Below are 59,265 nucleotides of genomic sequence, written 5' to 3' on the forward strand. Positions count from 1 at the left end.
GACAGTGATGAAGAACATTTTCCATGAGAAGGGACCTTCTTCCACTTTTGTTTGCCTCAGCACTTTCCCACTCAAAGTCTTCCTTCCCCTATTGTGGCAAATTGAAAATCCTCAACCAGTTGTTCACAATTTCCAGAGGCTGGTTAGGCAGACAGTGGGGCTATGAGATGGTGGTCCAGTTCCCCGCTCTACAACCTATTTCTGCTGTGATTACTGAATGGGGATATGAATTGCAGCACAGAGAGGGATTATGAGGTGATATCAGAGAAAAAGGTCAATGGCGCAGTACATGAATAACAATGCTTCCAAGAACCTCAGCCATCTTTCTCTTGCCAATGCTTTTTCATTGGCATTATTGAAGATAATTCTCAGTCCAGCGCAATATCCTGCAGGCAGATAACTAGAGAGGATCTATAAACACTGCTCTTAGGAGAGCAGGTATTGACACTTTGATAGCTGTATTTTTCAAAATGGCTTTTTTCATCTGCAGGAAAATCATAAAATGAGACATGCAAGTACAATTACAGATCTTATGATTTTAGACTGAATTAAATTTATGAGTTACAGTCTGACTTGCATGTGAGAGATAATGCTGTCTCCTTCATGGAAGGGTTACAGCTCTCTTCCTACGGATGGGCTTTTGACAGGCACCAGGAGATTCAGGAAAAAAAGAACATTTTCTTTTTGTATTTTCTTTCCATATGAAGGAAATGCCCTCAGAATTTACAATATTTATCTGTTTCTCTTATTTTAGAGAATCTAATATAACAAACAAAAGGACCTATGAAGCTATCACATGCAGCTAGAGGGTTATGTGGTGTATACACTGGTTTGATATTCAAACGTGTTGTCCTGGCTGACTTGTAGAGAAAATAAAGAAAAACCTTTTATTACTGTAAAGTTTTTAAATTTGTCATTAAAACTATAGGCTTAGTGGCCTATTTTCAGGTTTGGAGTGAAGGGGGAGAGGTAAACGACAGCTATAGGTGTTCATCTAATTGGTTCTGAGCTTCAATTTTAACTCCCTACAGAAACCGTAGCCACTAGTTACTTTTTGCCATTTGAGGAAAAAAGGAGAGCTCCTACTACCTGCTTTAGGTTTATCTGAAGTCAAGAAAGACATGCTTTGCTATAGAGGCACGCAGAATGGTGTGCTATAAAGATTTTATGAGTCTGAGCTTTGGAATACTGTCTTACTCATGAGCGGTGAAGTCACGAGTAAATTGTGGGTGAGATTCCATTCATTCAGGAAATACGGAGAGCTGGTGTTCAGCAGTATCTGTTGGAAACAGAACCCAGAGCCTTCAGGAACAGGACTTTGCCAATCGCATGTTCGATATTGGCAACACACACCCACATACACATGTAAATACATTATTAGTTATATATTTATATATGCACACATGAGAATGTGTGTATGAACATATATATGTTTATACAGTGTGTTATTTTAACTCTCCGAATTAACAGAATGTAAATATCGTAATTAACAGGAACAAGATTTTGCCTATCACGTGTTTGATAGGGGGCAACATATGGGTAACATATACTCATATACTATATATTATGTAATATTATATTACATAATAGATCAGATATAATTATATATCATTTATGATACAGTATATAAGATACTGTATAGCATGTATATACATATATATGAACCTACATACATGTATGTATACAGTTTGGTTTTTCACTCTAAATTAACAAAATTTAACTCACTTAGCTCCAACTATTAACTCTATATACTTACATATTAAACATATGTATTTATATTCAACTCTAATGAGTGGGAACAGAATATTGTCTTTCATATATTTGGTAGCAGCACTTTTCCTGTATTTGGTAATTGCAACATCTACATCTGTATCTGCATCTACATTTACATACATATGTCTATACGTATGCAAAAATATGTAAAAAATTCTTTATTAAAATCTTTATTAAAATACATCTACAGATCCATATGTGTATATACACACATTCAGACATAGGTGTATATATATACACATACATGACTATATAGTATCTCTATATGGACATATGTATATAGAGACTCTATATCTAATAGTTATCTAATATACGTCTCTGTATGTATATAGAGACTATATCTAAGCTACTTTTAGATAAACATATATAGAGACTATATAGGCATGTAGGTATATGCATATACAGGCGTGTACATATCCACCTAAAGTGTGTTAACTCTCTGCGTTGGTTTATATGAATACATATCTATATACAAGTATGTGCGTTTATATGACCGCACACAAATCTCTTTTCAGGCACTCTGCAGAGGCAGGAGTACATTCGGGCAGTGCCTGCACTTCGCAGGCCCGTTCCTCTCCGCATGTACGGGGGGGTAGGAGCCGGTGCCTGGGTGCCCGAGCACCCCTCGGCCCCGGCCTGCACCCAGCCCCAGCACCTGCCTGCGGCTGGGACCCGGCCCCCTCCCGGCGCTCCCGCGGCCTCCGACAGCGGCCGCGGCCCGGCGGGGCGGCGGCGGGGCCGGTCCGCGGCTTTGCCCCGTGGGGGCGGCCCTGGGGGCGGCCATTGGGGGGAGCGGGGCGCCGCGTGAGGTCGGCGGCGCCGGGCCGGGACTCGCCCAGTCACCGGGGAGGAGGCGGAGCCGGCGGGGCCGCAGCGGCGGCAGGTGCCCGCGGCGGCGGGATGGTGGTGGCGGCCGGCGCGGGGCCGTAGGGCAGCGGCGCGCCGGTCCCGGGAGCGGGGAGGCCATGGGCAGCCGCGGCGGCCCCCCGCGCCCTGCCGCGCCTCGGCCGCCGGCGCTGGCGCTGGTGCCGGTGCTGGCGGTGCTGGCGGCCGGGGCGGCGGAGGCGGGGGCCACCTCGGAGAGCCATCTGCTCGGCGCCTCGACGATGGGCACCAGCCCCCCGCCGAGCCCCAGCGGCACCACTTTCGAGGAGACGCGGCTCCACGTCTTCACCCTGGACTACCCTCACGTGCAAATCCCCTTCGAAATCACGCTCTGGATCCTGCTGGCCTCCCTCGCCAAGATCGGTGAGCGGGGCCGTCGGGCGACCCTCCTTCCTCCCCTCCCTCCCTGCCTCCTCCTGTCCTCTCCGGCCGGCCGCGGCAGCCGGTCCGGTGCGGTCCGTGTCCGGGTGCGGGGCTGGAGGGTGATGCTCCACGCGGGGCGGGATGCCCGGGCGTGATTTGGCTGGTAGAAAACCGGGTTTCTTGGTTAGGGAACGCGCGGGGGAGAAAAGAGATTCCCTCCAGCCCTCTATGGCAAGGCGTAAACCCCGGGCTATAGAGGACTCTACACCCCAGCGCTCACCCCGTGCGCCTCTGCCTTTTCTTTTAGCTGTCATTTGAGCACTGTCTTCTTTTTCTTAAAATAACGCCGGATATAATAACTTTAAGATCAGAGGAAGCAGATCGATGCAAAGCAAATATTTATGAGGGTAGAGTAAGTCTCCCTGTCCTACTTTCCAACCACTTATGTCCCGAGAAAGACAAAAAAGACGACACTGAATGAGTGAGGAAGGCCACCTCTTCCCTCATGTGGAAAATATTTGTATTGCATAGTTTCACTGTGTTTTGTGCAGCTTATATATAATGTTTTTCATTAGCTTTCTACGTTCCAAACAGAAACACGAGTACAGTGTAATCATCTAAAGAATGGCAGGTAATGGCGTACTAGAGAGCTATTTAAAAATTGGCACGTCTCTATAAATGATGAACTTTGTATCTTCTTACGTAGAAGATAATCTTAAGGTAAGGAATAAAGCCGTGGGAACAACAGCAGCAATAAAGGTTTACTCATACTACAGTTGTTTGATTCGGGACTCTGATTTTGGAGTGGAGAGTAGAGCTCCATAAAAAACTATGATCATACTCATCCTGATAAAACAACTTGATAAAACATATAACCTTGACTTCTGATAGTGATATCTGAATAGACTGTGTCACATTCTGGTCAGTGATCAGGTAATTAGGATTCTGCAAAAACAAAGATTTGTGCTCACCTACTCTCATGGCTGGTGCTGTAGCTGGGGGCCTGATCCTCTACCCAAACAACTTGCTATGACTTCACTACTTTCTGCAGAAATGTTGCATGTTGCTGCCATTGAGGATACATTTATCTTGATACATATAACGCATTAAAGATGCGTACTTAGTCCTGAGTATGTATTTAGGTGTTTGCAAATCAGAACATGATATACTCAAGTATGTCATGGACTCTAATAGCCAGAAAATGCGGAGTTTGTTAAAGAACTTAACCAGCTGAGTATTGTAAAATTGCTCTGGCTTCTGAGTATGAATACAGCAAGAACTCTTGAATAAGCTAAGACCAGTGAAAAAAATTCTGTTTTATTAAAGATTACAGGGAAGCCATTTGAAGCGTGTAGACACACATACGTACACAATAGTATATCATTTGTGTAGGACTGTATTTTCTGACTATTATGATATTTCATTAGTGCATAGGCATCTAAAAAAAAAAAGTTACTTGATGACTTTAATTTTCTGATCTGGCTGCAATGCAGTAAACAAGCAAACAGCTCAGATGAGGAAAAAGTGCATATAATGTTTAAATCCCTTTAGTTATACCAAACTAAAGGTAATGTGGCTAATCTAGGGCATGCTGCTGGAAGTGTGCATGCTCTAAGCAATGAGGGCCAGATCCAGGAGAGGCCTTAGGTGTGGCAGTGCTCAGCTTTGCCACACCTATCTGCAGGCACCCTAAGTCTGGGACTGGAATTAGGAACATCCAGTTCTTGCTCCTGGAGCTCTGTCTGTGATTCCTTATCCAGTGAGTGCATCAGGTAAACCTTCCCAGGACAGACGACTGTCACTCCTAAGCCACATTCCTATAGCATCAATTTTTCACTTGCTTATGCTTTGTTTTATACTGAAGGTAGCCCAGATGGGCAGTTCTCTAACCACCAAGATACAGAAATGGCAGCTCTACCACCTCCTACTGTATTACAAGGAGTGGGCCATATGTCGCAGTTCAGAGGGATGGAGAGGGGTTTTCCAGCCCATCTCGCTGCCTATAGCCCCAAGAGTGGCCCTGTGAGAGAGGAGGCTCTCCAGTGCGTTCCTCTACCCAGCTTTTCCTGCTGGGCAATACTGGCATCTCGCCCCTCATGCCAAGCGGCATGAAATCTACCTTGAGGCTCATTCACTGCCCAGGAAACTTTGGTGCTTAATCTGGCATCGCAAATTCCTTTCTGGGGCTAGGCACTGAACGCTAATGCTTGGCACTGCCAAGTTGCAAACCTTTATGAGTGGAGCCCTAAGATCTTTTCAGCTGCAAGGAGCCCAGAAGATAGGGTTACATTTAGTAACAGCTCTCACAGTGTGTGAAGGATCCCAAAAAAACCTTTATTGCAGAACCTGCTTATTGCCTGACAAGTCTTTCTGAACAAATATGTTTTTGCAGAAGGGCAGTTTTACTGGAGCTGAAATGTTCCAGCATTTCCTAATTTTTATAAGGGGTTTACCTGAGAGTTTTCTCAGATCCTGGCTGTGATTCAGTCAGTGTAGGCTAGATTTAGAGGGAGCAAGAAAGACAGCATGAGAAAGGAAAACCTGAAACTGTCAAGCTGAACTTAAACGTTTTGACAAGGTACATTTTCACGAAGACATTAGAAACATGGTGCTTTTTATTCCAACATAGAACAAAACAAGGGCACATTTTGAAATCAATTTTCAATAAATTGCCTTGAACAGAATTGAACATAATTGTTATTTCCTGGCTACCTCTACTTATTATCTTGTGTGTTGATACCATATAGATGGTATGTTACCCCATGAGTGTGAGGGACCCAGTGCACTCAAAGTATCCTGCAGTCTCTAGGCAGTGAGACTAGTCTACTTACCTCCCAGTTTTGCTTAATTCTTGTGCTAACTGATGTAACAGATCCAGATTCCCATTACTTCTACATTTAATCACAAATGCACAATTAGAAGTGTTTCTTCTGGGAACTGGTCTGATATCCTTCCAACACTTCTCTCCTGAAAAATGGCTTAAGCTGTTCAGAGGGCCCTTAGAAAACTCACTTGTAATCAGAAGTACACATCTCAGTGGTATTTCCAGCATCAGAGAGCACTGGATTTCACCCAAGAAGTAGAATACCAGGACTCTGCAGACTTTTAGCTTGAAGAATATCGAACTTGCATTTTAGGCAGGTGTCCTTCTGCCCAAAGACCTGAGGGTAAGCATCTTCCACATTGTTGAAGCTGGGTCACTGCATGGTCAGGAGCCCCAGAACAGGGTCAGAAGAGGAGAAAGTAGCTGTAGTCCTGGGTTCAGCATAAAAGTCTGAGTATTCATGTACTGCCGGGCATCTGCTCCTAGGGCGCTTGTGACCACGTGGCTGTAGATCTGTCAGAGCAGGGAAGATGTCCCTCATCTTGCAGGGCACCTGAGTCTGATGGATGTGCACTGGATTCTAAATCCAGTTCTCTGCCCTTAAATAGGAAACCACAGCCTCTCCCTGATCACCTTTGAATGCTTTGCATGGAGGCAGGCAGCCTTTCAGGAGTTTTCGTGCAGCTTACATGGATAAAAAGCACATTTAATTAATTTAATTTAATTTAGTTTAATTTAATTTAGAGCCTTTCTATTACCTTTAAGGATGAGGTGGATTCTCAAAAGCTCTGAAAGGGTATGAACTTTTCAAAGAGTGACTTGTAAAGAAGAAAAGAAAAAGATTTTTATTTTTATATTCACAATAGACATTTCATTGCCATTGTGTTACAACTGGATGAGATGGTGTTTGCTTACATTAAAGGCTGCGTTTGTAAAAATCCCCTCCTCTTCAGTTTTTATGGGGAAAGTGATTTAAGGTATTCTGAAGGCCTTAAAAAAACTTTTGGCAAAATCTGTTTACTCAGGGGAAACTTCAATCACTGTATTGGAAATTTTGGCATCCTGCCACTGCAGAAACTAAGACAAACCATAAAATTTTTATGTGGAAGTGGCTGAAAGGTGAAGAGTCAAGTCTCCAACTGCAAATTCTTGTATTTCCAGGGTCATTGCCTGTTCTGCCAATACAGGATATCAGTGATTCCGGTTTCGAAGAATGACAGAAAATTTGGCAGTCCTTCTAATGAGTCACATAGGCCATCTTTCTAAATATTGAAAAGCAGTCTGTGTTCATCCAGAAAGGAAGAAAAAGCACTTGAAGTGCTTACTTTTTAAAATAGCTTTGATAGTTATAGAATACAGAAGTAGAAAAACTGTAGATTAAAACAGCTTTCCCCTTGGTCCTTCCTAACCATTTGTTTTGCCTGGTAATAAGTTCAGGCTTTCTTTTACCTGGAAAAAATCTGTGATGAAAGGAGAATTAACAAAATAGGAGCTACAAGACACAGAAGCCTGAAACTGGGAAACTGGATGTGAACTGTACCAAGCTTGTACTGGTTTAACTGTTTCCACTACAGGTGTGATTTTTACTGAAATAGTTTTACTGAAATAGATGCCCGTTATTACCACACCCAGTGTTTCCATGCAGCTCTCATTTAAAATAATTTAAATGCTTTTTAGTTAGGCAGGAATTGTAGGATCTTGTGGGTGTGGATAGTTTTCTATATAATTATGTGGGCCAAATATAGATAAGGAGGAGCCTGGAAAAGATTGGCATCGCCAAGACCTGGAATGTGACCTTGTACATAAGGTTGATCATTCCATTAGATTGGCCAGAGTAAGTTCCTTCAAAACTTACCCCATTCATTACCAAAATTATCATTACAACAGCCAACTTTTACAAGTAATGGGAATCTTTAAATCAAAACTGCGTAGCTTTGAGAGTTCTAGTAAGCTAAGGAATATTTAACCATTAAGTCCTCATTCATAACCTTTTTTTAATTCATTTTTTTTTTCAGTACTTTGCACAGATTTTTATGAGACTCCTGACACTTGTAGAATTCATATAATACAGAAGAATGAGCATAATAATATAGGCTACAGCTTATTGTCACTTTATAGAAAACATGTTGCTTCTTGTGAAATTAGTTTGGAGATGCCTCTAAAGTTAGAAGAATAATTGTGTCTGTAAATGCTTCCTCATGGTGGCTGGGGAAGTGACCATGGGTGACTTGGTGCAGGTCACATGTGCTAGTTCCCTTCCCTATCTTTGAGACTCTAAAAGACTTCTAAAAATGAAATGAATGTACTTTTTAGACTCATTTGTGAAGCCATGCATGGAGGAAGGGGTGGTTATCATGATTTCTTTTTCCTCTATCTATATGTAGTTTGCCCTAGAAAAGTGTTTGGATTGTGTTTCTGGAGGATTTTACATTACAAAACCCCACGCTTCCACAAACAGAACCCTTGCACACAGTTGCTCCAGCCAGCTTAGCTAATAAATGGAATGTCTATCTACTAAATTGTCTCTCCACCAAATTAACTGATTTAACTACCCTAGCTGACAGATTTGCCTTGACCTCTTGTGGCTCTCCAGTTCAGTCTTTGCAATGAAAATGAAATTGCCCCATGATTGGTGCTTGTTTACTGTAGAAACTAAGGTAACAGAATCTAGAATAATCTTTTGGATTCTGTACAAATAACCATTACACTTTCTTGTGTTTGAATTTCCTTTGAAGGCTTTCATCTTTATCACAAGTTGCCCTCAATTGTACCTGAAAGCTGTCTCCTTATTCTGGTTGGATTGCTTCTTGGTGGGATTATTTTTGGAGCAGAGGAGAAGTCCCCACCTGTAATGAACAGTGATGTTTTTTTCTTGTATCTTTTACCACCTATTGTACTTGATGCTGGATATTTTATGCCAACTCGTCTTTTCTTTGAGAACTTTGGTACCATATTCTGGTATGCTGTGGTGGGCACGCTCTGGAATGCCATCGGCATTGGGATTTCGCTTTATGGAATTTGCCAGATCAGTGCATTTGGTTTGACTGATATCACATTGCTGCAGAATTTGCTCTTTGGCAGCCTCATTTCAGCTGTGGATCCCGTGGCGGTGTTAGCCGTTTTTGAGAATATTCATGTCAATGAGCAGCTTTACATCCTGGTGTTTGGAGAGTCTTTGCTGAATGATGCTATAACTGTGGTAAGTTACTTGATAAATGATTAGTTGATAAAAATGATAAATGATTGTTTGCATGCCACTCCATTATATCTCTTTGTATCTGGTTATTACAGTTTGCTAATAGACGGAAGTCAAGGAGTGCTAATGTGTTTATGTAATTCTCTAAATTTCAGTTTTAGAAAGTATGGCAGTCTTACTACACCAGAGTAATGTGTAATGGTAGCATATTTACTCTACAGATTTTACTACCTGATCTCTTTAGTTTCTGTATCTTTGAATTCTGTTACTTCTGTAAAGTGAAACTGGAGGTTTTCCTCACCTGCAGAAATGTCTTTGGACAAGAGAGAGAAAAGGCACAATGTGGGGTGTCCCAGCATGTTAACAGGGAGAATGGGCAAATCATTGAAATGACATGTCACAGATCTGCCCGTCCAGTTGGAAGTACCCTGAGACCACCAATACATTTCTCCCAGGCTATAGATGAGATAGGATGGCCATCTGGAGGCAGTAATTTCTAATCATTAACTAGCTGAACTGGGTTTGTGGTGCTGACCTGAGGGCATCAATCTTCACATTCCATTAACACCCCCAATGCCCCTCATTTGTACCTTATGACAACATGTCTCAGACATTACTCTCATTTATCCATGCCTTACTTGAAATCCTGCCCATGCCAGCTATGTCCTGGCATGCTTTCTGTTTTGTGAGACATGGAGGTCCAATTTTTCGTGTGTCAGAAGGATCAGAAAGTTTCATTAATTGGGTCCGCACCTTCTCTGTCTTTGGCACTGGCTTCTTATTCCTGTCCCATTCTATGCACTGTTATCCTTAAGTTTTCCCCTTTTCTAGGACTTTGCCTCACCTGCTTAACATGTGTGTATCTCATCCTTTAATTTGAGCCTTTGTACTGACCATTTCGTGTTTGTCCATGGGAGTACTGTTTGTTGGGAGTACTGGGGTTTTTTCACTTAGGCTTCATGCTGTACCTGATTCTGTTGCTATCCAGCCATCTAAATCACTTCCTCTCTTACGGGCTTGCCTTAAAGCCTAGCTTTTCTCAATACCTTACAGCTGAAACTATGTGCCATTACTAAACTGGTACTTAAGCCGGTCCTGAAAATCACTGAGTCTAAATACCAAGTTTCAAAAGGCTTAGCAGTTCAGCCATGGCTGTGTCTACTCTCTCTTGATGGCCACTCCTGGGATGGAACTCTTCATACAAATTTTTCTAGGGGAAAAAGGCCTGGGTTTATGTTAATGTAAAACACTGTGGGGTTTTTTTGGTTTTTTGAGGTTTTTTTTACTTGTGCGTATTTTTCCAATCAAAATAACTTTTTTCCAATCACAAAAATCAGTCACCTTTCCACTGGAGCAGCAGTTAATCCAGCAAGATTTGCCAGGAAAACACTGCATCTTGATGGAATTATTAATACATGCCATAACTCAATGGCATATTACTCCGAAACACCATTTTTATAGGTGCTGGCATAGCAATTTAATAACCATGATGCATGGCTTTCCTGTAGGCATCATTATTGCCTTCTTTGGAGGTAGTCCTTTCTGATGGCACGTCTGCCCAGATGCCCTAACTCAGGGGAGATACTCTGAGGAGTCTGTAGAGCCAGCCCAGTAACGCACTGGCCATACATATATTCATGAAGGAGTAAAAGGAATTTAGAGTACCTTTGGTCTTACTTCCTAGCTGTCGCTTAAAGGTGACACTTGGCAGAAGGTCAAGTGGTTTCCACATGCTAAGCAGTGGTCTGCTGATGGTTCCTTGTTATGATTTTGCACACCTGCAATCATGTGATTATACTTAAAACGTGACCCAAGCCATCACACATATTGCCCGTCCTTAGGGTGTCCTTAAAGGACCTCGCACCCCCTGCCCATATAGCAGTGCTGCCAAACCAGTCCTTGCTGCTAGAGTTACTCAGCTATCTTCTCAAAGGAGATGATGTTTTGTAAATACTGTCTCTTCATTTGCCCTTGTTGTTTTACTGCGACAGCTGATAAAACCAGCTAGAAGGAAGAGCTCAGAACCTTCGAGCTTTCATCTGCTGGAGCCCTTGAGTTCCACGTACCTTAGCAAGTGGCTCCGGCGGGATGCAGGGGCAAAGCAGGAGTGGGGTTGAATGCAGGTGGGCCATCCACAGAAGCTGCCTAATGCCTACAGCCACTGCAGTATCAAAAACCCCAGGGGCTGCAGAAATGGGCAGTGCAGAACAGTGTGGCTTTAGTAAACATGCCTTCGAAATACTTTAAGCCCTTCTTCCTCCTATCCCGCTTGCACTGCCTGGCTGCTCCTAATAAAAGCTTTTATTAGGATAGCAGTGTCATCTATGCTTTCTCTTTTCAGAAAACGTGCTACCACACCTGCATTTTAGATACAAAGCGAGCTGTGCTTTCTCAGGAATCTCAGCTCTTCTGTGTTTCTCAGATGGTCTTTCATGCCTGGTAGTTTTTGTGATATGCCTGTGCATTTGGATGATCCTTATTCCCCACCAATGGAATTTTGGAGCTTAAATTTGGCTGAGGACAGTGCTCGCTATTTGGCTTCTTGTTCAGAGTTGGTGCTTTAGCAAAAGACTGGGTCAGTGATAACTAGCACAGTGATATTAAGTGGTAAGATCATGGTTGGAGTGTTAGCAGTTCAAATTCCAATTCTAGGCTTAAAATCACAAAGAAGGAGCCAGTGTAATTACAATAATATTATTCCCATGTTAGAAAACATTACAGCAGTGCACTGTATTCTGCCTCTGCTGAAAACATTAGTTTAGAGTGCTTTAAAGTAATTTCAAAATGAAAAACTGATAACTGAGAGCTGATGAAAATAAGCAATTAGTGTCTAGGTAGAGCAGAGATACTGCGAGACAATATTAAAAAGTTGTTGGTGACTAATACTTCTTGGTGTAACCTTCAGTGAGTTCAGCTGAAGGATGTTGAGGAAGTGCAAATCTTGAACCCAAAAAACCCCAACGTTCTCATAGCAAATGCACTACAAATTGTGACCAGCGTTGATGTTGTTTAACTCGCCTGAAAGTTTAGAGAGGGCTGTAAAACTGAACTGCTGTAGAATAAAAGGGAAGCGAACCTGATTTTAATCTCATTTACAGCAGTATAAATAAAGAACAATAGGAACGAGATCAAAATCATGTTCATGACATTCCATAGTCCTAGCTGCTGCTTCTATCATGGCGGTCTGGTTTTGATCCGAGGTACAAAAGAGAACATTGATTTTCTTCTTTCAAATAACTTACGGCAGCAGATTTGAGATTTATGGGGATGTCTGTATGTGGAAACAACAGGCTCCATTCTGTTTAGAGGGTGAATACTTTGCTGTGAGGTTAAGGTGATGTTATGGAAAGGCTATTGCTTGAGAAGATCAAAATTATATGCTTCTTTACAAGCAGCTCTCAGTGACCTTATTTTGGAGACTTGCCTTTATATGTATTTATATAGTTATGTTTTAAAATATATAAAAGGCTATTTAAAACTCCACTTAAAGAAAATAATAATCTTCCATGATGCATACCAAGGGAGTATTCTGCCTGGTCAAATTCTGTAGATGTGTTGAAGAACAACATAACTCTGGGGTGGTCCCAAGTTGCAGCAAGTAACTCAGGGGAACTCCTGTCATTGCAAACAATGCAACTCAACAGTATTTTTTTTCAGTCTGTGATTCATGGCATCCTGGGAGTCTGTGGACTTATAAAGGGACCAACAAAGGCACACCTGTTGCCAGTAGGTTTAATTCTGAGATACTTAATACAAATCCATAAGGTCTGCAAATCAAAACAAGTTGGAAAAACAGTATAGCCTATGATGTTACTTTCCTGTCCTGCACAGGATATAATAAGAGGGAACAGGGCAAAAAGGCTGGGAGTCTGCCTCAGAGCAGCAAGATGAAGGGGTTTGTCCAGGTGAAAAAGGACACTGTCCTGAGGGCATCGTTGTTATCAATTAAATAGTTCATGCTCCTGCTCTTGTCCTGTTTGTTGCTTTGTAATGAAAATGACTGGTGACTATGCTAGGTTTGATTTAACCTTTTTCCATGCTTGCTCTGGAGTATATTTTTTCTTTTCTTTTTCAGTTCTTTCCTTTTACCTAGCCCAAAGGACCCATAATAGGCCATGTCTTTGCAGTAGTCCATAGTGAAAACTTTTACCTCTGTAAGACCAATTTTGGCCAAGAAGAGCCGAACAATTTGTTTTCTGTCACGTGAGAGAGAACAAGACTGCAAACACGACAAATCCTTCCCAGTGACTATTCAAACACCTACATTGTTGGCACAATGCAAGTGCTGATAAAACATTGTTCTCTCAAATACCATTTCTGATAGAGAAACTTATTAGGTTTACTAAGAAGTCCAGAAAAAACAGGAAATTTAACTCCTGCAAGCTATCCAAGATGTTTAAAGTGTTTATTATGTCCACAGTGGCTTAGCCCACTGTGACATGAACAAGTGCCTACAACCAAGCTTAAATCTGTACAAGTGAACTATGGAGCTATCACAGTATCTCATGGCTGGGAGCATACATGCAGCACTAGGCAATGCCTAAATTTCCCGAATAAGTCTGCAGATGGGGAGACCCTTTAAGGTTTCTTTAAGAGTAACTGATGCCATTGTTGTCTGTTTTGTAGTAACTGAAATACTTGGTATTAGAGAAATGTGGACTTCACATCGTTCTGTTTCCTGTGTAAACCATAAAGGCTGTCTGACTGAGAAAATGTGGTAATCCCATTGACTCTCTTTTGGAGGATGGTTACAAACACTTTGAAAATTAAACTGGGCAAATATATGGTAACAGGTCTTTAATAGGAACTAAATCCCCATCTCTAGAAATAATCTAAAGTTTGAAAAGTCTTTAAACCATTGGATTCCTAATGCTTAGTTAGGATTTAGTTAATTAGTAAGAAATTAATTAGTCATAGAGTACTTCATGGTTGCAATATTTCTTGTTTCATGTTTCTTATAGTCCTTAGGGTGGTCAGTGTCCATCCCCTCTCCACCCCACCCCATGCCAGATGAATCTGTATGATCCAATTAAGTTCTGCAGCTCTCGGTGTCTTAAGTAGATCAAAAGAATTTGAAAAGAACCTGATTTTTCACGGATTATGAAACTGCATTTTTCCCTCTCTCTCCTTTTTTTTATTTTTTTTGTGTGTTTGTTTGGTTGATTTTGTTATTTTAATCTGGGGAAAATCTGAAAGGGCCATTTATGGACAAATTGGAAGCTCTGCAAATAAATGGATTTAAAGAAAGATTAGATAGATCTATGCTCCTGGACTGAAGAATGGCATGGGTTAAGAAACCTGTCCCATTTGCAAAAATGGGAATAATATATTTACCCTTCTTTGCATATATCCCTGATATTTATGGTGGACAAGTAATACGCCAGAGGTAAACAACAGCCTATCTTAAAAGTGAGTTCAAGGTAGATAGAAAAATTCAAAATTCAACATTGAAGCAGAGGAACGTAAAAGCATGAAGGGAATATAAGAGTTCGGAAACATAATGTGCTTTCTTTTTCCTCATAGGTCCTGTACAATTTGTTCAAGTCTTTCTGCCAGATGCACACAATTAAGGTTATTGACATATTCGCTGGGATTGCTAACTTCTTTGTAGTGGGGATCGGTGGAGTGTTGATTGGAATCCTTTTGGGATTTGTAGCAGCCTTTACCACCCGTTTCACCCATAAAATCCGAGTGATTGAGCCACTCTTTGTCTTCCTGTACAGTTACTTGTCATACATAACAGCTGAAATGTTTCATCTCTCAGGCATCATGGCGTAAGTACCCCAAACTTTAGTACTGATAGCACCCAAGTAAGAATGCCAAAGGAAATTGCAGAGTGGTCCAGGTTTTGCAAACTTTGCCATATGGCATCATTCCACCATGCAAAGCAGTGATGCTGGCTTGAGGATTTCCGGCCTCTCCCCTCCCGCTTCCGTCCCGTTCTCCCGGCTTGCCACCACACCAGCTGTGTCACTAAAACTGGTCGTAGCATCACACCATAAACCATATCTTTGAAATTCTCCAAGTTAAAAATAATCCCTTGTATTTTCGGTGGGATTATTCTTAAATCAGTTTGGTGACCTTTGTCCTCATGTGACCCTATATCTAGTCATAAGGGCATGGCTGAGGGGTAGCCCACAGTGATGTAGGGGCAGCGGTGACTGGGAGGGAGTGGGAGTGGTAGCTGGGAACTTTGTGAACTGGCTTCACTTCTGATGCCAATATATTGTGAAACTATGTCTTAAACACTTAGTCATGTGAGCATCCAGTAAGTACCATTCAATGAAGACAATGTATATATCATTAAGGCAAACTCCTGCTGGATTACAAGCACAGTAAGGATTGAGTGAATGTAAAATTTCCAGAGTCTAGTCCTATGGTGATATAACCCTTTAGTTTAGTATCTTGGTATGTGTGCCTGTGTGTTACCATGCTCTCTGTACACATCATTATGTATAAAATAATATTATTCTTCCCACTTTCAACAGATAAAAATATTTCAACTCCTGTTTTTTCACTCCTGGGCTTCAGTCAGGAGAGAGCACAGCCTCTCGCTTGATGCTGTTTATACTGTAACAACCTCAACTTTAGAAAGAGCCTTTATGAGATTTGATATACTTAAATGGTTTGCTCCGGTTCCAAGTAATATTTTTAAGGCTAACCTTCTTTAAAGACTTTGTATTGTTCTAGTGGCAAATATGAGTCATTCAGGCATTAGGAGCATAGCTTTTTATGAAAACTCAGATGTTACTTCTGAGTATCACTAATACTGATAATATCTTATCTGATTATTATCTTTTAGGAAAGTGAAGACAGGTTTGGTATCACAGACATGCAAGTATTAAGGTTTTCTGGGGCTGGAAAGCAATTTACATGGACATTTACAACTGATGATTTTAGTGGTATAAAAATAGAGCTATGCCATGAAACGAGAGGGCTTAGTACTTTAATATAAGTAAAGAGCTAAAGATTGCATTAGTGTGGGTTTCTTCCTCTGATATAAGCCTAAATAAAGCAACATATGCATCCACTTTGACCGAGTTCATAAGTGTGCCATCTCTTTCCCTAGCTTCTATTCATAGCATTTGTGTGGTTTCTAGTTTCCTTCACTTCTTATGTCAAATGTCCTTGACATCCTATGATCAAATACTTAAAGGGCTTCTAAACCAAAAATGTGTGGCTAAACTGTACATGGAAAAAGATCGTGGCAGTGTGCATGAAAATACTGCTGCACCCAGGATACAATGGAAAAGGCATAGTGAGTCAGCTGGTGGGTCGGTAGACCCACTGCATGCCAGTGCCTGCAACCAGCATGCCAGTGCTTCCCATGGCACTAACAACCTATTTATTTTCATTTGTAACCCTGAGTGGCTGCAAAACCGAAGAGGAAACACAAAGTATTTTTTTCCCTCCAACAGCACAATAGAAAATAAGTTATCTTTAAAATGTCCTGTATGTTTTTTAACTCTAAATGTATTTTGTAACAGCTAACAGAGCTGGATACATCAGTAACACCTAGGGGGATCAGGAAGGGCTCTCTGCAGCCATGTAGTGTCTCAGCTGTCATGAGACGCAAAGTGTGCCCCCTCCCAGCAGTGTTGCCAAGGGCCTGTAATCTCTGCATCCCCTTGGCGTAAATCTACCCCGTGCTTTTCACGTCATTGGGCTTTGAACTGCAGAGACACTTGCTCTGTGTCACAGTGCAACATGCATCAGTATTGAGTTCCCTGTCGTTCTCTACGGTGAGTGACTCATGGCAGCATTGCTTGGGTCTGACTTCAAAGTCAGTCCTCCTTTGAGCATGTAGTTGGACCAAATTACCTTGGAGTGTCCCTTACAACCCAGATTGTTTATTCATTATATGCTTCTGTGGCCATTTATAGTTCAGCATATAGGGAATAATTGCCTGATCTCCCTTTTCTCACCCATATCCACATGAGTCTGGTAAACTACTGATTCCCACTTCCTGCATTAGCAGATTTGTAAAGATACTCAGCAAGATCTTGTGGTTACGTGTTGTACCATACTTTAGGGGAGAATATGAGCAGGAATGTACAGTGTTACCAAATAAGAAAGATAGATACGCCAAGTGCCTCATTTCTGTGCAAGTAGGAATTCACTGGCAGAGGAGTAGAGGGGAATGAAAGGTGCTTGTCCCTCTTCTGATAAGTCTGTGTACTTGTTCTGAGGACAAACAATTCCTGAAGCATCCGTGTATAACCCCTGCACTAGGTTACCTGGCTGAAATAGTGAAGGGACTGAACCATGTCCCTGTGAGCTGCAGTGAGAAAATCCTTTTCCGAAGGAGAGGGAAGAGCTTCTACTGTAATTAGACCAGGCTTGAATCAGGATCAGGGGTGTAAAACATACAGATGTGACTCTGAACTTTATTTGCTTGCTTCCATTTCTAATTATAATGCTGCATTTTCTGCTTACTAATTTCTCATAAAGGCTGTGATGCAGCAAAACTAGTAATATATGTTCCTTTTTTTTTTTTTTTGTTTGCAACAGTAAATTAGCAGGCTGAAAGGAACGAACATTGAAACTACTGTAAGTTTAGTAGGTCAAGGAAACTTGAGGATTGAACCTGGTGGCCTAGTTTATTGCAGTCATGACAGAAACTGTACTGTTTGCATAGGAGGACTTTTATTCTTCAGAAGCACAGAAGATTGCAGTTTAATTGCAATTAACTGTTTCCCCCCCCCATTCTTGACGAAGGCAACTACCTCAGGTCACAGAAGTAGAAGCCACAATTAATGTATGTGGTTAAGAAATGTAAAATAAAACACACCTAAGCTTTTGTTTTGATTACGGTGACAGTAAAAATTTAGTTTTGGAGGAACATATTATAATAATGTACATAAAATCTTGCATATTCAAAGAAATTGATTTTATATTAAATTCTAACTCTACATGCCATGTTATTTTCAAATTGAAGAGACTTCAACAGGATTTTTTATTTTCTGATGTAAATAAGTACTCTAAAGAAATACCAGATTCATAAAGTGAGCAGCGATTAGCTGTGGAATTTTACTTACCTGAAGAGTAACAAATAATGTACAGCACTGTTTGTTATACTGGTGAACCAATTAATCAATTAGTTAACAATAATTGAATGAATGCAAAATGTAACTGAAAATAATATTGTAAGTGTTGTCCCTTTAAATTCTAGTGGTTAAGCATAGTAGATGTTTTAAGTTACGGCTTGCAAAGATCCTGATTAATCTGGTGGCAGATTCTTATCAGACATCTATTTACAGTGTCTCCATTACCTCAGGATCCAAAAACAAACTGTGTCCAGAGCATGCTTCCCCATTCCCCAAGCTTCAGGGCCTTCCTAAATGACTGTAATCATGAAAACTATTTATTTTAGAAGCTAATAAATAGTTCTGAGTTTGTCGTACCTTTGATGCACACCCGAAAGCCCTCATATGGTGGGCAGTGAGCTGCAGCTTTGACACCCTGACACAACTGTGGGTCTGGAAATGGCTGTTTTGCAGCCTGCCCATTGCATTCTTGCTATATTGCATTTGCTGCCCCTACACTTGCCAGCTCCACTGTGTGCACGGTTGACTGGAGGTAGCTGGGATGCACTGGACTTGTTATACTTGTGCAGATAAGCAGTGCACGCACAGGAGAGCTGTCATGACATAACCGGAAATATTTGTAGGTCTATCGGTGCAACCTGTGGCTTATGAAAAGCTGGTTTGCTACTGAGTATGTGAGTTCTGGACACTGAAGTGTTAAGTAGATTTGAGACCCTTCTTCATGCATTCTTGTTGAAGCTGGTCACCAGAGCTATCTGTAAACTGAAGAACCTGGGAATGTTTGACAGCTTCCGGACTTGGGTGTATGTCTTGCCAAATCGTCACTCCTTGTCAGGACTAAATCCATGCATGGCCCAGGTCCATTCCCATTTTCTTCCTGGCATATGCAGGCACGTGTGTTTGTGGAATCTATGACAAATACCTAGTCTGGGCAACTGTAAGATGAGAACAAGGAGGAGAGCTGTGAAGAGCATTGGCAGTCTGTCAGTATTGTCAAAAATGTAGGACCTCCGTTGTCCCGACCACATGCTCAAACTAGAAGTGTTACCTAAAGCCACTGGGTGTTGCAGGGCGGAAGCTCACATGCTTATGCAATCTGCATCACTTCTTCTCTGGTGGAACCCATGTGACCATGTCTTCCCAGAGAGCACGTGGGGCCACATGCTTGGGCCACAGAGGATATGTGGTCTTAAAGGTCTTTTCCAACCTAAATGATTCTGTGATTCTGTGAAATGCAGATGAGGCTCTGAGATAGTTTGTCAAGCTTTCCTTCTTCTTAGTCTTGAAGTTTGCCTAGGGTTGGAGCTAGTTTTTGCATGGCAGTGGCCATTTTATTTTGTGATGACTAGATCTGCAGCCCTATGCAGAGGCAAAGCAAACAGTGGCCTAAAGTGGCGGAGGATGACAAATTGCAGCCTTGCTTCTTAGTTGCCTGGGAAGAGGAGCTGACTACTGTCACTGTCATTGAGGAGGGGAATGGTTTGGTGAGACAGCTGCTGGTGGGAAGTGAGGGAAGCTCTGCCCCATGACATGCAATTTTGCCGTCCTGTCTGGTGTTCCTCAGCCGCAAGAGAAGCAGCACCCTGTTTTCCAGGGCTGCCCGCAGCTCTCCTCAGCTCTGCCTTGTTCAAAACACAGAGTTTGTGTGACCCCTGCACGGATTATGTGGATTTAGTATGTGACAAAACTCCGTATCCTGATGTCTTCTCAGAAAACTCCTCACTGTAGAAAAAACTCTTGTGCTCAAAACTGTAGGTTCACCAAGCCTATAAATTTGAGATTGGTTATGGAATAAGTTATGCTTTTGTATTTTAAAGACAACTATAGAAAAGTGAGTAACATTCTGTAGTTATAAGAGAGGCTAAAAACCCCATCAAAACAGTGAAATACAGGATAATGTTTGCCTTTCAGGATTACAGCTTGTGCCATGACCATGAATAAATACGTGGAAGAAAATGTTTCTCAAAAATCCTATACAACAATAAAGTATTTCATGAAGATGCTGAGCAGTGTCAGCGAAACCTTAATCTTCATCTTCATGGGAGTGTCCACAGTTGGGAAGAACCATGAATGGAACTGGGCCTTCGTTAGCTTCACCCTCCTTTTCTGTTTAATCTGGAGGGCACTGGGTAAGCAAGTCTATGCATCAGTATTCTTTTCAAGTGAAACTTTTTATATCTTCTCAAGTAGAAAATACCAAAAATCAGACAGAGTCGCATCATCTTGGAGAATGGTATTCTTATTTGTAATGTGTCCTAGATTGCAGGGTCAACTTCCACCTTCCCCAAAAATGGAACCCAGAAATCAGTTTGGTCCTGACCCTGCCCATCTAAAGTCAGAGGCAGTCTGCTGTATTTGTACATGGATTAAGTACATGTACTTAAATACAGTATATGTATTTAAGTAAATATTTATTTTAAAATAAGCAAATTTGGCTTAAAATAATTAGCAGTTGTACAACCATTAAGGCTCATAGGTCTTAAACCTGCCCCTCACCCCACTTTCATCCGCAATAGCCTTGATTCAGTCCCTCCATGTGTCAAGGCAGCACATGCTCTGATCTGCCTCTGCACCCCTACTTCTAGCTTCCAAGTCTCTCTTCAGTGCAGAAGTCTGGATTATTTTCCCTCCTGCACGTGCAACTCCACAATACCTTATGCTGAAAAGCAGCCAAGCAGCCTGACTGCTCCCCTAGCTTCTGGCCCCCAGGCTTGCTCCCTTCACCGTCTTTATACCTTTACTCCATTCTACCACAACCCTGGAGTCTTTGCCTTCAGTACACCAGCATGCTCTGGCATATTTTCCCTCCATCCCCAGTCCTGCATTCTTTTTGTCTGTGCAAGTAAAATCAAGTAAGTGAATAGAAGTTAGCAGGGTTCAAAGCACAGATTGATGGAGGTGACAAGCCAAAGTGTTCAAAAACACCTCAAATGCTATTAACAAAAAAAAAAAAAAAAAAAATGGAGTCTTGGTCTGTACTGGCACAGAGAATTATTGCCATTCTAGAGGTGCAGAGTCTAGCAGATAGGTGTCTTGTGGAGATTAATTAGCTCCTTCAGGTCCTAAATCCAGCTGGCCAAAGGTGGTTAGCTCACTAAATATGTTTAAGATGCTGCTCTTTAGGCATTTTAAATTTTTCTTCTGTGGTGTTTTCAAGCTGCTAAGTAATATTTCATTTCTTCAATAATATATAGGTAAGAACCAAATAAAGTGTTTTAAAGCAAATATTAGCATTGTGGAGGATTTCTGTGTAATTTAATTTACTTTTCTGGTTTGTTGTTTGTTTTTTTTTCCTCAGGTGTTTTTGTTCTGACTCAGATCATTAATGTGTTCCGGACAATTCCTCTCACTTTTAAGGACCAATTTATTATTGCCTATGGCGGCCTCCGAGGAGCTATTTGTTTTTCACTTGTATTTCTGCTTCCTTCTGCTGTGTTTCCCAGGAAGAAATTGTTCATCACTGCTGTTATTGTGGTGATATTCTTTACCGTTTTCATTCAGGTAACACCTTTCCTCTTATGGACTTCTTTCTTGGACAGGTTGTAAATAAGCAGTGGGTAAAAAAGCAAATGTCCTAACATACTGGAAGGAACACACTTGAAGGTAATCTCTGTGGTCATAGTTTAAAAGAAAATGCTATGCAGACCGCTGACAGGTAACAAAAGAATGCCAGATACTAAGTACTTGTGCTAACATATAAGTAGCATTAAGCACTTAAGACCTAGTGAGGTTGGAGTAGAGATAAAAGATAATCTGGGTACAGCCCAGCACTAATTCCTTGTTAGAATATTTAAAGTTGTGTGTTTCGCCAGAGTTTGCATTGGATACGGTGCACAGCGAGCAGGGGATTGGAGACACTGAGGGCACTGAGACGTGAACTGGAGTGTTTGAGTCTAAGTGTTAGGCAGTGATGCTGCAAAACAGCTGGACATCCATCCAAAAGTACCAGGTGTGCAGAAGAACGTGAAGAACTTGTGTCTGCTGTCAACCTGGCCATGAAGGCTTGGTCAGGAGTGACCAAGAGAGAGGGAAATGATTGAAATCAGCAAAATTTAGAGGAGGCAAAGCCCCTCAAATAAACATGTCAGGGTAGTCATTATCCAGAGAGGTGGGAGCAATGTGAGGGGCTAGTACATGGAATTATAGGTCTGTGGGAAAAAAATTTTTAGCCTTTTACATGGATAAAGGTGCCATGGGAAGTATCTGTGCTCTTGCTTGGTAAAGGGGAAAAGGTGGCTGGAGCAGCTAGAAATCAGTTAGTTGACCTTAGCATGTAAGCTGTGAAAATTGATTTTGGAGGATAGTATAATTTAAAATATAGACATAAATGGAATGTGTTATGAAATGCAACATGGTTTACCAAAGAGAAGCCTGATACCATTCTTTAATAAGGCAGTTTATATTCTAGAGTAATCTCATCCAACTTGACATCTTGTAAAATCTTTGGAGCAGGGGGCTGCATAGGAGATTTTTAGCTTAACTACTCATTAAACTGAAGTTTAGATTGACATTAGGATAATTGTAAAGTGAATGAGGAAAGGGTTGACAGTTTCTCCTATAAGGAGAAAGAGAAGCACATGGTTCTTTGCATCAGAAAGACCTCTTGGGGTCTCTAGTCCAACCCTGTGCCCAAAACAAGGCCACCTTCAAAGCTAAATCATGTGCTCAGGGCTGTGTCAAGTTGAGTTCCAAGTATCTCTATGGTTGGAGATTCCCCAGCCTCTCTGGACATCTGCTCTAGCATTCAACCTGGGTTCCTGGGAAAGGTTTTGTTTAATATTCTCATTACTGACGATAGCACATGAACACAGGAATTTTTTGTTGCTCGTGTTTCTTGATTACAGGCTTTGGAAAGTGTTCTTAGGGTGCCACTGAGATGGGGTATTATGTAGAAAGGAGAATAACTGCGAGATAATATGATAGAAACAGAATAAAATTTAACAGTAGTGAGTGCAAACATCTTGCTAGGCTTTCTTACTAGGGATTTCTCTTATGAAATGAGAACCTTTCATTTGGAAAAAAATAGAAAGGGGAAAAAACCACAAGCGTACTAGTTGATAATGGGGTAGAGTTTAAGCCACTGATACCATGGAGACAGAAGAAAGGCATATCTGATCTTAAGACCTATTGAGACAGGTATTTCCATCAGAGAATAGTGTCATATTCTAGAGTGATCACGGAACTGGTAGGCCTGTCATGTGAAAGGAGACCAGGATGCCTTAGCCTTAGCAAAATGAAGAAGAGGGAGTATAATTAATGTTTATATGAGGGAGTGAACACCTGAGGAGGAACACTGTTTAAACTAAAAAGACAAATGTTGGCACAAGAACAAAGTGGTACAAAGTGACCATGATGCAATTAAGAAGCAGCTTTCTAATTACCAGAACAATGAAGCTCAGGATGAGTGTTCCAGTATGAGCAATGGAGCAAAGAAACCTAACTACTTTTAAGATAAAGCTGGATTCATTTACAAGAAGAAATATGTGACCTGGTTGCCTGGGACAGTAGGGTCTGATTTCAACACCGTAAAGGATTCATTCCCCTCCCCTGTGCCAGTGCACCTATACAAATAAACAAATTATGTCAATTCTTCCACAAATAATTATTCAAAACCATTATATCATTCTGGGATAGCCAAAACATTCTGTTCTTTTTCTGAGAATAGTCAGGCACAGGCATAGATTTACAAAAAGCCTTAGCATCATGATCTTGAATAGAAATTTTAGTGCTACTGTTGACACATCTTTGAGTACCTGTTTTGGAAGTAGTCAGTAAAACAGGACTTTTTTTGCTTGTTTTGGAATGATGTGGGATCCATTTATTAATTCAGAAAAAAGTGAGGGTTTTTCTAATACGTAACAGAACTGAAAAAGAAATCCAACAAACCAAGTTTAAAAATACTGTGGATGCGGTAAGCGATGTATTCTTCATGGGATTTGCCAGGTTGCCCCTCTTGGACCTCTTAGCTCTAGAGAGCCCCTTCCTTCCTTCTGTTGCATTAGTGGAGTCTGTGGTATGACAAGGACTTCCTAGCTAAGTGCAATACCTGCTGATGACAAGAGTAAATTCACTGTTACAATTACTGTGTTAGGCTGGATTTTGGGGTTAGGAAGGTGAAGGAGTATCCAGAGCTAAAAAGCTATCTACAGTCATTTTCAGTGCTCTGGCAGAGATGGAAAAGACTGCAAGGCTTTTTCTTTTTTTTTTTCTTTATGTTTATGGAAAGAACATTTTTTTTTTTTCTCTTTACAGGGAATAACAATTCGCCCACTGGTGGAGTTTCTTGATGTCAAAAGGTCAAACAAAAAGCAGCCTGCTGTCAGTGAAGAAATTTATAACAGGGTATGTTGCAGCTTCAGTGTCATAGATGAAACCCTCATACAGATGAAATTCCAGGTGTCTTTCAGTAAGACAAGGATTCAGTATACAGTATTACAGAGAAGCACATGCTCTTTTAGGTTTGCTAGCTGTTATAAACGCAATAACTGTAAAGCTTATATTTAACTTTTGACAATTACCAAAATCAGCACTATTACGTATCACTGTTTTTGAATCTTCACTTTCTTAATTGTTCACTTCTTGAAGTAAATTAAATTTCTGTAGTTTGCTTCACATTATGAGATACATGTTGTTTTAGAAATTTGTTACATTAGGAAACATTTGCCAAGGCAATTATATTACATTGCATTTGGGTTAGTTTAATTAAACAAATGCAAACTCCTAAACACTCTTAAATTTACTTAACTCTCCCATCATCAGCCTCTTTATAGATTTGTATTTGGTATGCGTACATCTCCAATTACTGAAGTTTATTAGCCATATATATTCTTGAATATATGTCTTCTTGCAGCATACCTATGGCAGGTGGCTTGGACTTCCAAAAATGAGGAATAATAAGGGCCACAATCAGCAAAGAAGTCAATCTAGGCATCTAAAAGTCTGTCCTTTTAGAGCTTATACTTTGAACGTATGTACCAGGATTTCCCCCGAGTTTAAGAGACCCTACTATAGTACTTGGATTAAGAGTAAACGAGCTACCTCTGGGGATCAAGTGAGATCTTAGCTGAACTGATTCACTCTTTTGTAATTCATAATAGGCTGAGGAAAAATGTGTTTCTAATATTAGGTGATGAGGATTTGAGGTGAGGCTAGACCATGGTTCCCTGAAATAGGAGCTCAGGACCTGATGCTGGGCATCTCAGCTCTGTCCTGTGCGTCCCAAGGGGCCAGTGCTGATGTGGGGAGCTGCTGCCCACTCAAGCTGTCTCCTCCACAAAGTCATACCTGGTTCACTGTCAGGCCTGGGGAAGTCCCTGGAGAGGTCCCAGACATAGCCTTGAGGGGTTGGGGAACTTAAAAGAAGTAAAAATACGGGAAAAACCTTCAGATTCAGGCAGAAGCTCAGCAAGATTGACATTGAGGATATTTGCAGCTCACTTCTGTCCTTTTGGGGCTGTGAGCTAAAGGAAGCTCCAGGGGCAAAATCAGAGTCCATCTCTGAGTTTGCTTAGACTGCATTTAGTTGAACTGAAGCATTGTCCTGAATTCTGTCCAGGTGCTTGTTTTGAAGTGAGTTAGAAACTAATAATGTCTAAGGGCAAGCCAGGTGACGTTTATAAGCTTATGTAATGAACCAATGTTTCCCTTTAGTTCTTTGACCATGTGAAGACTGGAATTGAAGATGTATGTGGACACTGGGGTCACAACTTTTGGAGAGATAAGTAAGAATGGCATTTAAACCTCTTTGTTACACAAGAGAGGCTGAACTGCCTCAGCAGCAGCAAATGAAGGCTGTTGGGCATCATATTTCATTTTCAGCATTTTATTCTTGAAAGTGGATGGTTGTTTTTAGAACATGTGGGTTACAAAGGGAAAGCAGCAAAACAATGTCTTTTACTAAACCACAAGCAAGTAGAACAAAATCTCCAGTTGGGAAGAAAGGCAGCCCTCTGATCCCAGGGTGAAATATGGCACCTCCTGAGGGTGTGTGTCCTTTCCCTGTTTCTGTTTCAGAGCATTTCCTGTATTTCTGCAGAGCCTTTCATCCCATCCGGCTTTCCTCCTACAAATTGTATGTCTTTGCAGTGTTAAGTGAGGGGTTAGTTTCCTGTTTGATGGGAAACATACAAAAGCTTTGGGACTTTCTCTAGAAAGATAAAGGCAGTAGCTGGCACGAGGTACGAGACATGCTAGTGGCAGGCAGTTCCACAGTTCTTGATGGTATTATTTAAGACTTAGTGTCAGTTAAGAAGATTACTACTGGCAATACCTGAATAATTCATGTTTCATTTTTGTTGCTGAATCATCATCATCATTTGTTTGGATCTAACTCCCTTTTCTCAGGAGCACGCTCTTTTACACCCAAATCTTTTAGACCCAAAGCGTGGGCATTACTCACCCACCTTCTAGTCACTGCTCCAACAAGAATTAAGTGTTTTATACAAAGAGAAATAGCACCATCAGGAAGGGTGGAGAAGAGCCCTCTCCAAATAGCTTGAGGGCAGCACAGTGAGGACACTCCTGGCAGATGCGTGACATGGGTACAACTTTTCTTTACTCAGCCTGGTTCTCCTTCAGTCTGTGTGAAATCTTTAATGAACAGATTACGAAACAAAGGAGGGTCCCACCTCTTCATGACCTTCAGACCTCAATTCAAGAATAATTTCAGAATGGCCAGAGGGCTAAATGCTTTCTGACAAACAAAATCACCCCAGCTGTAATGAATGCTTTTTCTCTAAGCATCCAAGAGGGTTGTAGTTGCTTTGGAGAAAGAGAGAACTTCCAAAGTTTTACAAGAGCAGGCTAAAATTTCAAAGAAAAAGCAGTGATGTGAATTTAGACCTTGTATTTGTTATTACAGTAAATATTTAATGTTCTCTTTGTCTCGAAGAAAATGGAGAATTAAAAATATTATCTAATAACACAGAATACCTGAATGTTAACTAGGGAGACTGTCCATTAATGTATCAACCAATACACAGGTTAAGACTATCTAACTGAAGCAAAGATTAATTTGACCCTTTTTTATGTTACTCAGCCATAGGTTGTTAATATGAACAGACACATTCCCAGGTAAGAAACGCCTTCAGAGTTGCATTAGCTACAGTATATTGGCTTTCCTTAATATGCACTTAAAAATTAAGTAGATGGGTTGGTTTGTCTCACATACAGGTTTAAAAAGTTTGACAATAAATACCTGCGAAGACTTCTAATCCGGGAGAACCAGCCCAAATCCAGCATTGTTTCTTTATACAAGAAGCTGGAAATCAAACATGCCATTGAAATGGCAGAGAGTGGAATGATAAGCAAGGTCCCATCTTCAGTGTCTCTCAGGTAAGCAAGCAATACCAGTGTGGCCAAGCATTTCAGCTGGGTCACGTAATTTATTTCACAGCCCAGTCTGTAGGCAGGATGCTTGCTTTACCTTGGGACACTTTGTGCCCAAATGTCACCTGTAGATTAAGCAGATATGAAATAAGAGCATTTTGCCTGCAGCTCACACATGGAGTGCTTGGTGAGCTGTGCTTGTCTGGAGTGTAATTTTACAAGGGCAACTGCTCAGGGGAGCATTGATTTGCCATTTAGAGCGGAGCTGGATTTGAATCAGTGCCTGCCCATCTGCTGCAGATAGCTACAAGGGAAGCCTGAGGGGTGTTTTGAAACATACCTTATCACATTTACAATTTAATGTAATTTTTATTGAATTTTGGAGGCTGAGTTTTCAGCCTTACCAATGACTCAAATGCGATCAAGATTTCATGCCTACACGTTACGTTTTCACCTGTTCCTTGGTTGCTTTGAAATGTTGTTTCCAACTCTTAACAAAGGAAATAGTTCAAATGTAATTTTTGATCATAAAAATAAAATTCTTCCTCTCTCTCTCCCCCTCTCCTCTATTTTTCTTTGTTTATCCTGCCACAGTGAATATCATGAAGGAAAGATAAAGCCGCTTTCTCCCACTGAAATGGAAAATATGCGGGAAATATTAACAAAGAATCTCTACCAAATACGACATAGAGTAAGGATGAAGTTTTGCATAGTTAAATATCCCACTATTCTTTGAATATACGGATTACCTTCCTAACATATCTTTGGACTAGTACATCTGCTGTACCATAATACAATAATTAACGCTGTTATTTACTTCTATTACCTATGAATCCATATCATTTCATAAGTACAGAAACATATTCATACTCCTTTATGTAAATAGCTTACTTGATATTATACTATTGATACAGCTTAATGTTTTTGTCATATTAGCTGCAATCTACTTACATTATTTAAGGCGGATCATAGGTGCAAATTCAACCCAACGCTGTCTACTTATATCAGTATTTTGGTCACTTCCTGATACGGGATTAGATTTCCCATTTGCCTCCAGTGGTGAAGTTGTTTGTATTAAGAGCAGAGGTGATGAGCTGGAAAAATAGTGAAATAAAAGCAAAAGGACATTTCACATTTATCCTCCTGGGGCTAAAGAGTTTGAATGCCTGAGTCCTTGGAAAACATTCAAAAGTGGAGTGAGCTTCAGCTTGCTGGAGGTAAAAATGACTTCCCCTAGGTGACTCATCACTTTCAAAAGTTCATCTGCTACTGACATATTGAATGAGCTAGTACAGTGTGGAGGTGAACACTGTATTAAGCCAGCTTTTTCCTATTTCTCTTTCATTATAAATATCAGCAGGTTAAAAAAAGGTGACAAACAGAAAAAGGTGCTTGTGAAGGAGCTGGCGTAATCACTGTTCTTGCTCTTAATCATCTGCAATATGAATGTGTTCACCAGGATTTATGATGCTTATTAAAACATTAAAGCAAAAAGCCTGTTTTGCACTGTGTACATAGTTCAATGCATTTGACATTAGGCTTTTCAGAGTGTGACCACTGCTGTTATGTTTCAGACAATGTCATATAACCGACATAGCCTGGCTGCAGATGCAAATGAAAAGCAGGCCAAAGAAATTCTGATCCGTCGCCGGCACAGCCTTAGGGAGAGCCTGAGGAAAACAAACAGCCTGTCAAGAGAAAGACCGGTACTCATATTTTGATTGTTTTATAAAAAGCAGTTCTTTGTAGCTAAATGTCGTGCAGAAAAAAAATCTTCTGAAACGCAGGAAAAATAAATCCTGGATTTGGAACACAACTGCACATATAATGTCACACTTACTTACTTACACTTTGAGTTGCACACATGGACTCCTTGTTGACCCTCTCAGCAAAGCTTCAGTCTTGTAGAACGTGATATGGGAGTGGGATCTGCTGACATAATTTTAGCTCAGAGTTGCTGAACAAGCTCTGTACACAGTGTACTTCTAAGGTATTGTCAGTATTTTCTATTGGTATTTTGATGAAGAGTGGATGATCAAGGTCAAAAATGATTTTGAGATACACAAAACTTCTTACAGTATGCTCTAAAATACAGGAAAGAGAACTTTCAATTGAGTCAGTCAGAATGAGCTTTTCATTTGAAAAATGTTGTGGGATCTTTCATAAAATGTACTCAGGATTTCAGGTTTTGACACAGAATAGGAAAACCCCTTCTGCCTACAAGGAATGGTGTTGCATGGTAATATTTGGCTTTCTGAGACAATCGTGCAATACCTTCACTGTAAACTTCAGACCATATTTGAGTGGAGCACACAGATTCAGCAGAGAAGCTGAATCAGCTTCATATCTTCCCATTCCCAAATCATCTTCCCATTTTAGGTATCAGGGAAATTAAGCACCCTATGAATATGTATTTTCCTGTTACAGAAATAATTAGTGACTGTTGTCTTCATTGATACAGTTGCCCTTCAGCAGCTGAGGCTGGAATGATGGATCCAATAAGCGCTATATCTCATTTGTGATCATTATCAGGGCTACTATGGTGTTAATTGTGACAATAAATCTGTTCCTGAATTATTTTTTCCTCTTAACCTCAGTTGCATACTTTGTCATACGACTAAATGATTTACTAGGTGGAATAATGAAGAGACTCAGCAGGATTGAGACATTTTTGGGGCAGGGAGAGAAACAGGGTATCCACCAGCTTTTTAAAAGTAATTTTGAAAGTAATTATCCTTGTGTAAATCCACCACAGAGGGAAGCAGAGTGGTCCTAAGCAGCACAACAATATCCAAAGTGGAAAAATCTCTCGTGGAAAATAACTTTCCTTTCAGGTTCCCATTGAATTGCAACAATGAATGGTACAAGCAGAGGAGAGCTGGTAGACTGTAAAGGTTTTTAAAAATCTTTGTAAGAAAGAATGGCCTTGAGAAACTTTTGGCTTTAAAAAAAAAAAAAAAGCAGTCTGTCCTGGAAAGTACCTCTCATGTTCCAGGAAGTATGAGGTGTGCTCTGCTCCCACAGCCTTTAGAGTTTAGTCTGGGGAAAACAAGGATTTTATTGGCTGAACTGGTAAATGATCATGCTGGTACCTAACTTCCCCATCAACACCAGCGTGGCTAGTCAACTGTATAAAGTCATTTGTATGTATAAAGTGCTTGCAGGATCAGAATACAAATTAGTGCCTGAGCTTCAGTTTCAACCTGATTTTTGCAGCTGACTAATAAAAAGTTCCAAACTGGAGCTGCATGTAGTGATGCCATGTTTGCAGCATTTGCTTCCTTAGGAAAATCGGTACAGGTAAGGTTGAGGTTAGAGAGCATAGATTTATTAACTTTGATCTCAGAGGGCATATCAGTAGTCTTTCCTTTGATTAAGCTGCTTGAGTTTATTTGGTCTTTACCTTAGTTAGCACAGACGTCAATCAGCAATCAGTGTTAACTTGAGTGTGTAGTTAAAGATCACATATTAGCTAATCTCCAGCTCTTTGGCTACATAAACCTGCTCAAGCCTCAGTCGTGTATCTTAACATGCATTATGCAGCTACTTCAGTCTGCAGTAGCTTAACATTTCTCATATTCCTTTGCACACAGGCTGCTGCAAATACAAAAAGATTCCTTTCGCTTCCTAAAAACACTAAACTCCCAGAGAAACTACGAGTGAGAAATAAAACATCTTCCAGAGGTAATGAAAAATTTTCTGCTCCTTTGCCTGACTAGAAGGCAAGTTTCTCCAGGGATGACGTAGAAAAATCAGCATATTAATTTTCAAATAAATAATACTAAATATTTTATGTGTACATGTTTTCATTCTAGTGTTAATAGCTTCATAGCATATTTCTAGGTTTTGGATGTTTAGCAAGGGTCTTAGAACATTAAAAGTGGTTGGTTCTAAAACAGGTATTTGAGTGTAGAGAAATGCCCAGCAAGCAGAGTCTTGTGGGGCTTTCTCAGTTCAAATGCTGTAGTGGTGTAGTCCTCCCAGCACATCTCCTCATGTGAGCAAGCAGCAGCCTGACACATTTCTGCACCAGAAACAGTGCCATGGCATATTCTCCTTGTCTTTATTCCATAATGTCCAGATCTCCCTTCTGGATTATAGGCTTATTTGGTTTCTTTTCTCATGGAAGTCAGGGTAAAGGGCAGTGCTCTGAGTACCAAACCAGAGAGGAGAATGAGGACATGAGATCTGGTTTGTAGTTCTCATGAAGAACTTCTCAAAATGCTGTGGTTTGCTACCAAAATATTATATTATTTTTTCTGCCTAAACTCACAAATGTTTGATATCTGAGTTCTTGAGTTCTAATAACAAAAAAAAAAAAATTAAGACAACCATTTGATGTGAAAACTTTGCCCAATTCTATATATTACTTTTGATTATTACCGGTTGCATTACCATGCTTATACCTTCCTCACTTCCTCAGGAGTGTTTCCTTTCATGACAAACAACCATCAAGATCTCTTGCTGGGAAGATTAAATCTCTGCACAGTCTCTAAAATTTCCTGATCCCCACCCCCATAGTTTCCACTTTTCCAAATTAATTGAGCAATAAACCATGCTTTTGTCTGTTAATAATTACATTTTTGCTCTCCTCAATGTAGGATGCCTTTTATTCTGTAGTTATGTCTGCAGAGGTCACCTACTGTCACCTAGAATTAAAGAGGAAATGTGCCTCCAGATTATTCAATTGTCAAAAAATACATTATTTGACATATTTAGGGGGGAAAAAGCCTGCAAACACAGTCTGACAGAGACCCTCCTTGATATATAATTATCTGGATGAATGGACAACTATGTGGTGATATATTTTTTTGACCTCTTCCTCACCTTTCTAAAAGAAATAAAATGTAGGCTACCAGTGGAAGATGTTCTCATGACAGTTGGCACAGTACACAAGTCTTTGCTATATTTAAAATATCATATCTGACTTAAGTCTAAGAATAAATCTGAGGCAGTCTTAAATGATTGTTAAAATGAATATCAAATGACTGAAGTGTGCAAGTTTTGATGAAGATATTTATCAATTCAAAATAAGTCTGCTGCGGAAAATGTACATGTGCACATCCAGAAAGTTGCCAGCTTGGTTCACCCAACCAGTAGTGGTCATTTAAGAGCATTTCCTGAATGCTTATGCCAGCTTAACGCTTAATGATTATGCCAGCTTTCCCTTGACCATTTTCTACCCCGCTGTGATGGGGTGAAGGAGTCTGCAGCACTTTCAACTTGTGAGATTTGCCCTGTGGATTTTCTTTGATATAGTACATTCAGGTGTATTAAGGACGGGGTGTTTCCTCCCGTCTGTACATTGACCTTGGGAGATCCTTTGCTTGGTGGAGTATAGACACTCCTTTTCCAAAGTCAACTTTCTAGAGCCCCTGTACATGTTGTGCTCTGGAAAACCTCAGATTAGATTTCATGGGATATGAGGGTGAGAAATCTTATTTTTGTATCCTGCTTGGACATAAGCAGGGACTAGAACCTAAGTAGCTCAGAGAGAGACATGTTCTTCCATGTCCAGAGCCAGAACTGGGGAAATGTCAACTCAAACGGGGGGAACTTCGTGATTAAGGAGCAGCTGAGTGAGGGTTTTCTGAAGAGCACAGTTTTGTGGGGAGGGATGTTTGTAAGTCAAATCTATCCTCTGTCCTGGCAGAGTTAAGTGTCTATTACCAGTCTAATCAGAAATCACTGAATTCAGGAAACATGGGGAATCTTTCTTCTATGGCTGCTAGTGCTCAGTGTACTGTTTTTCAAATATTCCTGAAACAGTAATATTCTGCACCTAAAATTTTAATTTTGTTTTCAATTAACAGTGGGTGACAGCAGTGACTCTGAGATGGATGCTGCTACCACAGTGCTCAATCTAAGACCCAGAGCAGGGAAAATCTTGAGAGACCAGAGACTGAGACAGCAGAGGCCACTGCCTGAGTTTAGGGTGGAGTGGAAGAATGAAGTTGACGGGAGCCAGGATGGCCAAGGAGAGCAGCAGGAGCCAAGTGCCTTACCTCAGCCATCCATTGGGTTCAGGCAGCCACTGCTGACGAGACCAAGATTTGGCACTTTGAGCAGAGAAGATTTGACTGCAGACGATGAGTCAGCAAGACCTATGCCACCACCACGGTTAGTTAGGCAGGCATCGCAAGGGGAGAGGCAGAGAAACAAGCCTGAGAACCAGACGTACTGAACATGGCAAAAAGAAAACTATTGGTAATCGACCATGGACATATTGGATTAGGATTCTATCTGATCAGACTATGGGATCCATTAGAAAAAGAAAAGCCTCAATATGGATCTAACGACTTCCATTGGGTAAAGTCAATGCCATCAACTAAGTGAAAGCAGTACTGGAGCAACTGCAGAGCTGAAGATATATAAAAAAAAAAATCTCTTTTATAAATAACTTAAGGCAATGCTTTAATTACTTTATTTCCACTAGTAAGACAGGATGGAAATGTGCCTTATCACATCATCTCTTGTGGAACTAAGTCATGCTGTTCAATACCCAGTTATCCACTGAAAATCATTGTTGAAAGTCTGGTGATGAATGGATTCTTAAAAAAATTTTGAATCATTTCAGATTTTATTTATAATCAAATAATACTTGTTTTAACCAGAGCTTTATTATGAATAACACTGAAAATTGCACAATGCACCTATCGTATAGACTTTGTAAGAAGAATAAATATATTCCTGAAGTGCAGTTTGTTTGAAGAGCTGTGATGCAGCAAAAGAGGAAGAAGAGAAGGAATAAGCTGTAGGAGCAGAATTGCAAATGCAGTTTATAGAAAAGAGTTGTAACAGAGACAAGACCTGAGTAGCTTGAATTTTTACTTTCTGAATTTTTGGCAATATGTTACCTTTGCGAGGTACTGAGGATCACCAAGGGAAATATGAATTACCTTGACTTTCAGTAATGTCAACAAGAGCTGAGAGCACCTAGCAGGACACCAGAAGCCCTAAAAAAAGAAAACTTCAAGCAGATAAATAATGTACTTATTAAAAACAGGTTTTTGCACCTTAGTTTCTTGGTTGCAGTGCAAGCATAGCAGTAGAATAGTTGCAGAGCATTGCATGTAGGCAAAGCGAGCAGTCTGTTTGAGTCAGGGACCACTGAGGCTCAAGAAAGCTCATTCACTCACGCTTGTGATCCTGGTCAACTTGTTTTACTTTTTGTTTCCTCGTCTGTAAAAGAGGAAAGATAATCTTTTCTTTGTCTGAGCTATGCACTCCAAGGAACGAAAATGTTCCATCTGATTTGTTTGTACTGAAAAGTAGTATAGCGAGGCCCTGGAATCAGTTGAAGTCACTGAGCACCTTAATAACACCCATAAGAAACATTGACTTCTTCATCCTAGTGTAAATGGCTGCCGTTTGAGTGCATATGGGAAGGGAGGGTGCATTAAAATAAATGATACTTAACTGTAGCTCTCAGGAATTTGCACTTTCTGTCCCACCTAATCTGTCTTAAGTTTTGAGCTTGCTTTAGCACAGATACACATTTCAGCACAATGCAGAAATCATTTTCATTCTACTTGTTACAAGATTGATAACTTTCACTGAAGAATGTACACTGTGAAATCATAACTTTTCTTTTTCATTAGCACATTTCTAAATCTGTGGGCAATAAGATTCTTTTTTTTATTTAAACTTGTTTTGAAATAACTATTAAAAATCAGAATTTCCTTTTAAAATCACAGGGTAGATTTTCAAAGATTTGTGGGTGGGTTTGATGACTTAGTTTTATAAATGTGGGTTTAAGACTTTACTTCTTCTAATAGCTTTTCCAGAATATTTATTTCATGTATGTATTTGAAATGTCAAACCTTCCTAAACTCTTTTATTGGCACAGGTCGTCTACACTTTTTCCTCCATTCCAGCTATGGAAGTTTGTGCTGTGTGTCAATTGCAAAGTCTAAGCTGTAGAGGGTGAACCCTTGAAATCTCAGTCAAATGTTCATGGCTATTTTCAACAAATGATTTTGTAGAAGGCAATGTTCATCTTCTGTTTAGAAATAAAACTGGGTTCAAACAAAGCCAACAAGCTTTAAAAACAAATATTTTTACATTTGTCTTTCAAGAGGAAAATACGTTTCATTAATAAAATTGTCAGCAAGTACTCTGTCACTACATTATCAGGATGATCTTATTTTATGAATAAGAAAAAACCCTTGAGTTTGGATTTCAGGTTGAAACTGTGTCCTCCTTGCATATCAGACTGTTTAGATGTTTTATATCAGGCCCATCTGAAATCTGACCAAATAAATAAATGTATAATGTTGCACATCAACATTTAGTTTACTCCCTGTGGAGTTTTCTCATTCATGTGCTGGTAATGACCAAGCGATTGGCTTGTATCTGGGGAAAGCTGCCTTTTTATAAATGGTTGTCATTTTTTATGGCACAATTTTAAATAATGAATGTAGGTTTCAGCAACCTTATTGCTTTGCTGGTTGTCCATTAGTACAGTGCATGCTCAGATTATTGTTACTTAAAGTGAGTGCCGCATAGTACAAGCACATCAAATTGGAGGTCATTTTTATGAAATATGGTCTTAAGTTCCCGGAGCTTCAAAACACACTAGCACATTGTTACCTTTACAAAGCACTTTGAGATCCACAGAATACAAGTATCGAGGCAGATCTCCAGCATGGTTATACAGTGAAGCAGAATTACAAATCTGTGATTCTGTCTCCTTGCAAATGTTTTCTCCCTTCCTTACTCCTGCTCGTCCCACCCTTTTCAGGCTCTTTTCCACTACTACTGGGTCAGACCCTCATCACCTCTGTGAGCTGCTTTCCTGGATGTTCTCCTTTTCAGTAGCAATGACAGCAGCAGGTGACACAAACTGTGTCCCAGGTCACCCTCCGCATTCAACTCTTGCTGCGGTTTGAGTCAGGAGATTTGCCTTTTCCTATCCTGCAAAAGAAAAAACAAGAATAATAGCACTTTCTGATCTTTCTAAAAGGCCATCTAACTTCAGCTTGTAGAGGAGACTTCCTTTCTGTTGTATTAATGAGAGTTCGTCTGCTGAAGAATGAAATGCCAAATAAATCTGTCCTCGAGCACCATCTGATGGGGAAAGTCATGTATTGACTGGAAACGTGTTTTTCACTTTTTCAGAAAACCGCATCTCCAGCAGTGACTGGGAAACTTGCCAAATCCACATAAAATTTTTTTGCTTCCAGATGGACTCGCCAGTACACTCTGTAGTATTGATATTTTATTGCCTTTTTAAGGAAGCACAATGCCCAATTTTCCAGTGTTAGGTGCAGTAGGAAAATATATGTTACACTCTGAATTAGGTTTTTCTAAGAATTTCTTCATCCTTCGGCTGCTGAAAGGCCTTCAAATTGAAAGTAAAGAGTAAATATACCTAAGAAAGTAGGTATAGCAAGGCCTATAGATTAGATAGACATCCAGTTATCTGTTTTAAGCAGATATTTGAAAAAGAAAATGAGAATAACCTGCCATAAAAGGCAAAATTTTAAGGGCTCTCCTACTTGGTACTAAAGTATGCAGCAAACTCCACTGAAACCACAGGTGTTCAACAAAAGAAAAACATGTTGCATAGCAATTTAGAAACTTGATATTATTCTCCACTGAAGCCACATAGAAGTCACATGGAGAAACAAAGTTTAAAATTTGGCCAAAATGACATGCATGCTGTTATGAAGGGTATCTTGGCGTCTCTGGGAGCAAACACACTGCACCCTGCAACGCCTTTTTCAAGAGATGCCAAGTCCACCAAATCCAGACACCAGCAACATTTTAAGGCTGACACTGCAAGAAATGCTTCAGCTGGTCACTATTTCCAAAATTGTCTAAGTTCTACCAACATCCCCCAAATCCTGAAGAAAAGATGAAGGATTTTGAAATTGGCTGGAGGAATGCTTTTTGTCTTACAAGAGCTCTGATCCTATAAAAATCGGCTTGTGAATGTGCTTAAAGCATGGCATCTGCAATACACAGTCCCAGCCAGGCCAGCAATATATTGAAGGCTCAGGCCAGAAAACATGATGGAGGTGGTATCAAGCCCAAGCATGAGAAGGAGAAACTGCTTCAGGACACAGTAGACAGAGATCATGGACTGCCCGATTCAAGTTCTGTTTAAATCTGGGAGAGATTTATCCCTCTCAGATGCTATCCCTCATTTTAGCAGAGTCATCCCACCATGATGGCATCTATATAATAGTTTTCCACAGCTGCAAATAGCTTCCAGCTCCTCCTGTTGCCCATGCTGCATACATTGGTGTAGATGCACTTCAGTTGGGCTGTGGATCCTGCCACCTTTTTGTGGGGAGAAGCCTTAATTCCTATGTGACCATTCGCAGGCACTTTGTGGTTTCTGACACATCGATAACCCTTGTGTCTTTGCTGTCACATGGCTCTCCATCCCCTACCTCCACTGAAAGAGCAGACCAAAGGACGTTGCTGACACATTGTCCCTCAAACATTGGTGTGCTGCCCCCAGGCCTGTCTCTAGTGAGCCTGGTTTTATTCCTTTCTCCCTTCAAATGTAGTTTAAAGCTCTTTCCATGAGCCCCGCAAACTCCTGTGCAAAGATCCTGCCCCCTTTGAGGCAGGTGTACCCCATCCTTCACCAGGCCTGGTGTCATATAGACTGACCCATGATCAAAACCCCCCAAATCCTGCCAGTGACACCAGGCTCAGAGCCAGGTATTGATCTGATGGCTCTTCCTGTTTCTTCCGTCATCATTCCCTGCAACTGGAAGCATAGAAGAGAACACTATTTGTGCTCCTGATCCTTTAACCTGTTGTCCCAAGGCCATGAAGTCTTCTTGACTACCCTTAGACTTCTTGTTGCAAGTCTTCATTGCTGCCTACCTGAAAAATCTGATAATAATCTGAGGGCTGTACTGAGGTAGGAAGCTTTCTCATCTCATGTTTAACCCAGGTCCCAGGGAGACAGCAGACTTCCCCAAGTGGATTGGTCTGAATATCAGGCCTTCTGTTCCCTTCAGAAGGGAGTCTCCTATGACAATGACCCATGTTTTCTTTATGGGAGCAGGGTGTAGGCTGACTTAACCTCAGTGACACCTCCACGCTAGATGAACCTTTGTCGTCATTATTTTTTGGATCCACTTGTGGAGCCTCATACCTATTGTGAAAGGGCACCTGGGAAGGTGGGGCAGTCACAGAGGAGCTGCGCCTGCTGCGCTGGGCAGGAACTTGTTACCATTGCCCCCTATCCCTTACGTCACTGTGTTCAGCCAGGTAGAGAGAAGACAGGGAATCCTCCGTATCATGTGTCCTGTCTGCCTGTTGGGCCTGTCTCGGGTAGGTTTGTGATTCCAGTAGTCTCCCTGTCTCTCTTGTTCTCCCTGATACTCCTCAACCTACTCACCTCCTCCTGCAGCTGTAAGGAGGAGTCACTACATGGAGGAGTTCCTGTACCTGTCACACCCCCTATAGGTGTGCTCACTCCTGCCATCTGATAGTGCCATAGAGTACACACTGCAGCCAGGAACCTTCAGCTCCCACCAGAGCACTGCCCAGGCAGCTGTGTTAGTTATGGTGGGTGCAGAGTTCCGGGTTGATGCCATTACTTCCTGGTAGAGCTGGCAGAGCTTCAGCTGCCACCCAAACTCCTGCACCACACCTTTGTTGACGTGCCATGCCCTGTTTGCCCACCCTGTGGGTGGTGCTCCTCGTTGCTGGTGCTCCCTATGGGCTTCTTCTATATGCGTAGGGAGCCTAGCCACCATTGCCCTTGGCCCTGCCCAGGTCCCTGAGGCAAGCTCTACAAACTCATTTTTATAAGAAAGAAGTCTGAGCTCTACTCACAATCATTTGACTCTCAAAGTTCAGGCTCTACTATACTCCTTACAAGATTCATGATCAGCTCTTTGTAAGTCTTTACAATTCTAGCAATAACAGAGCAGTTGAGTCACGGGTTTTCAAATCCCAACGTGCCAAGATATAAAGCATCGCTTACCAAGGGGTAATTCCACCTGTGATGAAATGCGGGCTGGCAGCACCCGAACGTACCCACAGAGGTTCCCATCAGCTGTAATGCAGTGGCATTATGGAGTGCCTGAAGTTACAAGCAAGCCAGTTAGTAAAAAACACTTGTCCTGTTTTGTTGCTGCATTATCTGCTCACTAATCAACCTGTTCTCAGAAAACAAGAATGCTACTGACCTCTGTGATGGTGCTATGGAGAGGAAATTCAGAGAAAACAGGACAAGACACTGAAATCTGCAGAATTGGAGTGTTTATAAAGGATTCCTTCAAATGTATGCAGCATACACCAACACGGAATAAACCTTACATTTGCTTAATCATTTAAAAGCAACAAAATCAGTACACATCATATGCTACCAGCTGTTTTACAGAAATAAATTGTTACATTGTGTCCACATGTCCTCTTCAACATCAGCTGATCATAAAGGTCAGAAAAGTAATCACTGTTAAAAAAAGTGGAAATTTCCACAGGTAAAAAGCAAAAATAACCCCAACAAGCCCAAGAAAACCAACCCAAAACTAACACAAACAGCAAGAAAGAGAAAAACCTTCGTTTGCAGTGATTTGCAGGTAGAAACTTTTTTCTTTAGTCCATATTCAGATCTGTTTTGTTACAGTTTTCAGATACCACTGGATTCAAGAAACTGCTGAGTAATTCATGAAAGCCCACTAGACTGTAGCCAAAAATAGCTGCAACTGCTCCTCCCTCAACTTAAAAGAGGAAGTCACATCTCCTCATCTCCAGGGATGTCATTTACTCATGACCCTCAGAACTCGCACAGTTATGGCAACTAAGAGGCAGCACAAGGGATCCAAACAGGCACTAGAACAGTAGTTTCAAGTACTCTGTCTCAAAACTGGTAAGTTCTCTATTTTCTCTCATTTCTTCTATTTCATATATTGTCAAACCACTTCTTGGTGGAATCCTTCACTCCTATGCCTTTTAGGTGAAAAGCAGGCAGATACAAATGATCATTTGAAGGAACAGCTTGAAGAAAAAAAATAAAACCTCTGCATTTCATATTGACTTGTGCTGTCGTTTCAGCAAAGGACGGGACAACAAACAGAGACAAAATGATAGATGTGGAATGTCACTTCATCTTATTTCTATTCCTTAAGAATATATATATATAAGAAAAAAAAAAGTAGTGCAACTTCGCTGTAACTGAACCTTAACAAAGAAGAAATGTTTCTGCAGCACTTCAGAAATCATTTTGGCCTGCAAGAACAAACTTACCTTCTGTAACATCAGTGGCAACATGTCCCTGAGACCAGCCTTCCACAGATTTCTTAATTTGATTATTTAATTCCATTTTTAATGAGCTTATCTGGAGAACTGTTTTTTCAAAATAAAAATATTTGCAGATCATGGAAAGCACATTTTTCACTTGTGTATAAACAAAACCAGTGAAATTTTGAAGCTTTTATAAGCAATATTCAGGCATATGTATATGATAGTATAAACTGAATTTTATGGTGTTTACGGAATTCAGCTTTAATTATGGCAGCAACATAGAAGGGTAAATGTTATGTTACCTCATATAACCAACAAGTGTAAGAAAAATTACTCTTTCATATATATTATTTTTTGAGGGTTTTTTTCCTATCCTTCTCCTTTACCCCTCACTATAGCTGCAAAACAGAAGAGCCTGACTTACAGAAAGGTGGGTTTAGGTAAAAAATAGAAAAAAAAAAAAAAAAGAAAAAAAGAAAAGAAAGAAAATAGGAAATTTAGGACTAGAATGTTTTGGGGCATCTACCAAGCAAGACAGGAGGAAGTAAGACACTTGAAAATGCCTCACATTCCTAGGGAGAAATGAAACACAGGTTATTACAATAAGGAACTCTGAGGATATGTACTAAAATCACAGCATTAATAAGACATACTCATTATGTCAATATATACAATTAAAACAACTCAGAGTTCTATATGTAGCCCCAAGGTGCTCCATTGGTTTCACTGAGGTTTCAACAAGGGTTTAAATGATAACAGGCACCAGAAAAGGTAAAGAAAATTAAAATTAAAAAATGCAAAACACCACCTATGACTGTCCTGAAGCAGCAACATTATTTGCATGGATATGTTTAAGGATATAACTAATTTTTGTTTAATAAAACAAAAATAAAACCAAAAAATCCCAAAATTACACATAGTTGACTTTGTACTTTCATTGAGTAATACTAGGGAAAGCATACGGAATGTCATCAGTGCAAAATACATTTTTTTGTATGTTTCAAATGAAATGCAAGCAGTGGTGACTGGCAAGTAATATGAGCTTGAACAGTAAACACAGGAGAGAGTGCTACGACTCACTGTATAGCTCTGAGAGTAACCTCTCATTAGTTAAGCGGTGCAGACAAATGAAGACCGCAATACCAACAAATATACAGTTTTTCCTCTTGTCACTGAAATGTCACTTATGCCTCCAGAGATGAGAAAAAACGCACTCATGAAGATCCACGAACTACTGCTAGTTGATCCAGCACACCTTTAATAGTCATAGCAAATTTATTCTTTTAAGGTAGAAAAACTGCACAGGAAATATTAACAATTAATTTATGATAAAGTTGTTCAGTAGAAGTTATTACTAAACAGAAACCACCTGTTCAAGTTTCAATAAAGCTTACATTTGGTCTAAGTTTCAGTCTGAATGGCCCTGTATTATTCTAAAATTATCCATTTTAGGCCTTCTAATATATGAAGTTAGCATATACCCAATTCTGTTACCCGGCAAAGACCAGGCATCAGCAGGGGTCGGATGGCCACCCCAAGGTGCCTAATCATGCTGAGCAGCAAGTTTTGTAGACAAAGTATGCTTAACAAAATCACATAAACAAACATGCTGTTAATTAAGCTACTGTCATGGCAGACAAATGGCAGCAGACCACAGCATAAGAAATGAAGGCTAACGAGCTGTATTACAAGTTCTCCTTCTGATTAAATAATAAAACTTCACCTCTGAGTAAATTATAAGAATCAATTTCTGTCTTCTAATAATCTATCAATAAAAACAGTTTCAAATGTGCGCTACAAGCAGGATTTGTGTATTTCATGTCATTCCTTTTTTTCCCCTCCAAAAAGGTTAAAAAACCATAAAAAAATCCCAGACAGTACTATACAGCAACATCTGTCCCCTTCACAAGTGTTGTAGTGGTACCAGTTAGAATAAAAGTTGTCTACATTTAACATTCCTGCAGCAGAAATATTTGTAAGCACTTGCCTCCACATGAATATAATGTGCCCTCTTAAAAAAGATCCTGTTACTACTGTACAAGTCTGGCAAGTGTAAGCATCATCTCAGGTTGGTTCACTTTGCCTCTCCTTTGAGGTACATCTATGCAATCCAAATTTGCAACTATTGATTTTTTAACTTCACATTTCCATGGCTACAGTATTTTTGTTTGTTTGCATTCATTATCAAAATAGCTGCTAAAGCTAGTCCAACCCCTAGACTTGGAGGGCCACAGGGACTGAACTCCTGAGCAATTCCAGAAAGGAGTGGGGCAAGTATACGTCCCACTGACGTCACGGACTGTCCAACGCCTAAGAGCGTACCGCTGCCCTCATTCCCACCAATGGTCAACTCAAGATCAATGATACAAGTACGACCTATAGTAGTTGAAAAGGCTAAGAATGTGGAAGACAAAATGACCATCCATATGCTCTGTGCTGAAGCATACAGGAGAATCAACGTGCAGGTAAGACTGCTAGAGTGCAACAAAATTCTGTATGTGTTGTGCTGATAGAGTCTTGTTATTGGTCCAAGCAGACAACCAGCCACGACTCCAAGTGCACTGCTATAGCTTATTAGGTATCCAGCGAACAAGGGTTTCAGCCCAAATCTCTCCTCCAAGGCCAGGCTAAAATTACTGTAGTACAGCAGTATAGCAACAGACATCAGCAACCGCACTAAAAATATATCCCACAGATCAGAGCACGCAATTCCTTTAATCCTCTTCAGCACTGTTGTAACTTGGATCCACGGAGACTGGAAAAGACTATTGCTTGCCATAGCTCCATTAGTTACTGATTTCAAGTGCAGGTCATGATTTGCTTTTGCTGAGAAGCTGTCTGTTCCTTCTTTGCCTTGCTGACGTTCCCTATTGCCAGTGTTTTCTTCACTCCAGGGTAACATCCAGACAAGACCTATACAGATCAAGAAATTAGTTGATTTTATTCAATTGCATTAACTTCGCATGGAAGACATTAGCTTGATTGTAACCATGTTCTTAGTGTAAAGATCAAAATTTAAAAATGACTTAATCATTTCACTTTAAAATTTTTCAGAGATTGTCTAGTGTTATTCACAGTATCAGTTCAATTTTAAATGCAGTGAAAGCAAGGAAGGAAAAAACCGAGATGCCACACTCACAACATATAAACAAATCTAAAGGCTAAAGCTGATTTCTAGTCTTCATCTTTGGGCATATTAAAAATTCCTTTTCCTGTGTCTGAATGTAAAACTGGTATATATAATACAAAGGAGAAGCACCTGGAGGTTAACTGTTTCAAAACTGCCACCATTCCACACAGGTTCAAATTCAAAGGGTAGTACTGGCAGACAGAACATGTATGCCATAGATGATGAACACACTATGAATCCAAGGTATTAGAAATAGTGTAAAAACACAAAAGTGAGGAATGAAGGCACCCAAAATGCAAAATATGGCACACAACTTACCAGCATTCAGAAGGAAGATGGAGGCACAGAGGAAGGATGTTTGATAAAAGCCATCTTCCAGCTCTGTAAGGTAGCCACCAACAACAGGCCCCAGAATGAAGCCCACACTAGAGGCTGCATTGAAGCGTCCCATCACCAATGGGCGGTCTCGCTCAGAAACCAAGTCGGAAAGCAGGGCTTTAGAGATGGAAAGTGTATGTTTGAAGATACCTGCAATGTAATATAAACAAAATAATAAACGTATTGCTCAGTCCAAAAGATTAAAAATTACAGAACCTATCTGCAATATCAATGGTCAAAATCTACACGATTGGTATTTTTAAGACTCCATTAACCATAAATTCTTCAATGCTAGAGTCGTGCAGCCATCATCCTGGCTGTTCAAGGATTTGGCTTAGGTGATTTTGATCAAGGCAACCAGTTCAGACCTCTGGTCAAAGTTATGCTCCTACAGCCCTGCTGAAAGAAGACTTAACTAAGCTGAGTGTTGAAGCACAGTAGGAATAAAATGGCCATTACAATAGGAACTTATGGTTGAGTAATGGTGAGGTAGGAACGGCTTGTCTGAATACGAACATAGCTCTGTACCAGCTTTGCCGGGTATGAAGATTTCCAGGATTGTAATACACAAAATTTCTATGGGAAATTGGTGGGTGGCAAAAGAAGGGCACAGAAGGGTATGCAGACTGCAGGAATATTAATAATGCCATTTTTCACATTCGTTCCCTCTGACCAGGGCAATGCTGTCACAGTGCTACTAGGATTTAAAAGTATTATTTCTACTGAGTAGTCAAATATCAATTAAATAATTCATTAGCAAATTGTCTTTAAATTAAGAAACGAGATTAACAGCTCCTAAATCAAAACTATGGGCCATAAAAGTGGCCTTTAGTAGATGTGTTCATAGTAATAGCAATGCTTATTATATCAGAATATATGCAATAGGTGTTCAGTTATTTTAAGAACTCTGAAATGAACCCTGGCACAAACTTTGCTTCTGTGCTGCAAACATACACACTTCTGCACAACATAAATATTCTGTTGAAGCAGTGACCTAAAATTTCAGCCGAATTTTGTAATGTCATTTTGAGGTATATTTTCAGCAAGAGAAAAAACAGTAACAGACATATCATTCTATTTTCTACTGCAAATGCAGGCCAAGATTTCCAGCAGTTACCTGGTATGTTGTGTACCTGTTATGACTAAACTTACAATAGCCTCTTTCACAGTATTGCTATATTCCTCATATAATTCAGCCATTCAAGGTGGCATAAAAGTTGTGACAGTTGTTGAGTATACAATTGTCCTGGTTTCAGCTGCATGGAGTTAATTTTCTTCCTAGTAGCTGGTACAGTGCTGTGTTTTGGATCTAGGATGAGAATAATGTTGATAACACACTGATGTTTTAGTTTACACTAAGTAAAGGACTCCAGCTTTTCACCCCACCCTGGGTGCCCCTCAGTGAGTAGGTTGAAGGGCCCAAGAAGTTAGGAGGGGACACAGCCAGGACAGCTGACCCCAATTGCCCAAAGGGATATTCCATACCATGTGATGTCACACTCAGGATATAAACTAGGAGGAAAGCTGGCTAGGGACTACTGCTCATGAACTGGCTGGGCATCAGTCGGCGGGTTGTGAGCAATTGCACTGTGCGTGACTTGATTTGTATATTATTATTACTATTTTCCTTCCTTTTCAGTCCTATTAAACTATCTTCATCTCAACCCAATAATTTTACATTCCCCTGCCTCCCCCCCCCCCCCCCCCCCCCCAATTTTCTCTCCATCCCACTGTGTGTGTGAGTGACTGAGTGCTGTTTAGCTGCCTGCTGGGTTAAACTACAAAACATTTTGAATTACTTCCAGGAAAATGTCATGCGAATGCTTGATTTGTAGAGATTTTCCCATTACTAAGGTTCAGCTGGTGCTGCTGGGTAATGATGCTATGTAGCCACCTACATACCATGTTTTCTCTAGTAGTAATTCTCAAGCTGAGACTATGGGGAATTTAAACTGCAAAGTGCCAAGAGTTTACTCACCTACAGGGACCCTAGAAATGGCAAACAGGAACACAGTGGTGGATGCTCCAAGAAGGAAGTAACCCAGTGCACTGAGAAGAATACAAGCAAGCAGGGAATATCGTCTTCCTACTATATCACTCCAGCAGCCCTTTCACAAATCAAGAAATTAAGATTAGCTTTTTAAAACATTTAACTATGTACAGTGAACAACCAATACTTCTAAATTAACCTGAGAAAAGAAATGAAAGGACTGTCAACGAAAGCTTAATAAGCTTATTATACAACATTCCTAAGTGCTTAAATTCCTGAAGTCACAAGCAGAGTTCTGCCCTGCCATCAATGCACCTGCTGAAACTATGATTCCATTTAATGTCATGCACAGAGCTTTTTAAAAAATAATTTTCCTGTTTTAAAAGTACAGTCCTGCAATATACACCATGAAATATTAGTAGTAAGGGCACTCTGAAAATGTTATTACAACCAACCACTAATATCTGCTTGCATCAGTGGTTGCTATGTACTAGATACTTGTTGAGCATCCTAAAACGAATGATCTTAGCTATGAGGAGTTTGTCAGCTGAGCACAGACAGGTAGGAAGTAGTTATGAGAGGGGCAAACAGTAAACTTGCATTTAGCATGCTTATAAATCAGCTTGATTCCAAACAGGAAACAGGTTTTTTGAGAAAGTAGGCAATGGTTTTGCAGTTCAAAGAAAATGCCATAAGATTATAGAAACAAATTATTCCAGGTGGCATACCAAACAGGTTTTTCATGAGACACTCAAAATCTGCTCTCTTAAAAAGGCTAGGAGGTATAGAGGTAATATTAAAGGTGCTCCTGGCTAAACACAGGGATCTAAGGTATCGATGGGTAAAGCATGCATTCGGGAGGTTTAGTCTTTGCACTCTTGCTTAGATTACGATGTAAAAAATTAACAGCTAACAGAAAACAAAACCAAACAAAACTCAGAGATGTAATACACTAATTTAGGCCATATGACAAATTACAAGGCACTGCTCATTAAGCAGGGAAACCAAACTCTAGATAACATGCTTATGAAGAGCTGACTTATGAGACTGCTTTTTGGACAGCCTACTGCACTGAGGGAAACTTCAGCTTTACTAGCACGAACACTGTGTGACTGTAACATACTCTGTAATGTATCTGAGTCCAAATCTGGATTCTAGTTTTTGACCAAAGACTGTATTCTGTTTAGTTCTGAAAAATCTGGCAATTCCCTAGAAATGAAACAAACATGTTCCATGCAAACTAAAAACTAGATCCTCCAAGCAAAAATGCTTATATGAACACTATAAACATTTGCAAAACACTGAGAAACACTATTATTAACTTCACCCTTTTCCCCCCTAAAATCCATAGAAATACCAACATGCTCAGAAATGCAGTGTTAGAACTTACCACAAACGTGCTGGAAAATAGTTGCATTATACCATAGAGAGATCCTAAAACAAACAAGTAAAATACCAACGTTAAAAATTTAACCTAATTTTTTAAGAAAATGAAAACCACACAAAATTTTAAATGAGGAAACACGAAAGACATTCTGGGAATAATTTAGTAGAATAAGAGGGAGCAGAACAAACCACGAGTAGAATTTAGCACATAACCAAGGACTCTCATGGTTTAAGTCCAGCCAGTAACTCAAAACCTTTCTAGGTAAGAGTTTGAGAGACCTGAGGCATAACATGATCGTTGCTTCAACCATTGTAAGCATGTGGCGCTTGCCTTGGCGGGTCAATGGGAGTGTGATATAGTCAATCTGCCAGGCCTCCCCATATTTGTACTTCAGCCATCATTCTCCATACCAGAGAGGCTTTAACTGCTTGGCTTGCTTAATTGCAGCACACGTTTCACATTCATGAATGACCTGGGTGATACTGGCCATTGTTAAGTCCACTCCTTGATCATGAGCTCATCTATATGTTGCATCTCTCCCTTGATGGCCTGAGGTGTCATGGGCCCACTGGGCTAAAAGTAATTCACCCTTATGTTGCCCATCTAAATTCATCTGAGCCACTTCAATCTTAGCAGCTTGATCCACCTGTTGGTTGTTCTGGTGTTCCTCAGTGGCCCAACTCTTCGGTACATGAGCTTCTATGCGGCATACCTTCACCACCAGGTTCTGCCCCCAGGCAGTGGTATCTTGCCACAATGCAGCAGCCCAGATGGGTTTACCTCTGAGTTGCCAGTTACTCTGCTTCCATTGCTGCAATCACTGACATGGGGCATTTGCGACCATCCATGAGTCAGTATAAAGTACTGGCCATTTTTCTTGTTCAGCAAAGTCTAAGGCCGGCTGGATGGCTTTCACCTCTGCACACTGACTTGACACACCTTCTCCTTCAGCAGTTTCCGCACTTGTCTTAGGGAACTCAATACAGCTGCCTTCTATCTCTGATGCTTTCCCACAGTACAGCAACACCCATCAGTCAACAAGCCATACTGCTTCTCACATTTTTGATGAATTTCTGCTTAAAATAATACTCAACTCAGTGTAGAACCCGAATTATTTCATGCAAAGTGCTAAATTCCATCCAAAATAAAAAAAGAAGGTAATAAAAAGCTGAATAACAGAGCCCATGTCAAACACACACAGCTATAAAAAATACACTTCTATCATTACAAACCATCAGCAGAGCCATAAAATATAAACAAGAACTTCAGAACCACAAAACTTATCAGTTCATTCCCAAATCTTCAGAATTTACTTGTAAACACTTGTAAACACAATAAATATTTTGACAAAAGACAGCTACAAGAAATTTAATCAAACAGGGAGCAATCGTGGGCTTTGTAAAGCTCAGGAAAACCAGATACAGAAGTGCTGTTTGCAAAGCCTGTAAATAACAATAAAACTAAAAGCAACACCTCTGGCTCCCAAAGTTGCTGAGCTGTGAGTTCTTGGATGCTGAAAAAGCACCTGCACAAGTATCACTGCAAGACTTCCTTGTCCTTTCCAAAAGTGCTCTTTCCCAAGCACTGTCAGTATGCAAGTTTGGACAGGTCTTTGTGTCTAACATAGTATGGCTGTTTTACTTGGAAATTGGCCTCACTTTGTATTATGCTACTAGCAAGGAAGAATTACGTTACAACGTCCAATTTGCAGTAAGGCATAATTCAGGTCATATTATCTTATTCTTTAGTAAATCAATCAAATACTGCAACTCACCTATTATTCCAGCAACTGTATGACTTGCTCCTAGAGATTTGATATGAAGGTTCATTAAAGGAACAACCATGCTCACACCAAATAAATCCTGAAAACAAGGCAGGAAAAGTTTTAATAACTGATAATGTTTACAAAGATGATGGTGACCTGGCTTAGTAACAGTCAATATTAAAAAAAGAAAAAAAAAAAAATTTGTCATAGCAGTACAAGATTAAAAGAATTTTTTTCATGGCCAATGTGGTATGTTGTAACCTTTACAATACATTCAGTATGTACAAAATTACAAAAACACATAAAGGATTGCCTCACAGAGGAGTTAAAACTATGGAAAGAGCAATATTCTTTCCCCCTCCAGATACAGTAATTTTTAAGATATATATTTGAATATTAAATATTCTTTGAGTATATATTAAACTTTATCTGTTAACAAGAAAAGTACTTGGTACCAGTATTTTAAATTCAAAGTGGTCTGTAATTTCAATCACCTACAAATATTTTCACTTGTGCAAAGAGAGTATACTTGCAAAATCTACAGTATTTTAACTCTCATCCACAATGGGAAGAAGCTATGTTAGATCTAAACCTACCTACTGTCTTTGTGTATAATTTAAGAAATGTAGAGAAAAGACAGAAACATGGGCGGGGGGGGAAATAAAGCAAAGCTTAAGTCATAAAGTTTTGTAGGAGGAGGGCAAAGGTCACTGCCCATCCTGAGCAGTACAAAGATCTCCTACTCACTCCTTTTGATTTTTTATCTTTTGTTAAGCTAACCACATTAACTCAGGAGTTCTTTTGCTACCATTATCTGGCACAGTATACAGTATCCTGCATCAGAGCAGAACCTTACAAATCTAGTGGAGCAAGATCACCTTTTACCAAGGACTACTTGAGCTGAACAAGACTAGCCCTTCATAGTATACCCAAAGCCTGCATAACTGTAACAATCTGCATTACCAAGTAAATTTTCACAGGCTGTCATTAAGTACCTTTTGATGGTTGAAAATGAGGCTTACAAGGTTAGAATCATTATTAAATGTATTAGCACCAGCGAACAGAGCACACAACTTATGAAGATCTTCAATAACACAATCTTAGGTGTCCTCTACAAACCTGAAGAGAGGTTCAGTGACTTCGTCCAGATCACTGATAGAAACGTTTAAAAAGACAAGTCTCAGAATACACCCTGGCAGTACTGGACTTGTACAGGCATGCAGGTAGAGCAAAAGCTATTAACCACTATCCTCTGATGGGTAGTTATTTCTCATTTCACCTATAATGTCTTAGGTCAAATGATAAATACCCTGTATTTGCCTGGTAACAGGAAGCTTGCATCACAGGCAACAGCTCTTCATTATGATATTTCACCATACACTACCCTCTAAAAGGATGCTCACTTCGTGGTTGATTTCAGCATGTACTCCAGCTCGGTGTCAGCATGTTTATAACAGGATTGGAGAACCACAGAGTTTAAGTTAGCTAAGAAGCGAAGCTTATTCTAAAGGCACTCTTTCCTAGAATATTTGCTCCAGGACCCAAACCAACTACACTGTTTCTATTGCCCAGCCTAAAGGTAGGCAAGGCAATTATCTACATTTCACAGTGCACGTTTGTACTCATTTTGTACTCATTTTCCAAGTAAAACATTTTAATTTTAAATTAATTAACATTTTCCTGAGGATCATGAATCACTACAGAATACAAGACTTCTCTAAAGCTTCCTCCTTCCCCCGAAAAAGCATGGACTTTTTTATTTATTTTAGTTTACACCAGCCACTGGTATTTCAAGGAAACAAGGAACAGCTCTCTGACAAGCACAAGGCAAGACTTAGCTTTCAAGGTGCTGCGCTACTCCGTTGTATTTACTGGATGAAAACCATACCTTTGTATGCTACCAACATTAGAACTGCAAAAAGAACGCAGCTGAAGGGATGTACCTCAAACCCCAGCAGCCTGATCTGGAGTGCAATGGGTCTGGGGGACCGCTACCAGCCGGAGCCCGGGGGCGCCCGCGGGATTCAGCCCGGCAGCGGCAAAGGCCACGGGGAAGGGGGACTTTGGGACCCGTCCTCAGGCTTTGCAGCATCTCATGAGGGGACCACTAGGCTCCGGAGCCGGCTACGGGCCCGTCCCTTCTGTCCCACATCGAGCACGGCCCCTCCAGCGGCTGCCGTGGGGCCATGCAGCGGTCCCTGTGGGGCGGGGATGGAAGGATTTCCCTCCTCAAGCACAGCCACCCGTGGCAGGCCGCGCCGGAAGGACACCCCCACCGCCGCACCCCGCCTCCCCGCTTACCAGGAAGGCCACCGCGTAAAGGCACCGCACGAAGTGGCGGGACGTTGCCACTGCCGTGCTCCCCGGGGCTCCCCGGCCTCCATCCTCATCATCCTCCTCCTCCATCCGGCCAGCGGCGGCCGCGGGCCCGCGCCCCGTGGCGGCGGCGCTAGGCATGCGCTGTGCGGGCGGCGCGACGGGTAAACATGGAGGTGGGGGGGCAGGGCGAGGGACCGAAGCTTGGTGGTATGGTTGTGTTAACGAGCGTGTTCTCTGTGCTTCCTCTTTTTCAGACGAGGAGGAAGAATAAGGATTCCTGCAGGCTTCGGGGGCTGTCGTGATCTCTGCCCCTTCCTCTCCCACCCCGTAGGGACTTTGCCCTTCTTGCCTCTTCTTACGTGGAGGGTTTTGCAACCTGAGTTTTGCAACCTGTCAGCTCAGGGCCTGAGGCTCGAAGGAGAGCAGGAAGAGCTAGATAAGGTGGAGGGGCTTTGAAGTGGGAGCATGATAACTGTCCCCTTGCACCTTTCTGTCAGTTGCTGTAAGAAGATGACTTTTGAACCTGTGTGCCTCCAAGCCTGTCTCATCCATGGGGAAAGTGGCAGTGTCCCACTGCCACTGCTGCTGCTTGGGCCTCTCATGGGAATCAGCCTGCTGCCTTCATCAGGTGTTTCTGATGGCTGAGTGTTCTCCTGCCTTGTTAGGTGACTGGTGGTTGTAGTACAGAGGCAGGGAAGAAGGGCATCCCATTTTGTCATTGGCACATGCAGAGCTGTGCTGCACTTTGTTAAAGTCAGGGGTAGTTGGATTGTGCACCATTATGTTATGGTGTAGTTGCATTCAAAGAAGTGAAACAACATTTTTAAATCTCTGAGATGCACAGGTGGAAGCAATTGTGCCATGCAAAATACGGTGTCCAGCTCTGGAGTCCTCACTACAGGAAAGATACGGACCTGTTGGAGAGGGTCCAGAGGAGGGCCACAAAACTTGTCAGAGGGCTGGAGCCACCTCTCCTACGAAGAAAGGCTGAGAGAGTTGGGGTTGTTCAGTCTGAAGAAGAGAAGGCTCTCAGGAGACCTTACTGTTGCCTTTCAGTTCTTAAAAGGGGCCTTTAAGGAAGATGGGGAGAGACTTTTTAGCAGAGCCTGTTACAACAGGACAAGGGGTGATAGTTTTAAACTAAAAGAGGGGAGATTCAGGCTGGATGTGAGGAAAAAATTATTTACAATGAGAGTGGTAAAACACTGGCACAGGCTGCCCAGAGAGGCGGTGGATGCCCTATCCCTGGAGACATTCAAGGCCAGGCTGGATGTGGTTCTGGGCAACCTGATGTAGTTCAAGATGTCCCTGCTTATTGCAGGGGCATTGGCCTAGATGACCTTTGAAGGTCTGTTCCAACACAAACCATTCTATGATTCTGCAATTTCTGTTGGAGGCAGAAGGGATTTTTTTTATTTTTTTTTTTTTTTAACGTAGCTGCTAAGCTGGGCATCAATGAAAGGACTGCAGTTTTAAATACTTAAAAAAAAAAGAATACACAAGGACACAGGAGATACTTTAATTTGTTTTTAATAGTAAGAAGCAGCTTTTGAAAAATTATGATTAATTACATTTTAAAAGTTAGCACCAGTTGGTAAAGTTTGAGTATGATTAATGACTGGCAGTAGGGTAAGTTCAGTTCTGTCTTCATTCTGTCTTCTTTCAGAAGAAACAAATATTACAGGATCGAGGGTCTTCAACAGATTTAGGTCATGAGAAAGGAGACGGGAATGTGGTTTTCCTTATGGTTATGAAGAGTTAAGCTCAAAAAAATCCAACCAAACAAACAAAGTAGAAAGCAAGACATATTCCTGGATATGCAGCTTATTTATAAGATACCAAGGCAAAGCTGAGCCTAGCACACACATAGGGAAAAGACGTTTTCAGAACCTCTACAATAACTTAGTTGTTATCCCAGTGGCTGTGATATTTTATAGTTGTCTTAACCAATGCATCCTATTAATTTAGCTCTCTGAGGCCACTTTGAATAACAAACCCTGTCTCTCGGTGAGAAAGGGCATTATGGGAATTGACAGTATATTGTCTTTTCAATATTGCACTAATTTTACTCATGGTCATTTTATCTGATAGAAGTGGAAAAGGCCTGAAGATTTATCAGAGGAAACTTAAAGAGGCGGATGATTAAAAGATGTTGCAAGAGTTTGGGTGCTCTTTCTGCGGTATAAGGAGGATTGACTTTTGTGCAAACACTGAGCCGAGGTGAAATTTTTGAGGTTCTGTGTAAATGTCAGTCTCTGCTATAAGTCTCAGAAACCAGATGTGGCAATTCTGCATTCTTAGATTCTGAAGATCAAAATGATCTAATATAATGGGGACAAAATATTGTAGGCAGGAATATTGGATTCCCTGACAATGAAACTCTTTCTTAGTTTTTCCTATTATTTCAAGCAATCTCTATGCAGAATGGCTTGTAAAGCGGAGAATAACCCAACTTTTTGATGCTCCAGTAACAGTGTCAGTGCAAACTGTTTTCAGAGAGAAAAAAAATAAATTTAGAAAACATATGGGTGTCTCGTCCTTTAACAGATCTTTTACTGCTTTTGTGCTGGCAAGCTTGATCTGATCATTAAAGAATTGTGCATATTACATGTTTAGTTTTGCATAATATATAAGAGAAAGGCATTAATATATGGTAAAATGGCAAATATCTCTGTTGCCTTTGAACTGAAGGCAGATGGTTCCTGCTGCCTCGGAGGTTCTCACTCATGTTCTGTCATTGCAATTGCAAAATTTAAGATATAGGCTCCTGAATAAGGAAATCTTAGATGAAGATTCCTAAATAAAGTGATGGTATGACTGATAAGGGAGTTGAGTTACAAATGAAATACAACGAAGACAATTTATCACAGTCTTAAGGGAAATAGAACCAGTCTAATATCTTTCGGGGCAGAATTACATAGTTGATTGATTAAAGTGCTATCAATACAGTACACTTACACAGCTTTAAGGTGTTTGACTTGCTACTGGATGATTCTTAAAGACAGTAGATCAATACATACTCAGAAATGGCAAACAGCATGTGGATTCGGAATTGCTTGTTATGTCTCCAGACTGTATTTGTGAATGGATAATCTTCCCTCATGAAGGGGTAGATGTCTACATAGTCCTCTTATTTCTGACCCTTTTTCCATGACCTGGAAAAAGAGAGAGAATCAAAATTATTGATTTTTATGGACAATGCTTAGGACCAGGAAAATTAGGCAGGCTTCTGACACAACACAATTTGAGCGTTTAGCTTCCATGATACATGTAAGTATTCTGAACGGAAAAGCACAGCTAGAAACGCTTAGGGAGTGTACTCCTCTGTTGTAGCAGTCAGTGATTATGAGATGAACCTGGTAGTCATAGTAAATAAGCAGCAACCAGAAGTTTTGCTACTATTCTGTGGCCCAAAAAACAAACTCCATGCTTTGATAAGAAATAGAGGTACCAGAACTAAGCCAGGAAAATTTTTATTACATTTGTATCAGTTACTTGGTCTGAACACTAATGCAACATGGTATCTAGTTCTGCTGTCCTAGTTGAAGATCAATGTTGAATAAATGGAGAGGGTTGAAAAAAAAGATACTTCAATGGCAGAAGGAATGTTTCTTACAGTGTTGGGCAGCCAGAGGTCGAACTGTCCTTAGCCTTGCTTAGCGGGCTATCCTTGCCTCAAATTATGAATGGGAGGAGAACTAGTTTGTCGGAGAATGTCTAAAGTTCAGTTTGCTATTGAGGAGAAGGTCTGAGGGATCTGCAGCCCTTTACTACAAACATCCACTGCGGTGAATGCCAAGCAAGGGCTTGAGGCAGCTCTGTGTCTGGGTGTGCTCCAAGTCATGACAAAGTGGAAGCACTGGTGAAAGTAATTTGAAATCTAACAGTTTTGGAAAAAAGATCCTTTCATTCCTTCAACAGGGGAGAAAATGTTAATCCTTATAAATTCTTAAATATAGTTTGTAAAATACTTTTGTAAGACAGATCTAAGACAACTATAGCAATTTATTGCAGTAAATGGAACGTATTCTTGGATTCTAGCCTTACAAATAGGTAAGGTCAAGACCCCCAAAGGTGTAATCTGTCATCAAATTTAGTGAACCTAACAATGACTTATTTCATTCTGGTTTATTGCTTCAGATCATTCGGATAACACTGACCAGTCATTGCCAACTTTTCAAATACAAATTGAGCCTAGTAGAAAAAGTTACAGTCCAGTGGTCCAGAACATTTGAAGATGTACTGTAAATGAACTTGAGTTTGGAAACTGCTGTTGAAGACATTTAAAGTGTAATCTCTCTGTAAAGATCTGTGGATTTAAGGAATCTGGAAAGAAACCTTTTAGTTGACTCCACCCTCAAAGCTGTAAGTGCTGGTGGACATGGCGGAGTGACAGCCAGGCTGGATGTGGTTCCGATCTAGTTGAAGATGTCCCTGCTCTTTGCAGGGGAATTAGACTAGATGACTTTTCACGCACACACGCACCCCCCTCTCTCTTTCCCTTTCTCTCTTTTTCTTACTCTGTCTCTCCCATGAAAGGGTGCAACTGTTAATTTGACTTTCTGGGGTGCAGGCGCATAACTGCTTCCATGGAAGACTGCTTGGAACACTTTCTAAAGTTAGGTAACTCATTCATTTATATGAAAATTGCAGATGGGGTGAGTCATCTCTTTAAAGCACTGCAGGAACATTCATGGCATTGGCTTGACTATCCATTAATTGTAAGAAAAGTTTAGAGCCCTCACCATGGATGCGAAGAACTCAGATGCACCTTTGATGGTTCTAGTTACCTTGTCCAGCTTCCAGGGACATGGATTCATCACAACTTGATGAACCAGTGTTATGACTCAAAAAATATTGTGCCTTCCCCTATTTTTACCTATATTATCCAATGTAGATTTAGTGTAAGATATAATGCAGAATGGGATACATGAAACAGAGCTCTAAATTTTTGTCTTCCTTTCTGTGGCTGAATAAACCTGTGATGCTTTGTACAGAGTGTCAAAGTCCTGAGTATGAGAGGGTATGAGACGGTCCAAATAGGATATACGCCCTGCAGCTTTGTTCATCTATCTGGCTGTAAATTTATCACATGTTGATGCAGATATGTAACAATGGATCCTGGATACATAAAAATGCGTAGATATGATGCCTCATGAAGATTGTTCTTGGTTTATTAGAGTTCCTGTTGGAGCTGTTGCTGGGCTGCTTTTGTCCTTAGGTCCAAAGAAGGGTAGTTGCCATCATTATCTCTTCATGAGCTTAGCAGAGCTCATGCAGAATGAATGACTCCGTGGTACCTGTGTTCAGAATGGCTTCATTTCATCCATGTGTAGAGGACATCTTAAATCTCTGCTCAGGTTTTACATGAGGTGACAATGTGCCCTTGCTGAAAAGAAGGCAAATGGTATCCTGGTCTGCATTGGGCAAAGCATTGCCAGCAAGTTCAGGGAGGTGATCCTTCCTCTCTACTCAGCGCTGGTGAGGTCACACCTGAGTGGGGGTAGTGAGTCCAGTTCTGGGCTCCCCAATACAGAAGAGGCACATACATGCTGAAGAGGGTTCAATGAGGGGCCTCTAAGATGATGAAGGGGCTAGAGCACCTCTCTCATGAGGAAAAGCTGAGATAGCTGGGACTGTTCAGCCTGGAGAAGACAGGGCTCAGGAGGGTCTTTTAAATGTATATAAATACCTGGAGGGAGGGTATAAAGAGGACAGACCCAGTGGTGCCCAGTGACAGGACCAGAGGCAATGGGCACAACCTGAAATACAAAGGGTTTCCTTTGAACATCAGGAAGCACTTTTGTACTGTGAGAGTGACTGAACACTGACTAGCATGGGTTACCCAAGGAGGTTCTGGAGTCTCCAGCCTTGGAGATATTCGAAAGCTGCCTGGACGTGGTCCTTGATAACCAGCTCTAGGTGGTCCTGCTTGAGCAGGGGGCTTTGGCAAGGTGACCTCCAGAGGTCCCTTCCAACCTTGATCTTTCTGTGATTTGTGGCCTGATTTACTGTAGTATGAAGATTAAAGTGGTCATATCTCAAACTAGTTATTCCAGGCCCCGTTTTAATCAGTGGAGAAAAAAAAAAAACCAAACCCAAAGTAATTTCACTTTGAAGTAGTCATCCAAAAATAGGTCAGATGGATTGTGCCACAAAAGTGCTGATACGACTGTAGAGGAAACCTGAGGTGACTAGCTTAATTGGAGACAGCTACTCTGCAGCTGTCTAGTGTTAGGTAAAATGAATCCCAGCTAAAGATTTAATGGACAAGGTATACTAGGTGGACTCTATATCTGCCCAGCTCACTACTGACAATTGACTGCATAGGTGCAATGGATAAGATACTTCCCAGCTGTGGAAGATGGACAGGGTGAGGATCTGAATCCGCGGGTAACATACTGCATTGCTGTTCAGAATGTTTTTCTTAGACAGTAAATGGGCATTGAGGTCTCAGAAGGACTCAGCTCTGAGGCAGCTGCTGAAATTGTTTCTTGGTGTATAGTGAGACACACAGCCAGTTCTAAAAGGCTGTTTTTAGATCATGGACATATCTGCCAGCATAGATAAGGAGCTGCCTGCCAATTCCAAACATAAACACAAGACATTTAATCAATCACACACAAACATAAACAAACAAATAAACAACCTCCCCCTCCCGTAAACTAATCAAGCTTTTTTTTTCCTTCAGATGAAAAAGGAAGAAAGAAACAGCCTGCTATTGTTTTGGCTTGCTTTTTCTTCTTCCTATTTCTAAATACAAGGAGGGGCACAGATACTATATTGAAGCTGGAGCTATTTAGATATATAAATAAAATATGCAGATTTAGGAGTTAGTTTAGCCCTATTTATCTGGAAAATAAAACAGAAATAAAATCATAAAACTTTTGCCAGCTTTGTTAAATGAGATTGGAATCCATCTATTATGTGGGGGCCTTCAGTCTTCATGTTATGAATCACCAAAATCAATTAATGTTGGGCTTAATTGGCCAAATTGATCGTACATTAAAACTGTTTTAATTACTTAATTGTCATTATAGTAGGGATAAATTTGGCTAAGTCACTTTGGTTTAAAATGCCAGTCTTTCTGTAGAAGTATAGGAGGTTTGGAAGGAGTTGGGGCATGATCTTGTTTAAGATTGAGTAATGATTTATTTTCTTTCTTGATAGTCCTGTTCCTGCTTTCCCTGCCCTGAAACTTTCTCTCTTCTGTTGAGGAACCTTCAGAATTTACTTCAATTGAAGAAAAAGTGCCCCAAGACTTTCTGTGAGTATTCAAGTAGTGAATAACAAGAATTTTTAAGCTGACATAACAAGTCTTAACATGGCTTCTGATTCATTCCTAACATAGCCAGGCATAATACTAGAGATGTTAGAGTATTTGGAAGGTAGCACTGCGAGAGAATGTGCCATAAATATAAAAGAGAATAATTAGATCCTCTCAGGACGACCATGCTAAACTGAAACCAGAGTGCATGTACAGTATATTAAAAATAAACACATGCACAGGCAGTACAGTGGTTCAGCTGTCATTTGAATTCAGTGAAATTTTTTATGCAAGCTGATTTCAGTGAAGCTACTCATGAGAGTAACTTACTCTCCTGCAGAAATGGGCTCATGGAGTCACTGGTGTATTTCTGACCTGAAGCCAGGTACGTGCAAT

The 59,265-nt window shown here is 40.7% G+C and overlaps 2 protein-coding genes across 2 annotated transcripts; one reads left to right on the top strand and one right to left on the bottom strand.

Moving 5' to 3' along the window:
* Positions 1 to 2,628: 2,628 nt before the first annotated feature.
* Positions 2,629 to 35,702, top strand: SLC9A2 (solute carrier family 9 member A2). Its single transcript, XM_030477249.1, has 12 exons — positions 2,629 to 3,021; positions 8,581 to 9,044; positions 14,565 to 14,815; positions 20,000 to 20,217; positions 21,387 to 21,589; positions 24,341 to 24,430; positions 25,739 to 25,809; positions 27,260 to 27,421; positions 28,010 to 28,106; positions 28,990 to 29,121; positions 31,009 to 31,099; positions 33,229 to 35,702. The coding sequence occupies exons 1-12, from the start codon at positions 2,739 to 2,741 to the stop codon at positions 33,597 to 33,599; spliced, it is 2,433 nt and encodes an 810-aa protein (XP_030333109.1). The 5' UTR covers positions 2,629 to 2,738; the 3' UTR covers positions 33,600 to 35,702.
* Positions 35,703 to 39,632: 3,930 nt separating this feature from the next.
* MFSD9 (major facilitator superfamily domain containing 9) lies at positions 39,633 to 51,728 on the bottom strand. Its single transcript, XM_030476736.1, has 6 exons — positions 51,585 to 51,728; positions 49,293 to 49,380; positions 47,522 to 47,565; positions 46,120 to 46,249; positions 44,082 to 44,291; positions 39,633 to 43,546 (listed from the first exon to the last, which is right to left on the bottom strand). The coding sequence occupies exons 1-6, from the start codon at positions 51,687 to 51,689 to the stop codon at positions 42,756 to 42,758; spliced, it is 1,368 nt and encodes a 455-aa protein (XP_030332596.1). The 5' UTR covers positions 51,690 to 51,728; the 3' UTR covers positions 39,633 to 42,755.
* Positions 51,729 to 59,265: the final 7,537 nt, after the last annotated feature.

The sequence above is a fragment of the Strigops habroptila genome, chromosome 2 (genome assembly GCF_004027225.2).
Source record: "Strigops habroptila isolate Jane chromosome 2, bStrHab1.2.pri, whole genome shotgun sequence".
In the NCBI taxonomy this organism is placed as follows: Eukaryota; Metazoa; Chordata; class Aves; order Psittaciformes; family Psittacidae; genus Strigops; species Strigops habroptila.

Coding starts and splice junctions, on each gene's coding strand:
- SLC9A2 (XM_030477249.1), top strand. CDS start 2,739: ATGGGCAGCCGCGGCGGCCCCCCGCGCCCTGCCGCGCCTCGGCCGCCG. Junction 9,045..14,564: donor TGAATGATGCTATAACTGTG/GTAAGTTACTTG, acceptor TTTTCCTCATAG/GTCCTGTACAATTTGTTCAA. Junction 24,431..25,738: donor GTGAAGAAATTTATAACAGG/GTATGTTGCAGC, acceptor GTTTCCCTTTAG/TTCTTTGACCATGTGAAGAC.
- MFSD9 (XM_030476736.1), bottom strand. CDS start 51,689: ATGGAGGAGGAGGATGATGAGGATGGAGGCCGGGGAGCCCCGGGGAGC. Junction 47,566..49,292: donor TACAGTTGCTGGAATAATAG/GTGAGTTGCAGT, acceptor TGTTTGTTTTAG/GATCTCTCTATGGTATAATG. Junction 44,292..46,119: donor CATTTCTAGGGTCCCTGTAG/GTGAGTAAACTC, acceptor ATTACATTGCAG/GTATCTTCAAACATACACTT.